The following is a 72,089-nucleotide window of genomic DNA, read 5'->3' on the forward strand; positions in this document are numbered from 1 at the left end:
AACTACCTTTCCCACAAAAATGCCTCCCAGACATTCCCAGCTCTAGAAATAGACAAACTGCTCAGAAAACGAGTCATCCAACCCCTCACCCTAGATCAGTCTGGATCGGGCATTTATTCCATGTTCTAGATCAGTCTGGATCGGGCATTTATTCCATGTTCTTTTTAGTGCCAAAGAAGATGGGGTATTCAAGACCCATCCTGGATATATCCACCTTGAACCTCTCAGTAGCCAAAAAGAAATTCAGATGGTCACTCTTCACTCCATCCTACCCTACCTGCAGGAGAAAGATTGGAAATGCTCGACTGACCTCCAGGATGCGTACTATCATATCAAGATGGACAGGGACTCCCGCAGGTTTCTCTGCTTCCATCTGGGAGCCAACCATTATCAGTTCAGACCCCTCCCCTTTGGTCTCACCACAGCCCCCAGGGTGTTCATCAAAGTGATGGCAGTTGTAGCGGCTCACCTGAGGCTTCAGAGAATTCAGGTCTATCCTTACCTGGACGATTGGCTCTTTGTGGCCCACATCAGGCTTCTACTTTGCCAAGCCAGGGATTATTTCCTCTTATTAGCAAACAGTTTGGGCATCACCATCAATGTCAACAAATTATCACTGATTCCAATTCAGGTTCTAGAGTTCATTGGCACTCGGCTGCACACTATCAAGATGAAAGTTTACATCACACCAGAAAGGGTGCACAATCTCAGAGTTCATGCCTTGCACATTTACCAAACATCTTCTTACAGCAGAGGCTGTTCTACGAGTACTGGGGTCCATGGTGTCCACAAACACTCTCTTACCCCTTGCTCACCTTCACATGTGAATCCTTCAGTGGACACTGGCAATACAATGGTCTCTATTAGATTTCCCTATTTCTCATCCAGTCCGCATCTCTCAGGTTGCAAGGATTCTCTTTGATGGTAGATTTTTTCCCCAGGACGTCCCTTTCTTCTGCCCCTTACTAAAGCCACGGTGACCACTGATGCCTCCCAGCTGAGGTGGGGGGCATTGCTTGGGAAAGATTGTCCAAGGCACATGGTCCCCCTCTGAGACCAGTTTGCATATCAGTGTCCTGGAGATGAGGCCGGTGCTTCTACCGTTGCAAACTCACCATACCCATCTTCTTCTAGGGACTATTGTGATACAGATGGACAACATGTCAGTGATCTGGCATATCAACAAACAAGGAGGAACCAGATCTTACCCCCTTTGTTGAGACGCCATGAGAATGTGGGAATGGGTGATTTTCACTGGTCATTTTCTGGTGGCAATACACATTCCAGGATGGTCCAACATTCTAACGGACAGGCTCAGCAGGACTGTTCTGATGTCTTATGAGTGGTCTCTGAATCCTTCAGTAGCAGAGGAGATCTTTCTCAAGTGGGGTTGTCCTTGCTGCAATCTCTTCACATCTCCTTCCAATGCGAAATGCAGTGAGTTCTTCACTCTGACCCTTCCTCAGGGGGGAAGCTCCTGGAGAAGCTCTGGTACATGCTTGGCCTCCCGGCCTTCTTTATGCATACCCTCCTCACATTTTGAAATGCCTACAGAAAGCTCACAGGCTGGGGAACACAGCAATCCTCATTGCTCATTCTGGGCCTCATCAAGTGTGGTTCTCCTCCCTTTGGTCTCACTTAGTAGTTCCACCCTGGATCTTGAATCCGGTACCAGATCTCATTTCACACCCCTCGGGGATCCCTAACCCAGGTCTGGACAGTCTGAAGCTCACAGCTTGGTTGCTCCAGTTCCCTTGATTATTAGGACTCCTGGTTTATCCTCTCTGGTGAAAACCATTTTGATAGCAGTTCACAAATCTTCCACTCACAGACTATAGCTTAGCAAGTGGAAATGATTCTCTATATGGGCTTCTCACTGGGATTTAGATCCTTTTAAGCCTCTCATCTCAGCAGTCTTAGTGTTCTTGGCAGGGATTTTTCGACAAGGTGCCAGCTCTTCTATGATTATGGTACAACTGGCTGCTATTTCTAATTTTCTTGTGGGGGAGAATATGTCTTCATTAGCCTCTTCTAGACTTTGCAAGACCTTTCTTAAGGGTACTTTTATTTTAAGGCCTCCAGTGAAGGATCCTATGCCCCTGTGGGGTCTCACTTTTGTATTACAAGCTTTGGTCTCTCCTCCTTTTGAGCCCACAGCCATGATAGGCTTGCAGTACCTGTCCTGGAAGACCACATTTTTGGTAGCTATTACATCTGCTAGGAGACTGTCAGAACTTTAGGCACTATCTATCAAGGTTCCATACATGATTTTCCATAAAGACAGGGTATCCCAGTGCACTAATCCATCCTTTCTTCCTAAGGTGTCATCAGAAGCTAACATTAATCAAAATATTAATCTTACCGTTTTCTTTCCTAACTTTCAGAACAAGAGTGAATATAAATACACTTGTTGGATTTACACAGACAGTTGAGATTTTATCTGCACAGGACGAAGTCCTTTCACAAATCTGACCAATTATTTGTTTCTTATTTCAAACCCTTCTTAGAAAAGCCAATTCCCAAAGTAACCAATGCTCGTTGGATTTCACAATGTATCATTCAGGCTTATTCTGAGAAAGGCATTTCTCTTCCAGGTCAGGTAAAAGCACATTCCACTAGGTCCATGGCCACTTCAGTGGCTTTTTGGTCCAGGGTGTCACTGGATGATATTTGTTCTACAGCTACTTGGTCCTCATCTCATACCTTCATTTCACATTACAAATTAGACATTGTAGGGCATGCTTTGGCTCCAACATGCTCCAAAATATCCTTCCATGAGGGGCACCCAGGTGTTAGTTGCTGGGGACTCTGTCCTATAGGTTGAAGATCAAATGAAGTCAACTACTTCAGATAAAGAAGTTATGTACTCACTATAAAGTTTCATCTGAGTAGTTGTATTTCATTTGTCTTCAACCGTCCCCCATTGCCCCTGACCTTGACACTATTGCCCTAACTTTGTATTCAGAAGGTGCTCACTATAGTGGCTCTCCTTGGCTTAGGGATATTGGTGAGCCTTTAGTGGTAAGGTTTCATTGGTTTGGCTTATGCTTATTGAGAAGCAAACTCGATCTGAGGGAAGGAAGGAGACAGGGGGCATTATGGGTAAGGGGAGGAGCTTGGAGCTTGGATCAGATGCTAGTGATGTGGTCGTAGAAACCAACAGCAGCAAAATTGTGAAACAAGCCACAAGAGCAGGATTACAGGAAACAGAGCTTTATTCCGGTACCTCGGCCCACTGGCCTTCAAAGGAATAAAAAACACTTCACTAGAAACCACATATATACTAGTGCTGCATAGTAATTAAACAATTACATAATTAAATAATTAAATAATGAAGAGAATCAGCAAGAGGATATGAATTAAATGAACAAACACCATTTTAAATAACCACTACTAATAAACAATATAGAGTGACAAGGTTACTAAATGTTTAAATTCACTTCCAAATTTAAGCCTCGAGGTTTTAAAGTATTATATTTCAGAATAAACCTACTCTCTAAATTTAATAGGCTTTGTAAAAAATTGCCTCCAGAATATACATTAGGTTTAGCCAAGGCGCAAAAAAATAATGATTCAACTGACCCATTATGCACCTTATAAAAATGATCAAATATTGGACTATCTATTCTAGCATTACGTACATCACCAATATGTTCTAGTACACGAATTTTGAGTTGACGTTTAGTCTAACCAATATAATATTTAGGCAAAGGACAATCGCAACCTAATATATAAACAACACCACAAGAGCAGCAATTGAATCTATTTTTAGCAAAATATTTCACCCCATTAATATTGCTACCTGATAAATTTCTAACTTTTAAACATATCTTACATTTGCCACATTGAAACATACCAGGTTCTTTAATGGAATCAGGTATAGAAATTGCACTAAATAAGTGCCTAGGTTTCAGTATTTCTTTAAGATTTTGATATCTACCATAAGAAAAGGAGACAGACCTTGGAAAGAGGTGCCCAAATTCTTCATTATTACATACAATCGGCCACAAAAACTTAACAATGTTACACAAAATCTCTGAAAATAAGGAAAACTTTGTAACGAAAAACATCCTATCATCTATATCCATTACATTGTGATTAATATTCATATCAGATCTATTTCTAACATAGTACTTTTTACCACTATCAAATTTAGAACGATTCTTTCTAATAGAAATTTCCGAGTAACCTCTCTCCAATAGTCTCTTACAAACAACATCAAATTCCAAACTTAAGAGGCTAATGTCTGAAGTGTGTTCAAAAATTCGTTTGAACTCACCATAGCGAAGCGACTCTATCAAGTGCACAGGATGTGCACTTGATGCATGAAGAAAATTATTAGAGGCCACCTCCTTCCTGTAAGGTTTGAATTGTACAAGCCCTTGTTTATCCACATACAATAAAATATCCAGAAATTGAATTTCTAGTTTATTAACCTTGTATGTGAACTCCAAACCAAACTTATTTTTATGTACATCTACCATAAATGCATCAAAATCTGTAATGTCACCTCTACAGATAAAGATAAGATCATCAATATATCTGTAGTAAGAAACCACCTTATTTTGAAAAAATCCCAAAGTATACAAAAATTCAATCTCAAATATAGACATGAATAGAATTGCATAGGTTGGGGCAAAACTTGCTCCCATTGCAGTGCCATTTACTTGAAGAAATATTTTATTATCAAAGCAGAAATAATTGTGACTAAGTGCAAATTCTAGAAGTGAAATTACAAAGGAAGTCCGTGGACCTTCACCCAAAATTTTCATCACAGCTTCCAGACCCAATTTAGTGCTAATGTTCGTGTACAGGGATTTAACATCTACAGTAGCCCAGTATAGACCAGAATCCCACTTGAAATTCTTAACCTTCTCACAATATTGATTTGTATTTATAATGTGAGAAGCGACATATTTCAACTGCTCCTTTAATATACTGTCCAAAAAAACCCCTACAAACTCCAGATAGCCCCCACAACCAGACACTATAGGACGGCCTGGTGGATCTAATGCCTCGAGGCTTAAATTTGGAAGTGAATTTAAACATTTAGTAACCTTGTCACTCTATATTGTTTATTAGTAGTGGTTATTTAAAATGGTGTTTGTTCATTTAATTCATATCCTCTTGCTGATTCTCTTCATTATTTAATTATTTAATTATGTAATTGTTTAATTACTATGCAGCACTAGTATATATGTGGTTTCTAGTGAAGTGTTTTTTATTCCTTTGAAGGCCAGTGGGCCGAGGTACCGGAATAAAGCTCTGTTTCCTGTAATCCTGCTCTTGATGTTGTTTGTAAGAGACTATTGGAGAGAGGTTACTCGGAAATTTCTATTAGAAAGAATCGTTCTAAATTTGATAGTGGTAAAAAGTACTATGTTAGAAATAGATCTGATATGAATATTAATCACAATGTAATGGATATAGATGATAGGATGTTTTTCGTTACAAAGTTTTCCTTATTTTCAGAGATTTTGTGTAACATTGTTAAGTTTTTGTGGCCGATTGTATGTAATAATGAAGAATTTGGGCACCTCTTTCCAAGGTCTGTCTCCTTTTCTTATGGTAGATATCAAAATCTTAAAGAAATACTGAAACCTAGGCACTTATTTAGTGCAATTTCTATACCTGATTCCATTAAAGAACCTGGTATGTTTCAATGTGGCAAATGTAAGATATGTTTAAAAGTTAGAAATTTATCAGGTAGCAATATTAATGGGGTGAAATATTTTGCTTAAAATAGATTCAATTGCTGCTCTTGTGGTGTTGTTTATATATTAGGTTGCGATTGTCCTTTGCCTAAATATTATATTGGTCAGAGTAAACGTCAACTCAAAATTCGTGTACTAGAACATATTGGTGATGTACGTAATGCTAGAATAGATAGTCCAATATTTGATCATTTTTATAAGGTGCATAATGGGTCAGTTGAATCATTATTTTTTTGCGCCTTGGCTAAACCTAATGTATATTCTGGAGGCAATTTTTTACAAAGCCTATTAAATTTAGAGAGTAGGTTTATTCTGAAATATAATACTTTAAAACCTCGAGGCTTAAATTTGGAAGTGAATTTAAACATTTAGTAACCTTGTCACTCTATATTGTTTATTAGTAGTGGTTATTTAAAATGGTGTTTGTTCATTTAATTCATATCCTCTTGCTGATTCTCTTCATTATTTAATTATTTAATTATGTAATTGTTTAATTACTATGCAGCACTAGTATATATGTGGTTTCTAGTGAAGTGTTTTTTATTCCTTTGAAGGCCAGTGGGCCGAGGTACCGGAATAAAGCTCTGTTTCCTGTAATCCTGCTCTTGTGGTTTGTTTCACAGTGATGTGGTCGTCTCAGATCCAGTTTGGATCCATGGACCCACAGGTTGAAAACAAATGAAGTACAACTACTCAGATGGAATGTTTTGGTGAATACATAACTTCTTTTTTTCTTCTATAATCCCTAGAATTTATTCTTGCAGCGTCCCCATTAGTGGTTGCTGGTGTTAGGGATTTTTTTAGACTTTTAGTCAACTTCATTTCTACTAATTACTTAGTAGTCTTTATACCATTGTTGGTACCATTTTACCTGATTTTAAAGGTGTTTTCTTTAAATACCATAATTGGTATTTTCATCCTTCCTTTTTTTCTTAAAAAAGAGTTGTTATTATTGTTGTTGTTAGTTCTCCTTTTCCTGTAGCTGTTAGAGAAATCAACAAGATTTAAAAAGTGCACTTCTTGTGGGCATAAGATTCCAAATTCTGATGCCCACAAGAAGTGCGTGCATTATCTTGGACGAAATCATCTTAACATGGCCTATACAGTATCCTCTACTTTTAATCTGAGAGTGTTGCCTGACAGGCAAAATAACTTATCCTCAAAGGCATACTTCCTGCTACTTCTGGGGCTCAACCCCCCACTAAAACATTAAAATCTGTTTCTTCAGATTCACGGAAAAGGTCCTCTCTGAAATACCCAAGAGCTTCCTTGGAGCTGATAGAAAAGGTTTGAAAAATCTCGGATCCAACCCCCTCTTGACCTTCCCTCACATCCAAAGGCATCTTCTGATCCAAAAGGGTCGGCTCATATAGTCATATCTTCTATGCCTTCTACTACTACTTCAGATCCTAAGCCCTTGGCTCAAAGAGCCAGTACATCTGACAGAAGATGTACGTCAGAGTATACAGTTAAACCTATTTCTCCTTCCCTTCCCATGCAGTTATTCCAAACCCCAAAGAAACATTCTTGACCTCCTTCCACAGCATCCTGTAGGTCTTCCAGACGTCTGTCTTAGGCAGATGTGGAAAAGATGATGCATAAACTCATCTGAGTCCAGGTCCAGATGGGGGTTCTGCCGGCTCTGTCCCCTGCTAGATCTGTGACTGTGCCTTTGAAACCCATTATTTCTCCTATTCAACCCATGGTTTTGGAGTTCGAGTCCCAGGATTAAGATCCCCAACAGGTTTGGCATCAGATTCCAGGAAAATTACTTCCTCCACTCCGACAATTTTCCTGACTGGTTCTGCTCAGATACCCTCGGATCAGAGCTGGTCTTGGAGCTGAGATGGCAGTGGTGGGTCTGAGGGGATAGATTTAGCTCTGATATTGTCATGTCCGTCCCTCCTTCTCAGAGCTCCAGCCCTGGACAGCTCTGATCCAGTTCTCCCCTTGAGGCTGAGATCCAGGGGTGGCCCCGACCTACCTACTTCGGAAGCTTCAGCTCCAAGGAGGGAGGAAAGGATTTCCCCTGGTCCCTTGGCATTCAAGATGTTGGAAAGGGCCTTCTCTCTCCAAAGTGAACTGTCTTTGCATGTTTTGGATCTTATCCCCTTTCCATCATTGGCTCTGAGCTCTGAGTCCATCAGACCTACTCCAGCAAAGATGCCTTCTGGATCGTCTGTCTATTATTATACAATAACATGTTTCCTGAAGTCTAAACAACACATCCAGCTGTTCTTGTGTAAAAAGGGCAGGATGGCTTGAACCATGACCATTTGGAACTTTGCCTTCTTCACATACTGGTTCAGACCTCTTAGATCCAAAATGGATCTGAGGTCCCCTGTTTTCTTTGTCACTAAAAAGAAGTGTAAGTTCTGAATCCTATCTGATCAGGTGGGACCTTCTGGATGAAGTTTTTTTTCTAGCAGCTTTTGTATTTCTTGTGCTGCTTCCTTCCTCTGACTGGGTGGAACATCAAGACATTTCCTGGCAGTGGCAACCCACTTGAGGCTCAAAGGACTCCAGGCATTTCCATATCTAGACGATTGGCTCCTCACCACCATCTCCAGGCATCAACTTCAACACGGCAGGGACTCTTTGCTCCAGATTTGCAGCACCTTGGGCATTTCAATCAGTCTTGCCAAATCACAGCTTGCTCCAGTTCAGAGTCTGGAATTCATCAGAATGTTTTGTACACTATGCCTCAGGTGGCATTTTTACTGTTCCACTGCATTGCTTCTTTTCAACATCAGGTACAGGATATCCTCTGTTATTCTTCTACCCCAGCAAGGTTAGTGCTTTGGTCACTGCGGTCTATGTCAACTGCAGTAGTAGTGCTTCCCTTAGTATGCTTCTTTCTGCAAATTCTCCAGTGGACCTTAGCTGTACAGTGGCCCATTCTACATCAGCCCTTGTCTTTTCAAATAAAACTCACCCCGATTTGCAATTGCCACATGCGTTGGTGGATTCCATGCAGTGATCTCTTTCTGGGCAGACCCTTTGTTCTTCCAAATACAGTTGTCACAGTGACCACAGACACTTCCCAACTGGGGAGGTCATGTCTTAGGAATGACAGTCCAAGGCATGTAATCCCCCAAGAGACCAAATTGAATACCAATGGCCTAAATATGAGAGCAGTCCTGTTAGCGTTCCAGACATTTCAAGAATCTCTCCCCCAGGGGACTGTTGCATTTCAGATGGACAACATGTTGGTAGTCTGGTACATCAGCAAACAAGAAGGAACCTAATCTTACCCCTGTACATAAAGGACATGAGAGTTTGGGAATGGATGGTCTTTTCAGACTGCTTTCTAATTGTGATGCACATCCAGGGGAAATCTAATGTGCTGGCTGACAAACTAAGCAGATCTATTCTGATGGCTCATGAGTGGTCTGTCAATCAGTTGGTAGCAAATATGATCTTCAAGCATTGGGGCCTACCTTGCTGTGACCTATTTGCCACCCCTCTCAACAATAAGTGCAGCAAGTGCTTCACTCTGATCCCCTCCTCAGGTGAAGGGGGAGACACTTAGAGATGCTCTGCTTCATACTTGGCTCCTGGGTCTCCTTTATGCTTACCCTCATCTCCCACTGATTCCGAAATTCTTAGAGAAAGCAAGCAGGCTGTAGAGCTCAGTAATCCTCATTGTCCCCTTCTGGCCTCAGCAAGTTTGATTCCCCTTCCTATGGTCTCATCTTCGTTATCCTCCATGGATACTGGAGCCTCATCAGGATCTCATATCTCACCCATCTGGGATTTAACATCCCAACAGTCATGCCCTCAAGTTAATCGCATGGTTTCTGCACTTCAGTAATAGTTAGACAGTCCAGGCTGTTCTTCTCCAGTTCGCAATATTATTTTGGCTTCCCAAAAAGCTTCCACTAAGAAAGTTTATAGAAGCAAGAGGAAAAGGTTTTCTGTTTGGGCTTCTGATCACAGTATTTACTCCTTTTTGACTTCAACTTCTGCTGTTCTTCTTTTTGTTATAACTCTTTTTAATGAAGGGGCCAAGTTTTTAAACAATTAAACTTCAGTTGTCCGCAATTTCAAATTTCCATTAAAAAAAAAAATCCTTCTGTCTGGCTCCTCACAGATTATGTAAAGCATTTATGAAGGGCATTTTTCTTCTCAGACCCCCATTAAAGGGTCCTTCACCACTTTGGTATCTTACTGTGGTTCTTCCAGGTTTAACTCAGAAGCCCTTTGAACTATCAGACAAATGTCTAAAATTTCTATCATGGAAAATGGTCTTATTTATAGCCATAACTTCAGAAAAAATAATTTCTGAACTCCAGGCTCTGTCAGCAAACCCCCCTTACATTGTTTTTCATAAAGACAGGGTTTAGAAGATAGCATCAACCAATCAGTTAATTTACCAGTCTTTTTTCCAAATTTCTGTAATAAGAGAGAGCACATGCTACATCTCCTTGATGTGCACAGACAACTATGTTTTTATCTCAATAGAACAAAACAGTTTTGAAAGTCAGGTCATCTTTTTGTATCCTTTTCATCAAATTGCCTGGGTCAATCATTCTCTAAACTTACACTCCTAAATGGATTATAGACTGCATTTCATTGATTTAATCTCATAAAGGTTTAGTTTTGCCAAGACCTCCCCAAGCTCATTCTTGCAGTAGCCACATGGTCCAAGGCTCATACCTTTGTTTCATATTACAAGTTGGGCATCATATCTAGAAATAGAGCCTCCTTTGGTTCGGCAGTGCTCTGGAATATCCTTCCATGAGGACCATCCAAGGTCTACATAGCTGGAGACTCTTTCCCATTAGTTTGAAAGAATGAAAAGGACAACATCAAATTTATAGCTTATGTAATCATCATAACTAGGCATCTTTGTTGTCCATTTTCATTCTTCTTCACCTTCCCTCTCATCCATCCCCCCATTACCTTTTCCTTCTGGAAAAACCTATTGGATTATGTTTGAAACCCACTGTTCCAAGTTTGAGCCCTGTCTTTATTTCCATCTATCCTTTCTCTCTTGCACGTGTGAGAGATTAGGCAGCAAACTCAATATGATGCAATAGGGATGGAATAATGCATTATGGGTAGAGGGAGGAGCTCAAGATCTAGATCCGAAGTTTATTGTATGTGGCCAAGTTGAATATGAGGATCAAATCTGAACCCATTAGTGAAGAAGAATAAAAATGGATAACAGAGATGCCTAGTTATGGTGAGCACATAACTTATAATTTTGCTTGTGTATACTTCAAATAGACCTAGACCCAACTACTGTAAATTTCATCTTTCATGAGCAAAGCCCCTACTTCTGAAAAGAAATATGGGTCTGAAAGTCTGTCACATCACAGTGTAAGAAACTCCTCTATGTGGAAGATTTTCAGTCCATATAGTTCTAGTTAATCACTGTATATTAATCATATCAGACAACAGTAGTACAAGTAGCGAACGTAAACTCAGCTTAAGTCAAAACAAAACAAAAAGTAATAACAGAAAATATATAATTGTTCAGCATTACTAAGTATTCGAAAGGTTTATTGTGCTGTAAAACAAAGTACTACATAAGAGTTATATATTATTATGACAGCTACTAAGTAGGGCAGGATCAGCTCGAATGTCACACTGATGGGGGAAGGGATGTGAATTTAACATGTGTACCAATAACACTTTGTTTTACAGCACAATAAACCACTCCCATGCTGATAAAAAGTATATATATATTTAGAAAGCTTGTGAGGAAATTATTACTCTATTTTTGTTTTACTTGAATCACTTGTCTGTGTACTTAATAAAGGATTTTCGACTGGAAACAGACTGCCTGCCTTGCTTGGATTACTTTCGAATACTTAGTAATGCTGTCAGAAATAACTCTGTGCAGGCTACCATGGACAGAAAAATGTCATTCCAACTTAGTAATGACAGTACCAATTTGAATTAGAGTCTACTAACACTAAATAATGTTGGCAATTCCACTTAAACATATCTGTGGCTGCTGTCCACCAAGGTGGTTCAGGAATCTGGCTTAAATTAAATGGTTCTTTTTGTTGATGCAGCTATGTGCTATAACATGCTGAACAAGATGAAAGTACTTTCTCAATAACTCTTGACAAAGAAGGCCAAAATACTAGACCTCTCGCCCTTCTTTTGGTAGAATCAGTCATGGATGGCCATGATGCAAGATGGTAATATATTCTTGTTGTAAGGATTTTGACACATCACTTGAGGACCTTTGCATTGTCGCCTCATAGCAAGACGTTGTCCCATTCGATTCACAGCTAGAGCATCTTCTGTGTGGAGGCATACGTGAATGTGGCGTGCCTTTGTTGAAGGTTGTGCATCAGGGCTGGTAACCCGGTATGTAAAAATCCACTACCAATCATTAGTGGATCGGAGTTCCGCTGTGGCGACCCCTAACCGGGAAAAGCCGAAAGACACAAACAAACAAACTTGAGGACCTTTCATGATGATACCATTGTCTGACAAAATCTCATCTCTGTATGGAAAATAAGGTTGAACTTCAACTGGTAAACAAGATAGCTTTGAAGGTCATCCTTGACTGATAAAGAGGTTTAGTTTCTGGAGAATTGGATCTGAAGCTGTGTAAGTTCTGAGCTCATCAAGACGTGTGGAAGAAAAATTTCTCATTTCCATGACTTCAAAATCAAGTTGCTCATTGTTATGGTGTTCTGTGTTTTTTTTCTGGGTGATCTGGATAAGGTATCAGCAAGATAAAGAAGTTTGCCTTTTGTGTAAACAAGACTGAAATTGTAAGTTTGCAATTTGAGCATCATACGTCGCAGTCCAGCTAGAGTTGTATGCATAGGCTTTCTCAAAATAGTAACTAAAGATTGATGGTCAGTTTCAATCTGGATAAGACGACCATGAATATAATCTTGGAACTTCTATCATGCAAACACAGTTACCAAAAGCTCTTTCTCAATCTGGGCATACTGTATCTCAGTCTGGGTAAGAGTTTCTGACCTGTTTTTGCGAGCAGTAGGGATGATCCACTCCTGTATATTCCTCCAACTCTAACCGGTTGCTTCATGGCTGTAACTCTGGATCTCATTTTGACACCATGTCGCTCTTATGTGCATTAAGAAGACGTTGAGGCTTGGGTGTTTGTTTAAGTAGTTTATTGTATACAAATGCATCAGGATGAATGGCAGGGACATTAAACTTAAATGAACTATCTGGCTGACTACATACTTGCATGTTCATACACTGGCTGCTCACTCAAAATGGCACTCTTGCTTGCACATGGTCAGTACTTATATGCATGTGCTGACTCACTGGAAAAATTCTTAAAGGTATATCACACACTGATTTACAAGGTTTACTCTGACTTAAGGAGGTTGATTTTTGTCCTTTCGGGTATTCCTGATTTCATGCCGCTATATAAATGCTTGTATAGTACTTTGGTGTAGGTTTGGACATATGTGGTAGATCCTATGGAGGGGGAGGGGGGCTGTAAAACCATTTATACCTTCCCTCAGGAGGTTGTAATCAGCTTTGGAGAAGTTTTTTTGTTTGACCCTAGATGGGGGTGAGAGGTTGGTGGAGATGGAGACTTCAAAAGTGACCGCTTTGTGGTCTGATCTTACCAGGGAGGATGACACTGTGGGGATGCTGCAGAGGTAACTCATGCTGGTTAATACCAAGTCCAAGATATTATCACCTGTTGTGGTGGTGTTGACCAGCTGGTCCAAAGCATTTGCATTGACGAAATCAAGGAATCTCTGGGTATTTGTGTTTTGGCATGAGTAGTTCTTCCAGTCTGTGGTTGGATAGTTAAAGTCGCCCAGGATCAGGGTAAAGGTTTGAATCTTGATAGATTCAAAGAGGTCCAGATAGGTGGAGTGGGCATCTTGAGTCAAAGTTGGAGGCCTATAGCTAGCTATGATTTGAATAGAGGTCTTGTCAGCCATTAACTGCACCTCCTGTGCATCATACTGTTTGACCAGCCTGGGGTTGTTCATAGGTGTGTACTAGGCTAATGGCCCTGGAGCCTTTACAAGCCTAGCCCATAGGATTACCCTGGCATCGTGCCACCCAACCTTAGTTCCTAGTGCATCTGTCGAGTAGAGCCTCTGGAGTGATCCCCAGTGTGAATTTTCTATTTCCCATCCACTCATCAAGATTTCTCTTGAAGAGGCCAGTGAGGTGCTCTGCTTGACATGTATGGGAAGTGTATTCCATAGCATGGGCAGTCTCTGGGTTATGAACCTGTCCCTCCAGCATGTTCTGTTGATTGTGGTAATGAGGTTGAGGTCTCTGGAGCGTGTGGTGTGGAGGGATTAGGATTTCTTTAGATGTAGCATTTCTAACAGAGCTGGGTCAGACATGGCTTTGTAAGTCAAGCAGATATTGCCTCAAAGTAGGCGATATGAGACAGAGAATAGTTGGAGTTTTTTGAGTCTGGCCATATAGGACAAGTGTTTAAGGCCTAGGATCCTCTTTGTGAGGTACTTTTGCGGCCTCTCCAGTTGTTGCAGGTGTCTAGTGAGGTACATGCCAAATGGGGCATTGTATTCGATGATTGGCCTAATGAGGGAAGAGTAGAGGGAGGAAATTATCTCTTTCTTCCTGGATGCAAAACCCCTAGTAATGAGATGTGCCACATAGAAGGACTTTCTGACCACAGTGGCAACATGGTGGTCAAAAGAGAGGTTGCTGTCAACCTGTGTTCCAAGATCTCTTATAACGCCTTCTGTGTTCAGTGGACTACCATCAATGTAGTAATTCAAGGGAATCGGGTTTTTCCCAAAGGGGATGAAGACACATTATTTGGCATTGAGATTAAGGCCATGGTTCTGACACCAGTCATTGGTCTCATTGAGGCCTTTCTGTAGGATATCAACATCACTTGGGGAGTTAGTAATAGCTCCAAACTTGCAATCATCTGTAAACTTTGTCAGCCAGAGTCCCTTCATGTTGGCCTGAACTTCAGAGAAGTAGGTACCAAACAGGAGAGGACCCAGGACCGAACCCTGCAGGACTCCACTCCTGACTGGACGGCAGTCTGACTTGGAGTCAGCTACGTTCACACTGTGGGCTCTCTCTGTGAGCCAGTTTGCAATCCACCTAGTGATATAGTGGTTGATGCCTAGCTTAGTAAGTTTTTCTATGATTCCTGAGTGAGGAATGGTATCAAAGGCCTTGGCCAGATCAAGGTAGGCTGTATGAACCACTTTACCTTCATCCTCAGCTCTGGTGACTGACTCAAAAGAAGTCGACCAAGTTGAGCAGGCATGATCTACCCTTCACAAAACCAAACTGTGTAGGATCCATAGTTTGGAGATTACATCTCCACTTCCTTTTGCTTTGGTGCCCATGGTTTGGGGTCTGAATGTATGATAGGATGAGTAACGTGATATGGCTGGGGTGCTCTTTGCAGCTTTGTACCAGGTTTCTGTGACTGCACAAGTGTCAGCATCTTCCAGGGTTAAGAATGCTTCCAATGAGTGCAGTTTCATGTTTAGACTCCTAGCATTTAGCAGCATGACCTTTAATTTGCCTTTTGATGAAATTTTCATGTTGGTAGTTTTGACCTCATGGCATTGCCTAAAAAAGGCACTATGGGTGCCCTTTTTTCTGTCTTGTCAGTGTTGGTTTCAGTTACCATAGTACTATCATTGTTCCCTTATCATTTGCTAACATTGAATGTGACTGTATAATGGTGAATGCATAGGTACTTTTAAACTTATTGGTTTGAAGGTGTTCATAGGCTCCATTCTTGGCTCCTTATTAACATCCTTCTAAGTGAATTGTGTATGACATCCAGTGCAGCTCATACCAGATACTGAAGATTCAACTCTGCTCATCTCCGTAGTAATCAGAAAAGTCATTGACATGCTAATGCAACTATCCTTCAGGAATACTCCGAGTGGCTCCAACTCAGACCTTAAACTCATTGCATTTAAGACAGATCGTTTTTCTCTAATTCACAACTAAATTCTAGTCATTTAGCTGATCTCCATACCTACTCAGAAGTGGTACTGCTATCAGATCTGTAGACAACACCAGTCTGTTGGGGGTTATTATCCACAGTCATCTCAGATTTGACCACAATGCCAATGAATCAGTAAAATATTCTCCTTTTCTGCGAATTCCTCTGACATACTTTTTCTAGTGTGCCTTAAGATATGATCATACTCCTGTTGAAAATGTCATGCTGCATCTCTATTGCTCATTTGTGCTACTAGATATCATACAAAGTGTATACTCAAGTATGTTGTGTAAAATATTCATTTCTATTAATAATGCAGTGTATTTTTATTGAACTGAATGTTTTATTCACCCTGTGTTTTTTCTTGTAGATACGAATAGTATTGTTTTGTTGTATTTTATGTATTTCAGTTGCATATGCTAGCACGGGGCTATTTATATTCACATATTTTGCCTCTGTGTAATAAATATATTGCATTTATGTACTAGGTGCAATTATATTATCATTGTTTATAATGAATTGATGTCATGAATGTTTACTGTGGATTTTTTTCTCCTTGTGTGTCTACTGAAAATGGTCTGTGCCCATGTGGACTTTCTTGTTTATCAGATGCAACTAAATAGTGTGCTCAAATCAAAAATTACCTGTTATGTAAAACATGGAAGGATGGATTTAACCAGTTTATAATATCTATCTTAGGGAAATCAGTACTTTATAAATGAGGTGCAATTTTAAGAGCATGCATTTTAAATACTGGCCAGAAGTAGCTATGCTATTATCCAAATATATGGATTGAAGAGACACCCCTTCCTACTAGGAGTAGATACACTATCCCTAGTCCTAGGTTGTATATACTACTTACTTTAAATATGTATAGTAAACTATTTCATAGAAATTACATATGGATTGCAAATGAGACACTGTAAATAGTTAATATTCCTTCTCAAATGTGTGAAACATGATAGTTGTATATCTTAAGTCCCTCATTAAGACTAGAGGTATACATGAAGAGTAAAGCAGAATAGTAGAACAACAGTTTTGTACTTCCCTTTACATGTTACAGTCGGGTTTGATTTATGGTGACCTTGGAATTTTGGATAGTTTTTCACTTTAATTTTATGCTGTTCTGTCAGAATGGGACTCTTCCATTTCATTGTAACATTGCCTTTGGACTTCTGTGTTACTTCCTTTATTTTAAACAGTACAATTATTATTTAACAAAGACACTTTCTAGGTATAATTCACCTTTTGGGAATTCAATTTGGTATCAGAGTGGCTGACTATTTCCATTTCAGCTGTTTAGATCTAGTGACTTGAAATTTTTGTCTTGGAAACTTTTGTTTCTAGTGGCTGTTACCTCTGCTAGAATGATTTATGAAATAAAGGCCCAAATCTAAAGACCCTTATATAGTTTTCCAAGATAAAATGGTGTTTTTGTAAACACCTTTATTGAATTATCACTTGTGACATAGGCAAATTTACATTTATACAAAAGCAGTCAAACTGTATTAAGTTAAAATTAACAAACATTGTTTTACATATATTGCTATGTGTGTGTGTGTGTGTGTATATATATATATATATATATATATATAAGTCTACTTCATACGATCGACAGACCATTTGATCGACAGCTCATTTGGTCGACAACCAGTATTCGAGGCACTTAACAGGGATTTGCCCCCCTCCCCAATGTTGTGCGACCCTAGAGTTGATATATATAGTTAGGGGGGTGTAGGGGGCACAGCCCCCCACCTATTTTCATTTAAACTTTATAGTTTTTCTTGTATTTTCATGCTTTTAAACAAAAATAGGTGAGGGGCTTTGCCCCTTGCACCCCCCAATGTGGGGGGCACAGCCCCCCACACCCCTCCTAACTATATATATCAACTCCAGGTCGCACAACATTGGGGTTGGGGGCAAATCCCAGGTTTTGCCTTGAATACTGGTTGTCGCCCAAATGAGCTGTCAACCAAATGAATGTCGATCAAATGGTCTGTCGATCTTATGAAGTAGACCCATATATATCATATAACCTAAGCAACATTACATAAATTATTTAAATCCTGCCCTTTTTTGAACAAGAAACATCTTTGTTAAACCATCACATATGACATAAGCAATCATACATTTATATAAATGAAAACAAACCACACTGACACAATGCTGGTTGCAAACATTTTACATCACAAACCATACTGACACACTCCCAGTTGCAAACATTATACATCACTAAGACAAAATGGTGTCTTTGAGAACAAATCACTCTCTTACATAAGGTGGTCTCTGAATTAGCTCTGAGTTAATTTATCTACCTTCCAATTTTCTTTCCAAGCAGAAAATCAAAAGAGAGAGAATTTAGCACTATAAAGGTCTTCTGATTGTACTAAGATATTAAGTGCAGAGGACAGAGTCCATTAGACTTAATGACCAGGAGTTTTATTAATAGAGTAGTCTAGATATGAAGTTTATCTTTTCCAAGTGGTCATTTACTTTGTTTCTTTTATAATAAACACAAAGAATCATTGTTTGAGAATGTTTTGTCTCATTTTACTAGCTCAATATCTACCACTGCAGCCTTCCTTAGGAATGTCTATGCACACAGTATTTGCTAGGTGGTTACATGGTTCCCTAGACACACTTTTTTATAAGGTTACAAATGATATTCACAGTCAAGGGGAAGAGAAGGTTTTGATTTTATAGTTTTGAATTTAGATTTCTAGAAGTTATCATGACATTATTATTATTATTAGTATTAGTGGTAGTAGTATTCATAGGTTACCTGTTCTTTTGGGCCATTTAAAGCCTAATCAGTTTTTTTAAAAGGTGAGAATCAAACCCTGTACCTTTTGTCTGTGAGGTAAATAGCTTAATCATTGTGCCAGACTCCCCCCCCCCTTATGTTTGTAGTTCTTTTTAAGTTCCTTGCACAAGAAGTATTGATGTATAAACCAAACAGTCTGCATACATAATTTATCCCAGTACCCTCAATCTATCTAGATTCAAAGACCACATCCCTCAGTTCCATAATGCAAACAACCTAATCTCCTTTCTAGATATCAACCACTCCAAGAAACTATGTATAATTGTCCTATATATCCCTCCCAGAAATAATATCCTTATTCCAGAAGATATTCTGTCTTGGATCTCCTACACCATAAAACATGAAACAATAATCTTAGGCCATATGAATATAGACTGGGCCTCAATCTCTTCCAAAAAAGTCATCCACCAGCATGAACCGGTTTCACTTTACCCAGCTCATTACATCCACCACCAGGTACAACAATAGAACTAATGGTGGATCCATCCTGGATTGGATTTTAGTCTCAGATCCTTCTAATTCATAACATCAGGGACCTTACCCAACTGTCTTAGTGACCACCTCCTGCCTTTGCAGTTCGAGCCGGCTCACCCATCCCTAAAAATCACAACATCAAAGTAGCCTGTAATCTGTCTAAATTTAATCCCACTTCATTTAATAACATCCTCTCAAATACTAATTTGACTATTCTCAAGTCCCTTCCTTTAGATGAGGCTGTACTCTATTTTAATGATACCTGTCTAGCAATATTGGATAGCCTATCCCCCATCAGAACCAAAAGGATCAAAACTAACCATGCCCCCTGGTTAACAAAGGCAACTAAAGGTATGAATAGTAGGGACAAAGCATGGAAACTCTGGCTTAAATCTAATAACACCTCAGACCTTATTCATTATAAACAGCTCTGTAACCAAGTTAAAAAAACCTCATCTCTAAGGATAAACAGCATTTCTTTTGGAACCAGCAAACTAATAGAACAAATAACCCCAAATCCTTCTGCTCCTGTATCAATAAACTTCTGAGCCCCGGCACCAAACCCATCCCCTGGCCACATCCTGTCAAGCCTCCTGAACAAATAGCTAGCCTATTCAACTCCTACTTTATCGACACCATTGCCAATATTACTGCAGCTCTCTCTCATCCACTCTCTAATAACTCTATTTTTGCACCTCACTCTCCCTGTCTTCTCTCTCCCTCTCATAATTCTTCCCATTTTACCACTCACACTCTTCCTCTTTCCTCTCCTAAGTTCCCATCCACAATTCATTCTCTGTCCCATCTCTACCTCATCAAAAAACTCCTTTTGAAATTAAAGCCTTGCTCCAACTCGGCTGATGAAATTCCTTCTATGTTTCTAAAACTGCAAACTCACTGGCATATCCCATTAGCATTGTAATTAACAGATCTATTCAAGAATCTCATGTCCCTGACCTTTGGAAAAATGCAATCATCTTACCACTTCACAAAGGTAGCAACTCTACTGACATCTCAAACTTCCGTCCCATCACTGCACTTTCCCCTGTGTATAAAATTCTTGTAAAATGTGTGCAAAAACAACTCAGACTACCTACTAAAATACAGTATTCTATCCCCTACACAGAATGTGTTCTTCCCAGAACATAGTACAAATTCAGTATTAATTTCCTTCCTAGACATACTAAACAAGGCCCGTGACTCAGGAAATATTGTCTCTGCCCTTTACTTGAAATTATCAAAAGCTTTCAACACTATTTCTCACCCTTTACTCTTCTCCTATCTCTCTAATATAGGTCTATCTCCCCAGTACATTAACTGGTTCAAGAGCTACTTTTCTAACTGGGAGCATGCTGTTAAATGGCAGAACTCCATTTTCACTTATATTCACAACCCCACAGGAGTGCCACAAGGCTCTACTTCAATATTTTCATTAATAACCTCCACCAAGTTATCAAGCAGAGCTCCCTAGTCCAGTATGGGGACAACTCTACCATAGTCTACTTGGCCCCTACCTCAAATACTCTCATGCAATCCACTGAAGCAGCCCTTTTCACTGTGGAAAAATGGCTTCACAAAATCACCTCTCTTTAAATCCCCAAAAGGCTAAACTTATGATGTTTACTTCCAAGAAAAATACATCTGTTGATAAAGATACCTTTGAAATCTTATCTCTTAACTCAAATAAGATCGAGGTGATGCATACCAAACTGCTGGAGGTAATATTTGATGAAAACTATACACCTATTGATAAAGACACCTTTGAAATATTATCTCTCAACTCAACTAATATCGAGGTTATGCATACTAAACTGCTGGGGGTAATAATTGATGAAAACCTCAAATTCAATCTTTTCATTCAAAATAATATCAACAAAATTCACAAAAAACTTGGGCTTGTCTACAGGCATAGCAAATTCATCTCCCTCCCCTCTAAATAAACTCTAGCTCTGTCTTATCTTTTGCCATCTCTAACTTATGGTGCTCCCATCCTAAATAACCTCCAATCATCACTGCTAATGAAACTAGAATCTTGCTATAACAAGATTGCTAAATTCGCTACTAATAGCTGCCACTCTACACACCATTGTATAGCCCTAAAATAATTACAATGGTTAGACGTTCCACACTATCTACTCCTCCTACAGCTCACTACCACTCATAAACTGATTTACAAGCCTCATGACCATCTTGCACTCAGCTTCCTTCTCACCCTTTACAACCTGGTTAGAATTCAAGGATCTGAACACTAATTTATTTTCCAAACTCATAAACCAAAACTATTGGCAGGCAAATTCTTGTACTCCTGTAATGTTGCCATGATCTGGAATAACCTACCTCCCCCTGTCCATCTACAGCAATGCCCCCCAGCTTTAAAACTGCTCTTCATAACCACCTTCTCTCCAAGTGGTTATGTAATTGTTGTGCTATGCAGACCGACATCACATAACTCTACCCACAGAACCCTGGAACTCAACATCTTCTCCTCTCCCCTTTCTCCATTTCCCTTTCATTACCACCCTCCTCCCCTCCTCTCTCTTTTTTCTAACTAACCAAAACCCTCCTCCTCCTCTTCCTTACTTCCCTCTCTCTGTACACTGCCTTTATTATTTTCTCTCCTTCTCCAAGTAAACAATCTCTGCTCTCCCCATTCTCCCTCCTTGCCTCCCTCTCTCCTCTCTGTTCACTGTCATTACCGTTCTCTTATCCCTTTCTTTCTCTCATTGTGCTCTTTTCTTTCCTCCTCTTTCCTACATTCACAATGCCACATACTCCATCCAGCAAACACAATGGCATATTCCTTTGTTTCTGAGTGCTTGCTCTGTTTAAGACCCACTCCTTCCTCGTAAATTCTCATTACTCTACCATCAAACTTTCCCTTTCATGTCACGGCACAAATCATGTTATATAATTCCTATGTAAACTTTGAATTTTTTATATTATTCTCTGCATGTTTTTTCTTGTAGTATTATGTGGTATGTTATTATGTGGTAAGTCCCAATCAAATAATTTGTACTCATTTATTGTGATTTCTTGGAACTTTATGCAATTTGTAGCTCTTTCTGTGTTGGAGCTTTTCTCCCCGGGCCTCCACTGAAAATGGGCTATCTTGGCCCAGTGGACTTTCCTAGTAAACAAATGCCAATGAATAAATAAATATTTGAAATGTTTTGCATTAGTTTAAATGCTTAACTTTCCACCTTAGCTTTTTTGTCCCTACCTTCTTAAATTGTCAAAAGAGCTGTCAGAAGCAAGCACGTCAGTTGCTGTTCTTTCTAGCTGAATTGCTGTCTGATTACTATGGTTCAATGTTACAGTGCGTCTCACATGTGAAGACACCTGATTGCTGAAGAATCTGACGCAAGACCCATGCCTACCTTTTGCTGACAGTTCCAGCACATATTTATGAATCCTTTAGCAGTGATCCTTATATTCATTTATCTACTATATATTTTTTTCATTTTATAACAAAAAATATTGATAAATAAGGAGTAACAAAAGCTATGAGACAGTAACAAAAGAAAGAACAGACCCAAATGCCAAAATCAAAAAAGGAGAACATAGAAAAAGATAAAACTAACAAAAAAATAAAATTTTAAGGGATAAAACCTTGACTACATCACAGGCGACCCAAGTGCACCTAGTGGCTTGAGTACCTATAGGAGGTGGCTGGGGAGAGTGGGAGTGAGTGGGAGGCAGCTATGGCTCACCTCTCTGGTGACATCTAGTGGGAGCACTAGGTGTTCACCCAGTGGAATTTCAAGCCAGCTAAGCTTGTGCTACTATTAGTTTTACTAAATGGATGTGGGGAAAGTAATATTTGAAGGCATGCTTCATGCTTGGATGTGCTGCCGAAGGGGTGGGGGGTCGGCATGCTCTCATGAGGAGAGGGTAGGCTGACACCTTAAGACATATCATTACATAGGAACACTCATTTATAACATGCACATTAGTTTTCACATTTCTGCTGCTAGCATTCTCTTCAGTGTTAGTGAAACAGATTCTGGCTATGTGATAACTGCACATCTGAAGCAAGTTAACCAATTACTTGCTAGTTTTTGTTTTACAGAATTTAATATATATAAGAAGACAGTTCAGTTTTAAACAATGTGCCATTAGCTAATAAATGTTCTACCAAAGTTGCTAACTTGCCAAAAGTTTTTGGGATCGTGTTGCAACACCTACCTTCTCACATTACTAAGTATGCAACACCTACCTTCTCACAATACTAAGTATTGCTTTTTTTATAATCTACCCACTGCTAGATTTTTACTTTTACTAACATGCTCTAACTACAGCTTTAAGATATGTTTAAGTCATGCACCTGGGCTCTTCCTGGCTTGTCAGTATTAGTTCTATAGCTTGCATTTCAGATGTTGTCCCAGCCCTCTCTAGTAGTTATTTGTTAGCTTTTTGAAGTGAGTGCAATCAGTTCCTTCCACATCCATGTGGGTTTTTATTGCTTACCATTGGGGGGGGGGGGTGTAGCTTCCAAAACCACCAAATATGACTCTAGGTCATCTTCTTTGCTCAACATTTTTATGGCAAGCAGATTTCTGAGGGTAGCTATCATGTCGGCCGGTTCCACCAAATGTGCTTAGAGCTTCAGAGGTTATTGATTTCCATGTTAGATTCCACTAAGGATTTTAGCAAGTCCTCCATAGTTGTGGGTCAGAAGTATAGCAAATACAAAATGTCTCAAGATATAAACTCCTGTGAAATGATAGCTCAAACAAAGGCATGTACTTGGCAGCAAAAGCATGGCAAGGAGGGCATTTTTGGCATTTACTGCCAAATTGTCTGTGCATACACTACCATTATAAGTCTTAAAGAACACTGGAGGCAAAATTTTATTAGAAAACACAAGGTTAATTCTCTAAACATTAAAAAAATGAATAAGGTAGCCCACTTAGCTTCACACAATATTTACAAGAACTATATGTGGCATATACATTACTTTAATGCAAGACTTTAGAGTCCATACAAGTACTCCTCTATTAAGTTGTGTCCCAAATAGCATCTCTAGCATTGGGCTGTTTAACAAAAAGTCACAGCTACAGGCCCTTCCAAGCTTTCCCTTCAGGTCCATCAAAAAAAAAAATCTTCAGCTAAACTTGCTTCCAGTTTAATCAAAAGTAAACCTCAATTGGATATTCCAGTCCATGAATCTTCAGTCAGAAACCCTGTTCTGACCCATGCTGAACCTCAAAATGAGGAAGCAACTTTCTGATTGGATTTGTCATGTAACATCCTTGTATTCATGCAGTCAGTGACAATCAACTTCTCAGTAATTGGCTAATATAGCCACTTCTTGGACTAATGTACTCCCTCCAAGGCCTCCTCACACTGGAGAATTCAGGCATTTTGCAGTTACTGAGACATGGTTAAAAGATGAAGAGAGCATGCCAGCAGTGCAGGGCTATGATACCTTCCACACATTTAGGCCAGCTACTGCACAGGCAGGGATTAAAGGTGGAAGGTGAAGGTGTCTCAGTTTACATCAAAAACAAGCATAACTCAAGGCTGATGAAACACCTTCTCCATATCCAAATTATTGTACCATATCTTTGCAAGCTATAAGTCCCCCTCTATGACCCAGGAAACCCATAACACATGCTTAAACTTACTGGAGTCACTCGAAGTATGTCAAAAACAAAAAAAAGATATCTGACTTCTTATCTTCTCTTTGTCGATGATTTAAAACTGCATTGCTCATCAGATGAGGAATTGAAATCACAGCTGCAGGTTGTCAAAACTTTTTCAGATGAGATTGGAATGTCATTTGGTCTTGAGAAATGTGCAAAAGCAACCTTTAAAAAAGGAAAACTGCAGCACCAGTAAAACATCAGTTTGGGACAAGAATGTGATATAAAAGAGCGTGAGCAAGAGGGAGTGTATAAATACTTTTGAACTGATGAAGGATCAGCAATAAAACATGAACAAATGTGAATAAAACTCAGCAGAGAATACATTAGAAGACTTAAACTAATCCTGAGAACAGCATTGACATCTAGGAACAAGATCCAAGCTATAAATCAATTTGCTCTTAATGTCCTAACTTACAGTTTTGGAGTGATTGACTGGCCCCAAAAAGTGTTGGATAGATTGGATATTAAAACAAGAAGGATGCTTCATGCTCACCATATGATTTATAAAAATCAGTGTATACCAAGATTATGTATTTCCCATTCTGAAGAAGGGATGGGCCTCCTTGAAATTGATTACATGTATAGATCTGCAATCGTGGGACTCCACACATATCTACTAACCTCACAAGATCCAAATGTAGTGAAAGTTTTGAAACATGAGGAGAATAAATCTAAGATGACATCTCTGCTTAATCTACGAGAAGCATATCGACATCAAGCAGGGACAGAAATCAAACCAGAAGTGGATAAAAATCAGACAGCAACTGAATGAACCAAAAAACAAAAGAAAGAATATAAGGTGAAGGACCAGATGAGAAGGCAAGAAATGTGGAAAAAAACATAAATATAGTTGCAAGTATAAAAAACTTCTGGAAGAGGCTCATGTTGATCAAGAATGAACGCAGGAATGGTTGAGGAGAGGCAAGTTTAAACCAAGAAATGAAAGGTTAATATTGGCAGCCCAAGATAGTGGGCTATGTACACGCTGGTTTACAAAGTCCATTGAACATGTGGGAGAAACAGACAAATGTAAGTTTTGTGGAATTGATTTGGAAACAGACACCTTGTTGCTGGTTGTGACACATTAATGGCAGAAGGACTTTATACTGAAAGGCATAATAATGTGGCGAGACTGTTGCACTGGGGATTGTGCAAACATTATGTTATCGAAGTGAATGAAAAACACTGAAAACATGAGCCACAAAGTATCATAGAAAATGATGAGGTTTATATCACATGGGATCACCACTTACCAACAGTTCAAAAGACTGATGCTAAAAAAAAAACAGATATAGTGGTCCAAGAAAAGAGGACAAAAGTAGCATTGATCATTGAAATCACCACACCCAGTGACTACAGTGTCTTGCGTACAGACAGACACAAAATCATAAAATACCAGGATCTGCAGGTAGAAACAAGAGTCATGTAGAAGAAAGATACCCAGACAGTTCCAATAGTAGTATTTAGATATGTTACCAATCCATGTAACCCTGTACAAATTGCAGGAGGAGTCATTACTGGGCACATTACGGGTGCTGCAAAGAGCACTACTGGCTGACATCAAAGAGTGAAACAGTACTAATTTTATAAACTTTAATCGTACTCTGATTTAGGAATGGGGTTCATTTCTGTCATGATATTAGAAACCCAAAGGACTTGGAGAAATTAAAAAGAGAGACACTCGACATTCAACTCAATACCATATTCATGTATGACTTTAACTATCCCACTATAAAATGGGACATATACCTTTGGATCAGATAGTCCATATGCCCACTAGGGGCACAAACATACTGGGTCTGATCTATACTAACATGGGAGAATGCTGCCCCCATGTAATGTCCTCTCTGGTAAGGCCATACCATAAAGCTGTTTCTTTTGAAATAAAAATAACACCCAGGACCCCTGCTACCATGAAACATTCAGGAACTATTGTAAGGCAATCTTCCTGCTATTAAGTGATAACCTGGCATAATTTCAAGGCATCCCACCACCCCTGAGAATACTGCTGCCTATGTGGAATTGTTTACAGAGACTATGTGCAGTCATGATAACAGATGCATAGAGACTTCTGTGCCTACCAGGAATAAGCACTGAAGAAACTCAAAAAGCAAGTTACCTTGGAGGAATCTCAGTAATAGTAGGTTGTATAACAAAATAAAGAAAGCCATGGCAAAATTTATGAAGTGCAACACCCAACAGGATAAAAACTCTCTCTTCAATCTAAACATGCAACTAAGAGAGAAACCAAGTCTATCAAAGCCAAATTTGAGGTAAAAATAGCCTCTCAGACCAAGGAAAACCATAAGCCTTTCTTTAACTGTTTCTGCAACCTCAAACTATTTGTAAATGGAGTCACCTAAACTGAGCCAGAAGATATAGCAAACCTACTGTCCAACAAATTCAGCTCCAGTTTTACCCCTCTCACCCCAGCCATTCCTCAGGAAATATCCTTGAACATAACCCCTTCCAGTGACTATCACTAGGGAGCAAGTCATCAACGTGTTGTCCAAGGCCAAAAATACTGCATTGATGGGCCCCAATAATATTCCAAGATGCCGACTGAATATCATGAAGCACAACCTATCAGGACCACTAGAATCCCTATTCAGCTATAGCCTCTAGACAAGCTTCATGCTGCATGAATGGAGAATTGCAGTGGTCATCCCTCTATATAAAGGCTGGCTACCTATGGACTCTAATAACTCCAGACTCATAAGTCTGACTAGTCTCATATGCAAAGCCATGGAAAGAATTATCATGGAAATAATTGACAATGACATAGGAAATCTTCAGACAAAGGATTCAACCCAGTTTGGTTATATCAAGTGCAGATCATGCCTACTCATCCTCGTGATCTTCTTCATGAAGGCCACCAAAGCAATGGACATAGGCTAAATGGTGCATACTGCCTACCTTGACCTGGCCAAGGCATATGAAACAATCCCCAACTTGGGCAACGTAGACAAACTCATGGAATTAGGTACAAATCCCTATGTCACCCACTGGATAGATAGTTGGCCCTCAGATAGGACCCAAGAAGTTAGAATAGGAGAATCCACTACCACAAAGGGGCTGGTCACTAATGGAGTCCCTCAGGGCTCTGTGCTGGGTACACTCATTTTGGCATATACTTCTCTGAAGTTAAGGTCAATATAAAGGACCTCTGGCTGAACAAGTATGCAGATGACTGCAGACTAGGTACAGCCATAGAATTTTCCTAAGACACTAATATCCTTCAAGAAGTGCTAACTCAAATAACTGGTTCCAGAGCCACAGTTTAAAATTCAGTGACAATAAATGCATAATAGTGCCTTTGGGAAGTTGGCTACACCTGGAAATTACCTCATTGATAGCACACTCCTAAACCTAAGAGTAGACCCAGTAGTCAGGGATTCGGGGATGCATATAATAAGCAACCTAGCCTTTGATCGTCATGTGTCTGTGATAGTGCACAACTTAGGCTGTGGCATCTAGATCCAAGGAAGTAATTGTTCCACTGTATTTGGCCCTCAACATACCAGTCATTGAATACAATGCCCCCTTTGGTTTGTACCTGACCAGGCCCATGCAACAGCTGGAACATCCTCAAATGCTGCTCACAAAAAGGATAATAGGCATAAACAACATGCCCTATGGAGATTACCACAAAGCTCTGTCTCTGTATTCAGTTCCTACAGACTAGTAAGGGATGAACTATGCCCGTTATATAAGGTATCCTTAGATCCCATTTAGATGGAATTACTGCATATTAGCAAAACAAATAGCATCAGAATTAACTGATCTAGGGATTTAAACCTTGCATACAGCATAAGTAGTATACATTGGAGGGACAGATATGCGTCTGAGAGACAATCCCTACCCTGAAACAGGCTTCCATGTGAAGCAGAGATCTTCCCTAACAGAATTCAAGTGTAACTTGGACCAATGGGTGCAGAATCGGACATTCACCCCAGTCTGGCACCTTTGTCTCTAATGGACAGAGGCAGCCTGTAAATGCTTGACTGCCAAGTATTCCTTAGAATAATTCTAATGTTCCCCTAAATGTACAAGATAAAGGCTCCCATGCTTGCTAGCCTAGTATACATGTAGCAATCTACAACAGTTTTACAAATACAGAGAACACTTTAATGTTTCCTGTAACCTTACCTGTGTAAATCAGTTGTAGGGAAAGTATTATGCTATGTTCATAGGATTTACCTGCAATGTATTTATAATTTTATGTGCTATGTTTTTTCTGTTTTCCTTTTTTGATCTTATGTAGTTAATACATGTAATAGGTTTCCTTGAGCCTACCACCTGGGCTTTGTATGAAATAGGTCCATCCTGGATCTATGCATAATCTGAATTAACACACCATAAATAAGTAATGAGAAATAAAATAATGTACAGGCATTCAAACTGAGCATTAAGCATAAGTGATGTGAGAAGTTCTAGACCTATCTCAGTGTACACAGTATGGTTATGTTGGAAGGCAGTCAGTGTAGGATTTGACAAATGGTTGCTCATATAGTCCTAGGTAGGAGCAATGGATGAGGGAGAATATAAAGGAGAATGAGGCCAGGTGCCAGCCGACACACTCTCCAACAAACGTTCAGTTGAGAGTTATTCCTTGTCTACAGGGAGACTGTCCTCATGCCCTTCACTGGGTAATAGCCAAAAACGTTGTGAGAAAGACATTACCCTGTCTATCACTGTTGGAGTGTGCCCTTGTCTTTATAGCATCCCACCTTCCATGTTATTGCACAGAGTGCTTGTGCAGAGTCATCCTTGAGCTCTCTAAGAAATATTCTCTTATTGAACTTAGGTGTAGGGAATTTTTTTTTTGGCCCCCCCCTCTTGAGTCCTTAACTTGCTGGAAGTAGATGGAAATGCTTCCCCTGCATCTTGCTGTGTACTACTGGGCCTTCAAAAAGGGACCCACAAATGCTGCTTGCCTGCTGGGATGTCACTGAGTAAATGCAGGAGTACATTATTAGGAAGAACATTTCAAGGTTTTACTGGAAAAGCTCACTCAAATTCTGCCATAGACTGCTGTGCACAAGAGGTTACTTTGTTTTTGTTTTCTTGTAATTTGTATTGCTTCATTTGCTTCTTCTATTTCATGTATTGTGGTGTATTTTCTTTAGACTGTTTTACTTGTATTCTGCTTTCAATTGCATTTTAAAGTAGGAAAGATACCACAGCTGTGCCTGTTGTGATTCGCACAGAAATTAGAATGGTCATTTAGGATTAATTATCTGTGAAGTCAGAGTGGAACCAGGAGCTAAACATTCTATTTAAGGGGTAAAATAAAACATTTCAAGGCTTTTACTGGAAAAGCTCAATCAGACTCCACCATAGATTGCTGGGAGGGAAAGGTTAGTTTGTTTTTGCTTTTTTGTAATTTGTATCGCTTCATTGCCTTCTTCTATTTTGTATATTGTGGTGTATTTTCTTTTTATAGGATCACAGGAGATTACTAGGCTAATGCCTCTGGAGCCCTTACAAGCCTAGCCAAGAGTTTATCCACAAAAAAGAAAAAAAAAACCCAGTCAGCACCTGTCACCCCTGTCATTGAGGGACACAGGTGAAACCTCTGGGACAAATTTGTGGTTGCCCATCCACTCATTAAGGTTGCGCTTGAAGAGGGTCAGTGATGTACTTTGTTTGACGTGTATGGGGAGCCTATTCCAGAGACAGGGCAGCCTCGGGGAGACAAACCTGTCTCTCCCATAGGTTTTGTCAATGTCACATATTACATTTAAGCCTTTCAATCAGGTACTATGCTAGGAGTTAGACTTATGGGTATGGAGCATCTGTAGTAGAGCAGGGACTGAGATTGCCTTGTAGGTGAGACACATCACCTCTGAGCAATCTGTACAATACAGAGTAGAGTGATAGTGATTTTAGCCTGTCCATATAAATAGGTGTTGGAGGCCATGGATTCTCTTTGTGAGGTATTTCTGTGACCTTTCCAGTTGGTGCAGGTGTTTGGAGAGGTACATACCAAATGGGGCGTTGTACTCAATTATTGGCCTAATGAGGGAGGAGTACAGAGAGATAATAACTTCCTTTTTCCTGGATGCACTCCCTTTACTTATGAGATAAAACAAGTAAAAGGCTTTTCTGACTACTGCCGCTACATAATGGTCAAATGTGAGATTGTTGTCAACTTGTGTACCCAGGTCTCTCACCACAGGTTGTGTGCTTAGGGGCTTGCCGCTAATGTGGTAATCAGTAGGGGCCGTGTTTTTGCCGAATGGTATGATAATACTTTTTTTTTTTTCATTTAACTTTGGCACCAGTCATTTGTTGCTGTGAGACCCTCTTGAAGTATGTTAACATCATTTGGGGAGTCAATGACAGCACCCAACTTACAGTCGTCCACAAACTTGGTCAGCCACAGGCCTTTTGTCTTTGCCTGGACCTCTGAGAAGTAGATGCTAAGCAATAGGGGTCCCAAGACAGATCCCTGGGGGACACCACTAGTGACAGGTCTGCTGTTGGTGGTAGTGGTACCTATTATGACCTTGTGGGTTCTATTAGTGAGCCAGTTGGTCACCCACTTGATGAGATAGGGATTTATGCCAAGTTCTGTTATCTTTTCAATGATGCCCGCATGGGGGATTGTGTCAAAGGCTTTGGCCAAGTCAAGGTAAGCTGTATTTACTGACTTTCTCTCATTCAGTACCTTGGTGACAGTCTCGAAAAAGTCAACCAGGTTCAACAGGCAAGATCTGCCTCTGACGAATCTGGACTGGGTGGGGTCAAGTGCTTGGAGATTGGCTATGTCCTTGTTTATGAGGTCCATAATAGTATGCTCTGTGGCCTTGCAGATCAGACCTGTCAAGCTAATGGGATGATAGTTTCCAGAGTCAGTAGTGGCACCACCTTTGTGCAAAGGGATGACAATGGCAGTTCTCCACTCTGCTGGAATGAAGCCTGTACTTAAGCTATGGTTGAATAGGGTGCTCAATGGTGAGGCTAGTTCTTGCTGGAGATGTTGCAGAATACAGCCTGGGATACTATAAGGTCCCACAGAAGCTGTGTTCTTTGACTTGGATAGGGCCCTTAACACTTGATTATGGAGATGTGAGGTGCGGGGCAAATATTGGGGATGTTGAATGGGCCTTTGGGGTGGGATAGGGGGTGAAGTTTGCACTGAACCTGTCTGCTAGCAGGTTGGCTAAGTCAACAGGATCAGTGTAAGTGGTACCGTTAAGAATTAATTCAGAACAAACCTGGGCTTTGCCATGGAGGTTTCTTACATAATTGAAAAAGGCTTTCTGGTTAGCCTTTGTTTCAGAGGCCAGTTTTGATTCATAATTGGCTTTGGAGGTTCACTAGTGATCTAATTTGCTTGTTCAGGCTAAGGAGGGAGTTTTTCCAATTGGAAATTTGCACCTTTTTACCCTTGGATAACAGTTTCTTCCTTTTGTTGTAAAGCCTGTTGATAGAGGATGTCCACCATATAGGTTTTTGTTTCCTTGGGGGGCAGGTTTTAGTTCTGTTGGGTATGGCTGAGTCCATGCAATTGTACAGGTGCTTGTATACTGCACTGGCATACTGTTCATCATATTTGTCTGCATCCTCTGAGGGGAGCGTGTTGTGAAGCAACTGATACCCTCCCTTAGAAGGTTGTAGTCAGTTTTTGAGAAGTTTTTTAGCCTGGTTATAGCTTGGTGGGGGTTGGATGGGATAGACACTTCAAATGAGACAGACTGATGGTCTGTTCTCACCAGGGAAGAACTTACTATGGGAGTGGTGCAGTAGTTGCCCATGTTGATGAGGACCAGGTCTAGAATGCTATCTCCCCTTGTGGGGGATAAGACAAGCTGGTCTAGTGCATTAGAATCGATGAAGTCAAGGAATTGTTGGGTGAGTGCATTAGAGCAGGAATATTTCACCCAGTTTATGGTGGGGTAGTTGAAGTCACCAAGGATTTTACTGTGTTTTACTTGCATTCTGCTTTCAGTTACATATTTAAATTAAGAAAGAGACCACAGCTGTGTCTCTTGTGAGTCATACAGAAATAAGAACAGGTCAAGTAAGATTAATTACCTGTGAACTGAGGGTGGAGCTAAGACCTAAACCTTTTATTTAAGGGGTAAAATAAAATATTTCAAGGCTTTACTCAGACTTTGCCAAAGATTGCTGTGAGGTAAAGGTTAGTTTGTTGCTGCTTTCTTGTAATTTATATTGCTTCATTGCTTTCGTCTATTTTATGTATTGTGGCACATTTTCTTTACACTGTTTTTTACTTGTATTCTACTTTCAATGTCATATTTAAAGTAGGAAAGAGACCACAGCTGTGTCTCTTGTGAGTCACACAGAAATTAAATCCCCCCCCCCACCCTTCCAGTCTGGTGCTGTTCTGTGTTTAAACTCAATTGTCTCTTTAGTTGCTCACCCCTTATGTTAATTTGACCACATATTTCTTCCCCTCTCCTCTTTCATTGACTATTTGTCAGTAATCACAACATTATCATTTTGTGAAATCACTCCCCTTAAGCTCTTTAAATTTATTAGTCATCTCACGGTATTTCATAATGCCAGAATAGTAAGTGCCCATCCCCTTCCAAACCATCTTGCTCTTTTAAAATTAGTGGCTTTCTCCTTAGATTGCTAAAGCTTGAGATACTCACTCTTTCATATCTAATTGTTTAGTGTACACTGCAACTCTCAGTATATTAAGAAATGTTTCCATCTTATTTTTAAAATCTGCATCATCTAGTCCAAGACTACCGATTATTACAGACCCCAAATTCTGCCCATCAGTCATCATCTTGAGATTAGTGCTTCTGTTTTTGTTCCTGGTAAATGAAGAATTATAGGGCATTATTTCCTGGAGAATGCTGATAACCAGAAAGCCTGATAACTGCTTTATAAGTGTCAGCTTGGAATTTGTGGTTATATTGTGTTCCTGGTGAGAGGAAGAGCAGAGGGCATTGAATCCTGACTGTCTCTGATTGGTCTGGTTGGTATTCAAGGCATTATCAAAAAAGCCTACAACAAACCTTCATCTGGGACAAGATTGTTAATCACCAAAGAGCCTATGGCCTGCTACTATTCATGGGATTGGTGCTACTGTTTTGCTTCTGGTGAGAGAAGAAGCAAAGGGGTATTATATCCCAGCAGCATGAAGATGTGGGGAGAACAGCACTAGTAGTAGCCAGGCAGAAGCCAATTAGGCAAATCTCCTCTTTTCATCATTCTCAACAAAGCTAATTCTTTCTTTTCAGTAAGTACTGCTTGATTAGCTGCTATATAATTCATCCATAAGTCATCAGGGTCTACTTATGATTTTATTCTCAGGTGTTTGGCAGTGCCCTGTATAGATGCAGACACCTTGAGCTGACATTTTTTTTTGTAAAAGCACTCTTGAAATTTCAGCTGTACCTAGTTGCACACAGAGTAACTAGTTTGCAGTGATAAGCACTGCCCCAGAGTTCCAAACCAGATACTCCTGACATTACGTTATATTCTCATCGCAACTGTCTAATCAGTATGAGGCCCTGCTGTCATGGATATGAATTTTGCCACTATCTCCGTTACCATCGTGGAGGATATGGGCATCTTGAGGCAATGTAGAAATTTACTCATGTTTACTGAGAACCAGCTAATTCTCAAACAAAAAGGTATGGGAAAGATGTATTTACACAATGTCATTGAAGGCAAAGCTCTCACATAAAACACTCCTAATGTCAAGCATGTTGTTGGTAATACACACTCTGCACCCAGCGGACACAGTTCAAAGCAACACATAGACCCAAATATGCTGAGGCACTAAAATGTAGCCTTCCTAAACCCCAAAGACATCCTAGATGAAGTACACATAAATACCTTCAGGAGCCCCGAATGCACTCTTTCAAAATAATACCCACATCAACACATACAGCTGGATCTCATGGAGTCTCTACCTCTAAGCCCATTAAGCAAGCCACCACACAATCCAACATTCTGGTCATTGGAGACTCAGTTGTGAGCCACACTGATGTCCCTTTCCCCAGGCTGAGTAAGGAGAAAGTCACGGTCAGTTGTTTATCAGGGGTCAGGATCTGCCACATTACTCAGATCACTGGACCACAAGTACTATTATGACTCTGAAAGGGTGGGAGGTTGGCATAATGGTTAATGTGTTTACCTTACAAACACAAGGTGCAGAGTTTAAAACTTACAAGGGATAATTGGCTAGTCTTAAAATGGCCCACAAAGGCACTTAGAACCTATTAACCTATGACCCTATAGCCCATGTGGGTGTAAATGACCTGAGATATACCTCCCTAGATGATAGAGACATCATGGATCTCTTGGAATATTTCTCCCAGGCTGTATGAGCTTATTTTACTTTACTGAGTGGTAATGCCACAATACAAACAGAAAATGACTGACTTTAATAATTGACTTAGTTTCTGGTGTTCTTCTAAGGGAATGCAATATTTGTCAGCATGGAAGGAGATGGTCAACAGACCATTCTTGCTTTGCTAGTGATGGTCTGCATCTCTCCCCCTAGGCTTTTGAATATTAGCTAAGACATTGTTCTCCCCCATAGTGCCTTTTTTAGGCAATGCCAAATTGAAAGTAGTTTTGATATAACAAATCCAAACCAAGAAAATATAAAGGTGTTACTGCTCAATGCTAGGAGTCTAAACAAAAATCTTCACTCTCTGTAAGCTCTGCTCACCCTAGACAATGCTGATGTCTGTGCAATCATTGAGTCAAGGCTTAAAGCAACGGCAATAACACCGGCAGTGCAAGGCTATAATGCCCTCCCCACATTTAGACCAGTTACTACACAGACAGGGACTAAAGGTGGAAGTGTCTTGATTTACATCAAAAATAAATATACCTCAGGGCTGGTCAAAGAGGGTGATGCATTTGAACTTCTCCACATTAAAATCACCATAGACAAAATCCCATACCATCTCCTAGAAAGCTATAGGTCCCCTTCTATGACCCAGGAAATTTATAACATGTACTTAAGCTTATTGGAAGCACTCACCATCAAACCCAATACTATATTCATGGGCAACTTCAATTACCCCACTGTTAAATGGGAATCATATATGACACCAAATATGCAGGCACATATAGATTTCTGGATTTTGTAAACACAAAGTCCCTGGACCAGATTGTCAATACACCGACCAGGGGCTCAAACATACTGGAGCTGGTCCTCACAATATGGGAGAATGCTACACACATCTTAGTGTAATGCCTTCTCTAGTTGTATCAGACCACAAAACTGTCTCCTTTGAAGTAAAAATAAAACCTGCAACTGCAGGTAACCCTGGAATGTTCAGGAATTACTCTAAGGCTAACTTCCTACTGTTAAGTCATGTCCTGGCACCCAGATTAGCCTTAACCCATGAACCCTTAGAACAATGCTGCTCACATGCCACTGTTCTCAGAAACCCTATAGAAGCTTGTTAATAGCTGCACAGAGGCAGTTGTACCCACCATTAAAAAGTACAGAACTAACTCAAAAAACAAGCCACCCTGGTAGAATCACATCATCAACAGACTGCATAACAGAAGGAAGAAAATCATTACAAAAATTAGGAGACATAGTACCCAGCAGGATAAAAGCACTCTCATCAAACAAAAAACAACTCAAAGAACAAATAAAGTCTACCAAAGCCAAATTTGAGTTCAGTTTGATCTGCTAGCCAAAGACAACCACAAGGTATTATTTAGCTTTGTCTTCCACCTCAAAGGCAATTCCCAATTGTGGACGGAGTCACCTATACTGAGCCAGAATGGGTCTATATTATATATTCGAAGCTTCAGAATTTTGAACCTCGTGCTCAACAACATATGAGCGAAACTTAAAACCTCAAATATATAATAAAAAAGTAAAAAATAAAACAAGCAAAAAACTTACCTTAACACTCTGAGCAGGGGGCAAGCCCCCCTGCACCCTCCACACCTCCCTACTTAAATATACCAACTCCGAGACCGCACTCCAGTGCAGAAAAGGGAAATTTTCCCATTCTGCGCATATGGAGCAGTTGCCTTTCACCTTTGAACTTTTCAAAGTTCGATCATATAGTGTCAACCATATGACATTCAAACTTTGAAACATTTGGCAATTTAATAGGGACCCATCCAGAACATATAGCAAACCTACTGGCAGACAAAATCAGCTCTAACTTTACCCCCTCTCCCTCAACACCCCTCAGGAAATACCATCAAAAATAGCACTCCCTACTGTCACTTGGGAACAGGTCCTCAATGCTCTTTCTAAGGCCAAGAGCACTGCATTAATGGGCCCAGACAATATCCCAGGATGCCTTCTAAATGGCATGAAACATAACCTATCAGGCCCTCTGGAATTGCTATTTAACTGTAGCCTCCAAACAGGCTTCATACCTCATGAATGAAGAACAACAGTCACCCCTCTACACAAAGGTGAGCCATCTACAGACCTTGGAAACTAGAGACCCGTGTTACTAGTCTCATATGCAAAGACATGGAAAGAATTATCATGGAAATGATCAATAAAGACAGATCAAACCTCCAAACACTGGACTGAACCCAGTCGGGTTTCGTCAAGGGCAGGTCATGCCTACTCAACCTGGTAGATTTCTTTGAGAAGGTCACCAAAGCAGTGGATGAGGGAAGAACGGTTCACACTGTCTACATTGACCCACTCGGGTACTGTTGACAAAATCAAGAGGTTAGGTATAAAACCCTTATGTCATCCAGTGAATAACCAGCTGGCTCACATACAGGACCCAGGAAGTTAGAATTGGGAGTCCACCTCTACAAAGAGGCGAGTCGCTAGGCGAGTCCCTTAGGGATCAGTCATGGGAACATTCCTTTTTGGCATTAACTTCACTGACGTGAAGGACAATGTCAAGGGCCTCTGGCTGACTAAATTTGCAGATGATTGCAAATTAGGCGCAGTCATAGCATTCCCCACTGACACCAGTGTTCTCCAGAAATGGCTGACACAGACAAATAACTTGTGTCCCAGCCATGGACTAAACATAAATTCCAAGAAATGCATAATAGCATCCTTTGGGAAATCATCCACTCCTGGTAAATATCATATTGACACAACCCTAAGAGCTGACCCAGTAGTCAGGAACTTGGGAAAACAGATAGTAATCTAGCCTTTGACTATCATGTGTCTACAGTCATGAAGAAATCATTCTATATTGCAAAACTTATAAACAAAGGTATGTTATATCAGTCCAAAGAGGTCATTGTTCCACTGTATTCAGAATTCATCACACCTATCAAGTAGTACAATGCTCTCTTTGGCATGTACCTAACCAGGCACCTCCAACAAGTGGAACATCCACAGAGGTTCCTAACTGAAAGAATACAAGGCATAAGTAACATGTTCTATCCCTGTATTCTTTCTCAAGAATGCTGCTGTGATTTAGCTCCTAAGAAATATATGCCCTGTTAAAGACCTTATAAGAGTGCCTTGTCATTCTTCCCATCCTAGAGCAGACTCTTACATAGTCACATTAGCATAGCATAGGCAAGAGACACCACAGAATCTGCCTGCCTTGTTACTGTATAAGAAGTCTGGGGCTTTTGACAATTTAGGTAAAATAGTTATTTGCTTCTGACACTGTGGAGTTCAGAGTCCAGAAATGTTTTTCACCTGTCCTTGTTCTCTTTGTTGGGCCAGGATCTGGAAAAGTAGGTAGAATTCCCTTTCTAGGATCAAGGAATCTTGGTGATGCCCTTATAATAACTAAACTACCTCAGTGGTCTCACATTGTTGACTGTCATTTTGACTGCAGTGATGCCTATGGTTATTAAAGTGATACCCACTTATATGTCTGTGCAAAATGGTGTGGTGCAGACTGTTTTCCTTGAAGGAATTGAAGTAGAATGTTCTGGATGACTTGTTACAGCAGTTGGTCCCTTCTAGTTAAGCTTGTCAGAACAGCAATTAATACATGTAGAAGTCAATGTAGGGATTTATTATTTCATATAGTCTCTTATATCCAAATCTGCCCTCTCTTTTTTTTTATCAGCCAGCCCAGTACACCCACATGGAGGAGGCCTTCTTCTAGACAAAAGGAGTTCTCTGCATCCTACGTGGATTTGCAAGACTGCTCATGTAAGTGGAAGCAATTTCTCAGAACTTGCCCTGGCTTGGGGAGCCATCATTAGGGACAGATGAGTTTTGAATATAGTATCATATGCCCACATCTTGGAGCTCTTAGATTTTTCTCATCAAGAATTCCCTTAAAAGATCAGGTACAACTGAGCTTATGAAGCAGACCCACACTCAATTCTTTAAAGGTACTGTATTGCATGCTTCTGCTTTGAAAGATTAAAGACATTTTATTCCAACTTCTACATTCTCAGGGAAGAGGGGGGATTCCATACGTTTCTTGAACTGAGTGATTTCAACAAGAAAATATGATACTGCAAGGTGTGGAGCATGATTAGTCATGGAAGGAATCTGTGAGATATTTCTAGATGTGATATATGCTTACTGGCATATAAGTGGGATCCCTACAGGAGATGTCTTTGGTTCATTATAGAGAAAGGCAATTTCCAGTACAATAAAGTGCTTTTTGGACTGTAACTCTCTCCTTGAAGTTTTTGTGGAGAGCCATCTCTCATAACAAAGGTCTTTCAGGAGAGAATCTCCAGCTTTTCCCCATATCTTGACATCTAGCTTCTGGTGACCCTATTAAGGGAATCCATGGCGGCAGTGCTTTTCAAGGTTCTGCCAAAGTTGCAGACTTGAGTTTGGCATGGTCTATTGCCAGTCATTCATGCTTATGGAGCAGGCCCACGTGATTACAGAGTTAGCTTTTTATGTGAGTAGATGGCACTGAGTTGAGGCCTGAAGCTTTATATAACCCCTCAGCCTCTTGTGTTTAGAATCTTCACTATCCCATTTACCTGCTTCTGGATGTGGCTGTTTCAGGTAATGTTGAGAGACTAAATGGCTGCAGAGTCATCATTTCAAGATAGATAATTTCTTGGTGCTTGACAGTTCTCACCACATTCTGGAGTGGTTGGCTAGCCTCATCAGTTCCACTGTGGGATTTCCCTTCCTAACACCAGTCCCTTCAGAGGTTCTGATAACCAGTGCATCATTAACAGTTTTTGGAGCATATTTGGGGTCTTCCTGCTTCAGGGCAAATGGTGCCTGTAGGACAGGTAGTTGTACATAGACCACTTTCAACTCAAGCTAGTTTATTTCACATCTTCAAGTTCAGGGAAGAGAATTCTCACTCAAGCCCCTACTTATTCAGTCAGAAAATGAGACTAAGCTGTGCTATGTAAACAAGCAGAGTGAGATGCTCAGCACTTCCTGTGCAGCTAAATATTGACACCTCAGGCTAACAGCCTCATGGCCACTTATGACCCAGGGAAATGAATTTTATAGCAGTCTCTCCCTGTCACAATTCCAGTTCTGTCTTGTAACCAGGGGTAAGGGAGGCCTGAAGAGTGAAGATCTTTCTGTATAGGATTACATCAGAGAATGAGCTGTTTGCCACAAAGGGGAATGTGTTTTTTCTCCTGTTATGCACATTTCAGCAGAGCAGAAGAAAATGACCATGTACATGTTCTTATTTTACTGATAGGGAACATTACTTAATGCCATTCCATTTTCCCCTCATTAATTGCCTGACTGAGACTGGAAACTATAGCAGTTAAAGTTAGCCATGGCTGAAGCCTAAACATATTTATGAGCACAATTATGGAATTTCCAAGTGTAATCTTAACAATGCACTGTTTAAACACACACAGGCATGCACCAGTTTTCCATGTTTTTATATGGAATACTGGAAATCGTTCCCTTCAACAGCAGTGGTGGTTCTTGGGAAACCAAAATTGAGTATAGAGAACTAGTCTGGCAATTAAAAGAGAATGCATCCTGCTACCCTGGTCTTAATGAGAACATATCTATTATACAGGTCCTTAGACTAAGGAGAGCAAAATTATAGTTACAAAAACTTTTTTATTTTGTGTATAATGTAGGATTTGTACATCGTTAGCAAGCATTTTATATTAATACACATTTTAACCATGTGCTTTGAAACCAGAAACACAAATTTGATTTTGTCACCTTTGCACATGCCTTCATTTTAATATTTACACAAGCACTTTAATGTTTATTATTTTGTGTATAATCCAGGACTTTTTAGATTTTTAGCAAGCATTTTATACTAATGTATGTTTTAACCATGTGTTTAGAAACCAGAAACACAAATTTTATTTTGTCAGCTTTGACCGTTGCACATTACTTCCTCCTGGTATTTATACTAGCAATTTTAAGTTTTCAATGGTTTTGATGAAGTCCTATACTGAGGACAAAAACATTTAACTGGTACTATTAAGTTGCTCTGTAAGATTTTTTTTTTAAAGTTTTAAGTGGATTTTATTAAATATCTTCATATTACATCGAAGCGTTTTATTTTAGGGTTATGGTCCTTCACACTACGTGAGCCTCTGTGTGGATGTTCATAGTATTTAAAATTTACTGTAATGAAAAAAACGAAAGTAATCCCTTGATGGGCATTCCTGCTAATTCCCTACCTGATGGCTTCCATGATTTGTTCCCATCTGGCTGTTTTAGCATTAGCTGTGAAGCACTACATTAGACTTAAGCTCATCATCTTATCACCTAATCATGGGACCTTCTCCAGTGGGTAACAGCTGTGATACCTTTCCTTAAGGCCCTCCCATGAGATAAATATCCCTCTCCCTTCACTGGTACATACTATGATGCCTTTGCTATTCAGTAGGATGCAGATGGCCCTATTCTTTTCACTTCTAGCCACATGAACAAGGGAAGCACATCTTGAAGTAAAAGGTATAAGATTAGCTTAATATGTGCAGGGAGCAGGATATCCGTAGTTTCAGCTGATTATACTAAAAAGGGTCTGTATGTTACGATAGCCAAATTCCTTAGTAACTGCATGTGAATTATAATCATAGTCTGTGAATATGGACTCCAGGATGTAAGGAATAACACTGAGGCCCTGTCCTATGGTTCCATTTTAACCAATCTAGAAAATAGGGCCAGCACCAAATAGAGGGTTGCCAAATAAAATAGATCTAATGCATAAATATATCCAAAACAGCTGAGGGTGTCAAAACTCCCTTTAAAGCACAAGAGTGCTCTGGAAAAAGGAAGCAAACTGGTTTCGGCTGTGTTAGCCTTCTTCAGTGCACAAACCAAAATAATGAAAAAAGTTTTTGGCACCCTCAGCTGTTTTGGATATATTTAGCATTAAATCTATTTTATTTGGCAACCCTCTATTTGGTGCTGGCCCTATTTTCTAGATTTGTCTGTTTTTTTTGGCCTTGGCATTTGCCGTACTTGCGAGGAGTTTGGATTGAGTCCGTTTTAACTAAGGCTGGCCCTGTTGGCTCAAATTTCAGTACAGGAGAGTCAAAGCAAAAGCCCCACCTTGGTGTGATGTCTGAATGGTGAGTAAAAGACATAGACTGAACTGTCAAGAAGGAAGCGTATCACATGAGATGCAGCTTCCTGTAGTCATCTCATTGACACTTAAAGCTGTACACCCAATACATGATATATACATATATAAATATATATATATATATATATATATATATATATATATATATATATATATATATATATAGATATGGTTCCACTTGAAACCATCAAATTACCACATCACCGAACCTTAAAACATCGAGACCAGAATGTCGCAAACTGAAATCATCGAAAACTGCAATCATCGAGATGTGTAACATTGATTATGTTTTGATACTTGGATTGTTGTATTTAGGCATGTTTGCTCACTTAACATGTAGGGAATGTGTTTTCGATGTTACGAGTCTCGATGATTGCAGTTTTCAATGATCTCAGTTTGCAACGTTCGGGTCTCGATGTTTTAAGGTTCAATGATGTGGTAATTCGACAGTTTCAAGTGGAACCATATATATATATATATATGTGTTCAAACATATGTGTTCAAACACAGCAGCAATCCTAATAAAATCAACAGGTTTTTACCTATAAACCTGGTATATTCTCTCCAAAATTGAAGTAAACGGAGCCTGAATACAGTCCAAGCCTCAACAACTTCTATAAATTGAAAGACTCTATCACCAGAATCCTGCAAACTCCAAGATTGGGTTTGCCCCGCTCCGCTTCGCCCTCGCTTTGCTCGGGCTCACTCCGCTCCCCGCCCTGCCCCCTTATCCCACCCGCCCCCACTACCTCTAGATTTATAGCTACCTGGCCACTCCTACTTCCTCTCCCACCCACTAGACTTCCTCCCTACCTACTCCTCCCCTCCCCTGCACACCACAACTATCATTACTTCTCCCCCGATAATCACATCCTCATCTACTGACAACATGTCAGTCCCCTAGCACTATGCCCAGGCCAACAGGGATAATCATCCTACTTATCCTACCACTCATTGTGATACCCTACCTCTTAACGAGCTATGAACACCTGACATTGTCAGGCTTCCACTATCCAAACTATCACACAAGTTCCCCCTCCCCTCAACCTATAGGCGAATTCTTTCCCCACCAAACAACCACCAAAACAAAAACTCTCAGTAATCCTTATCATATAAAACAACACCAAACAACTAATAAAACAAAATATGGTCTAAAACTACTAATCAAAGTCCTAAAGCTAATAGCCTACCTAAGGAATAACATCACCAAAGATGGAGACATCCATCCCAACCCAGGTCCTACCAGCTCAACAGAGCCCACGAATCATCCGCTCTCCCTTAGACCGGCTAACTCTCTCCTCATCTGCCACTTAAACATAAGAAGTCTGAACAACAAGGTACACAACCTACATGCCATGCTAGCAACCTATCTACCTGACATCATGTGTCTAACTGAAACATGGCTAAAACCATCAACCAAAGATAATCAGTTAATGTCACCTGGGTTCAACATACTCAGAGTTGACCGTATAAAGAAAAGAGGAGGTGGGATAGCTGTCCTTTATAAAAGTACGCTTAACATCCTACCTAACCCCAAACAACCACCACAGGTTGCTAATGCTGAAATATTAGCTCTAAAAATACAACTAAATAAACTAAAAAGTGTAAACCTAATAGCTATCTATATACCACCAGGGAATAATATTGAAACCTTAGAGGCCATCTTAAATTGGATAGATAACAACTATCCACAAGAAACAATAGTCATGGGAGATGTTAACATTGATTGGAACCAATGCTCTGCACGGTCCAATCCTACTACTCTAAATCTCCATGGTTTCTCTCAGATTATAACCTCTACCACCAGACCAGGTAATAATAAACAAAAAGAGAGCATACTTGACTGGGTGCTCGTCAAGGAGCACCCCCAAAAATATACCCCAGGCACACTCCCCAATGATCTTAGTGATCATATGCTAACATACATCATCAAAGATAATACAAACAATGCTAACATGCCAGTGTATAGAACGATCAGAAACAAAAAGAATTTTGACCCAATAAAATTTAATATGGAACTTAAATACTGCAACTGGTCTAACCTGAAAGTCCTTCCCCTAGATGAGGCAGTCTCACATTTTAACAAAACATTCCTTACCATACTTGACTCTCATGCTCCCAAAAGGGTATCTAGAATCAAAACACACACAGCACCCTGGCTAACCACAGAGACCAAAACCAAAATAACTAATAGAGACAAAGCATGGACCAAGTGGCGTACTACCAAGTTACCACTAGACCGGGTCATCTTCCAGCAAATAAGAAATGAAACTAAAAAGGCCACCGCTCTAGATAAGAAAAAGTACTTTCACCACCTACAAAACAAAAACCAAAAAAACCCTCAAAAATTCTGGGCAGGATTGAACAAACTCCTGCAACCAGGAAAATCCACCACTCCCACCCCAGAAACCCTATCTGACAAGAACCAAGAAGAGGTAGCCAACAACTTTAATACCTTTTTCACCGAAACCATTCAGTCCCTAGCCAACCAGCTACCTGCTCCCTCTACCACCCCAAAAAATACCATACCCAACTCTCCATTATCCTTCAGCCTCCAACCCATACCCACCGCCTTCATTCGATCCCTATTAAAAAAACTAAAACCAACTACCCTTTCAGCTGATCTCCTTCCAGCTGAATACCTGCAAATTGCTGCAGATGTCATAGCCTACCCCATTTCAATCTTAATCAACAGAACCATTACTGAGTCCACAATCCCAGCAACATGGAAAATATCTTACGTCATACCTCTTCATAAAGGAGGAACATCCACTGAACTCTCTAACTATAGACCAATAGCCATACTATCACCACTTGCCAAAATAATGGAAAAGTGTGTGCATAACCAACTCATGACCTATCTCATCCAAAACAAGCTACTAACTGACTCTCAACATGGATTTAGACCCCATCATAGCACGACTACTGCCCTCCTCTCTTTTACTGAGAAAATTAACCATAATCGGAATAACAAAAAGATTTCCGCGGCTCTCTTTCTAGATATGTCGAAAGCCTTCGACATGCTAAACCACCAGCTACTTCTCAAAACCTTAGAAACACTATATCTAGACACCTAAGTCTTAAACTGGTTTCAGGCCTACCTTGATGGCAGACAACAGGCAGTAATGTGGCAGAACAAGCTCTCCTGCCTACTACCGAACAGCATAGGTGTACCTCAAGGGTCCATATTAGGACCTCTTCTCTTCTCAATATTCATAAATGACCTCCACTCAGCCATCCCCGAAGCCACCTGCATCCAATATGCAGATGACTCTACTCTCATCTGTACTAATCCCATCCTTGATAACCTTCAAACTACTACCCAACTCAGCTTTACCATAGTTGAAAATTGGCTAATTGACCGTCAACTCATCCTAAACCCAAAAAAAACCCAACTCATTCTCTTTCACCCAACCAACATTACACCTTTGACACAATTCACTATTCAATCCAATAATGGCACCACTATCACTCCTGTTACCAACGCTAAACTATTAGGAGTAAACATTGACAATAAACTGCGATTTGACACCCACATCAACCAAACTATTAAAAAGGTAAACAAAAAACTAGGGTCCTTATATAGGCTAAAAACCTTCCTAACTCCGGCCGCCAGACTAGCTACTGCCCGCTCCCATCTCCTATCCACCCTACTATACGCCTCCCCCATCCTTACTAACCTTAACAAATCGGACCTCAATCGTCTCTCCGCTTGTTATAACCACATTGCTAGATTTATCACCGCGCTACCCTATAGAACACACCATTGTATTAACCTGAAAAAACTTGACTGGCTAGAACTCCCTAATCTTCTTCTGGAATACCAACTCATAGAAGCCTTTAAAATACTGAAACATCCAGAGAACACCCCTGCACTAAAAAACATACTAATCCCTTACTCACTTCGCTCATCTAACAAAATCCTAATACAAACTCGCAAGTCCCATAACCTAGGTGGGGACACACTGTATTCCAATATTATTGGCAAGGTGTGGAATTCTCTTCCCAATAAGCTCACGACTTTACCATCACTAGCTCAATTCAAAAAAGAACTAAAAATCCACTATAAATCACAATGGCTTTGTCCCTGTACTAACCCAGACTAACATTCCAAGGTGAAATCCTATACATAAGTGGGCAATTATTGTCTTACTCAACCAAGTGTGAATTAACCAGAATATAATGTACTGTAACCAACTGTAGTTTCTATTGTAATAATTTTCTCTCTCCTTAAACTATGTATATTGTCTTTATATCTTTATATCTTTGTATCAATATATCATTGTTAACCCTGTTGGAGCTTTTCTCCCCGGGACTCTGCTGAAAATGGACATATATCCAGTCGGATTATCCCGGTCAACAAATGTAAAATAAAAAAAAATAAAATATATATATATATATATATATATATATATATATATATATGTTCATATATATATATATATGTATATATATATATATATATATATATGTACATATATATATATATATATATATATATATATATATATATATATATATATATATATATATATATATATATATATATATATATATATATATCTATATGTACATATATATATATATATATATATATATATATATATATGTGTACATATATACACATATATAAATATATATATATGTACATATATATATATATATATATATATATATGTACATATATATATATATATATATATATGTACATATATATATATATATATACATATATATATATATATATATATATACATACATATATATATATATATATATATATATATGTACATATATATATATATATATATATATATATATATATATATATATATATATATACATACATATATATATATATATATATATATATATATATATATATATATATATATATATATATATATATATATATATATATATATATATCAGTAAAAACTAAAAAACTGCAAATGACTCCTTAAGGATATCAAGTGTTTCCGCTACTTGCTATGTAGATGAAACACTTGATGTCCTTAAGGGGTCATTTGCATATAACCCATGGGCCTTCATTACAGGAGGTTTAAGGTATCACGTAGTGAAAACTATAGCTTGGCTGGGTTTTTATGTGTAAAAATATAAATATGTATATATATATACACACACACACCCATAGTTTCATCAAACAATGAACTCAAAAATTTAACCTAAAAAGATTGATAACTTTAGATCAAATTACACAACACTGGGAAAAAAATATGCTGCCCCCACTAATTAAATATTATCAACTCCAAGATCACACAATAGCAGAGAAAGAACAAATACCCAGACTGCTATATCATGATATCAGACACAGAGCAGCCTGGCAGACAGCAAAGCAAGAAAAAGAAATGTTTGATGTTCTTCCATATCACTGTTGCAGTATTCCTTACTCGAGAGAGAGATTCTCTGCCAAGGGTAGCCTGATGTCTGGCCAGTATACTAAAGCCTTAGAATTACTAGTGCATCATACGTCATGTGTATACTCCCTGCTCATAGCATAGGGCATAAAAGTGATGTATGGACGTACCTACCTCAGAGCTTCTTTGCTGCCAGTCCAAATGCCATTTTTGATCGTAGGTCAGAACGCTCCTTTATCTGCTGGTTACCAAGACATTTCAGATAAATGCCCTGTTGGGGTCTTTCTTCTATCTTTGATTTCTTTCCTTTTGTTGTGAGGTTATATGTCATCCAGAAAGGGAACATGCTAGTGAGGGAGACAGATTCTCAGTAAGGAATGTCATAAGCAGTGTTTGTTTTGCTTGGGAGCTCCTCACAACTGTACATTGTACCTGATTTGTCAAGTGTTTGTCATCTCTCCTCCTTGTCTGTCTACTTTGAGAATCACCATCTTAAGTTGTTGGTGCAAGGTGCAATCAATGATGGAATTTTAAGTTTCTCTACAAATGTCCTTCTGCTGACCCCATAACTTTCTACTAAATTACTTCCTTCTGACAAGGAAAGTAAGGGTGGGCAAAAAGGAGTATACTACTGCTTCCTAGGCCTTTCTGACTGTTAACTACCAGACCCATATGACCAGATGTGTTTTAACTCTTCTTTCTCAGGCTTTTCAGGTTATTTCTGACCTTCCTGACTCTGAGGGGAAGTCTTCAACCCACTCTCTGTTGGGATCCTCTTCTCAAATTGCCCGTCATTTTTTTAAATGTAGTTATGATGCAGCAGATGTGTCTTCTAGAAATGCTGCTTTTGGTTCTGTGTTAAGACGTTATTCTTGGCTTCGCCTCCAAACTTTGCCTTATGATACCCGATAATATTAAGACTAAATTGATGGATGCCCCTCTTAACAATAAACATCTCTTTGGTTCTGCAGCTGCTGAGCTTAAGTCTCTGCAGGGGAAAGGCAAGGCCTTACAAGAATTGAAACATATTTTTTGTTTCCCCTGTTCCCAAATTTCAGTGGAATTACACTTTGTAAGCCTGCCTTTGCACATAGATAAGTCTTGCCCTCCTCCCAAGTATAAAATGGGTTCTAGGAGGGCTCCATCTGTTAAGTCTACTCAGACTCTTACTACTCAGAAGCCTCTTTTTCCTGACAACTCAAATTCTGTCTGACTACTTTCTTCCCTCCCTCCTAAGTCAGGGCTTTCCCTGTCTCTTCATAATTGGTTACGGATCACTCAGGATTCTTGGGTTCTTCCATCATTCCTCAGAAATATTTCATGGTGTGGAAATCCCTTCCTCCTTTTTTGGGCATTACTCCATGTCCTGAAAATCAGCTGCCCTTTTTTCTGGATGTACTTCAGAGTCTTTTGTCTCAGGGTACCCATCCAAGCCATCTGTGCTTCTCAAAGGGGAAAGGGGTTTTATTCCAGAATGTTTCTGGTTCCCAGGAAAAAAGGCACATGGAGACCCATTCTGGATCTTTCTCAGCTCAACACCTTCTAAAGGATCTTGCTTTTCGAATGTTGTCTCTTCACACCCTGTTTCCTCTTCTACCTCAGGCTTTTCTAGTCTCTCTGAAGCTCAAGAATGCCTATCTCCACATTCCTATTCATCTCTGTTTCAGGAAAGATTTGGGTTTCTCTGTTTCTTTCTTGCATTTTCAGTTCTCTGCTTTGCCCTTTGGCCTCTCTACTTCCCCAAGGGTCTTCATCAAATGCCTTGCTCCTGTGATTGCCTTTTCCAGGATAAGGGAGATACAAATTTTTCCTTACCTAGATGACCTGCTCATTCAGGCTTCTTCTCCCAAGACCCTGCTTCAGCACCCCCACTATGCTGTTTGCCTCTTGCAAAGCCTAAGGTTTGCAGTAAATTTCCAAAAAATCCTTCCTGACTCCTTTTTAATATCATGTTTTTGTCGCGTGCATGCTCCAGACCCTTCCTATGCTGGCATCCCTGCTGCATCCCAAGGCTTTGACTCTGATTGTGTTTTTTTAGATCCTTCTTCTTTAGATCTCTGTTACAGCCAGGAGTTTCTAAGGGCTCTGGGGTACATGGCTTTCACCATTCCCATGCTTCCTCTAGCAAGGCTTCATATGAAAAAGCTACAGTGGCTCCTAAAGTCAGTATGGCTTCAACATTCCCATCATTTGAACTTTCTTGTTCTTCTTCCATGCCTCAAGCTAGAGCTTCAGTGGTGGGTTCATCAACTGTTTGTCAACCCATGGCTTCCTTTTCAGCCCCAAATCCCCTCTCATGAACTCTTTTCAGATACCTCAGACATGGGTTGGGGACTTCTTTCTGCCCTTTAAAGGTTCAGGGCCTTTGCTCCCTTTGTCAGAGGGTGGACCATATCAACATCAAAGGGATGAGAGATCTTCTTCTTGCTCTTCAGGCATTCTGCACTTTTTTCCTTCCAGGGCCTCTCAAAATCTTTACAAAACATACCACAGTGATGTGGTACCTCAGTAAACAAGGGGGGACATGGTCCTGTCTCTTGTGCAGATTAGCTCTTCAGGCCTGGGATCTGGGTGTCCAGTGTCAGGTGACTCTTCAAGCTGTTTATATTGATTGATTGATTGATTGATTGATTGATTGAGATATTCCTTCAGAACAGAACCTTGTGGTAGACTCTCTGAGCAGGTCCATAGCAGAGACTCATGGATGGATGGTTCACAGAGATGTGATTCTGGACATTGTACATCAGTGGATTACTCCTCAGGTAGATCTTTTTGCCTCCCCTCTGAACAGATAGCTGCCACTCTTTTGCATCAGAGTCCCATGTCTCTGGCTTGGAAGGTGGACACCCTCTCTTTTTCTTGGAAGGGGATTGCTCTTTATGCCTTTCCTCCTCTTCCTCTCATACAGAGGGTCCTGTTCAAGACAGAACAGGACTCTCCCAAAATCTTGTTGGTGACTGTCTTTTGGCCCAGACAGTACTGGTTCCATTTTCTTCTGTACGCAGCCAAGGGCAATCATCACAAGTTGCCTCACACGGTAGACCTACTCACATAAGACAAAGGGTCTCTCATTCATCCTCACTTATCCACTCTTCACCTGACACAGTGGGTGATAGGGTTTTGATCCCGTTTAGGCACTTGTTTTCTGAGGATATGCTTTGGGTTCTGCAGGAGGCCAGGAAAGCCCCTACCAGGAATTCTTATTTGCCTAAATGAAGAGATTTTCTGTTTAGTGTCTTGCTCATAACCTGGATCCACTTTTTGTGTAAGTTCCTTTGATTCTCTCTTATTTGTGTGAATTGCTCTATGCTGGGTTGGCATACTCTTTAGTTAAAGCCAATCTTTCAGCTATTTCTGCTTGTCTGCCTTTTATTCCTCCTTTGGCTTCTAGATTTAATTCAAACCATTTCTTAAAGGGATCTATCATATTAGGCCTCTGAGGAAGCCTAATCCTTCTTCCTGGGACCTTAATTTTGTTCTTGAAAAACTGACTCAGGCTCCTTTTGAGCCTGCAGCTTTAGCTTCCTTACAGCATTGTACTTGGAAGACTGTTCTTTTAGCCCTTACTTCAGCTAGATGGGTGTCTCAGCTTCAGGCCCTTATGGCTGTCCCTCCTTTTTCAGTTTTATAAAGGAACAGGGTGTCTCTTCCTACTAATCCTTCATCCATGGTGGTTAATGAGTTGTCTCTTAATCAGTCTGTTCATTTGCTCAGTGCCCACCTTTTCCCCCTTCCCTGCAGTCTGCTAGTGTGAAGGTTCTTCACACCTTAGATTTGCATGCACAATTCATATATTATTTTGATAAAACTAAAGCCATTCAGAAATCTGAAAAACTTTTTGTTTCCTTTCATCCTTCATCCTAGGTCTCTAGGTTTGGCTGTTTCTAAGCAAACTATTTCTTCTTGGATATCTAAGGCCATTTCCTTTTGTTAACTCTTTTCATGGGAAAATGTTTCTACTTTTGTTAAAGCTCATTCTACCAGGGCTGTGGCTTCCTCTGGTGCTTTTTTAAGGGGGTTGGATACCAGTTCCATCCCTGAGGTAGCTACTTGGATGTCTGTGCATACTTTTGCTAAACATTACAAGCTGGATGTGGTTTCCAGAGTTAGAGCCAGATTTGCCACTGCTATGCTACATGGCTTTCTTGAGGACTCTGCTTGGCCTTCCTCCTCCCAATTTTCTTCTTGAGCCTTTGTACACGCCCTTTAAGGAATACTGTAACAGTGATATGGAAGGACATTGTACAGTTGTGTAAAATCGTACCATAACAGTAGATGTTCTTCCTTCACTGCTGCTGTATTTACTTTCTCCCTCCTCCCCGTTTTCTTTATTCCTTTTTTGTTTTCTCCTTCTGGATGCACACGTTCCTCCTTTGCTCCTTGGACTGTTCCTCCTAGGGCTTTTCAGTTCTGAGGTAATATGTCCATACATCACCTTAATGCCCTACACTGTGAGCAGGGAGCATATGTGTGATGTACTAGTAATGCTAAGGCTTTGGTATACTAGTTGAACATTGGGCTACTCTTGGCAGGGAATTTCTCTCTCTTGAGTAAGAAATACTGCAACAGTGAAAGGAAGGGCATCTACTGTTATTGTAAGATTTTACACAACTGTACTTTCTTGCATTCACTCTTATGAACTGCACTCTTATATCTGTATGTATTTGTGTGAGGGCGTGTGTGTATCCGAGTGTATATCTAAACATGATCTAACACAACTGATCTAAACACACTTCGTCTAACACAGCATAACTAAAAATTAAGTAAATAAAAACAGAAAAAAATGCCTTTTAGGGAGCAAGCCCCCCATACCCCCTAATTTATATATAACTACTTGATGGTCACACTACACTGGGAGAAAGAGAAAAAAACACTAGAAGGGCACTACCAGCTTGCACAATGTAACACATTTTAATAAAGCAAACTGTAGTACTTATAAGAAACTAATACCGGTGATCTGAAAATCACAGACTCTCCTTATTATCATAGTTATATCTGGCAAAGTGTATTGGAGAATATCATTAGATCAACTATGTTTGGATCACCTTTTTTAGATCACTTGTAGTTAGATAAACTGATAAGATCATGTGAGTGGAACCCATATCTCTCTAGCTACACACACACACACACACACACACACACACACACACACACACACACACACACACATATATATATTTAATTTCATTTGTTAACTGATTAGTGTCCAGCTGGTCCAGATGCCTGTTTTCAGCGGAGACCCAGGGAGAAAAGCTCCAAAACAATGTGGAAGTTACTTATTACATTAGAAGTTACTTATGAACATATGCAAGTTACAATAATTATTATAAGATATACAAAGGAATACAAATTTCAGCTTTTTACAGTAGTGTGAAAAAAAGTTAGACATCTTGAGAAAATTATTAAGTAATTACAGGTAATTGTCAAACACAGCAAGCAAATATCAGCAAAAATATTTATCACTTATAGGCAATTGTCAAATATATCAAGCAATATCAGTTCACCCCACTTCATTCTTTTCTTTAATTTTTTGGGAGAATGATTCAGTGGAGCCAGGAGATATTGAGAAAGGAAGGTAGCAGGAGGCTGCAGATGTGTAGCCTGGGTTAGTACAGGAGCAGTATGTTTAGAGAAATGTTCTTTTAGCGTCTCTTTAAAAGTTAGTGTGTTATTGATGGTGAGAAAATGCTGTGGAAGAGAGTTCCATTGCTTGGCAATGGAATGGGAGAATAGGGAGATACCATAAGAGTTTTGGGCCTTACAACTTTTAGCAATATTTTGTCAGCAGATCTAAGAGATGTTAGATTACTATAGAGTTGAACCAGATTTGATATTGCTGGGCAGTTGTCGGGTTTGTGTATGGCTGTATGTGCAGTAAGTAGCTGAGTTAGGGAGCGGAGATGTGGGAGCTCTAGCCAGTTTACCTGAATTAATGCAGTACAGTGGTGGTCTCTATATGGTTGATTTGTAGCGGATTTGGCAATTTTGTTATAGCAGGATTCAAGGCTATTTAGGTCAGTTTTGCGAAGTTAGGTAAATATTTGAGATCAATATAGAAGAGGAGATAATAGATGGGGCCGAGAAGTAAACAGTCTGGCTTGGTCAGTGAGAAATGGTTTTGCTCTGTAGAGTGAACCCAGTTTGGCATGCACCTTTTTTATGGTTAGAGCAAGGTGTTTATCAAACTGAATTCTGCTATCAATTGTAACAACAATAAGTTCTGTATGTTCTACTAGCTCAATTTTAGTGTCATTAGAGGAGGAAATATAGATAGGAGGTAGATTCTTAGATGTTGGGTTTTGATGGAAAACCATAAGTTTTTTTTGGGGGGTTAAGTATGAGTTGATGGAGAGTTAGATAATTTTCTGTACTGTGGAGGGCTGCTTGAGTTTTATCTTGGAGCTCTTTGATAGTGGTGGCAGAGCAGATCAGGGTTGGAGCTCTTTGATAGTGGGGGCAGAGCAGATCAGGGTTGGAGCTCTTTGAAAGTGGGGGCAGTGCAGACCAGGGAAGCAATATTGGCATATTGTACAATTGAGGCTAGGTTAGCGGCAGTATGAATGTCATTAGTAAAGATAGTTAACAGGAGTGGACCGAGGATTGAGCCTTGTGGGACCCCAACTGTCACTAGGAGCTGAGTGGAGACCTTATTTTCCCATTGAGTGGCTTGTTTTCTGTCAGACAGGTAGCTATGAAACCATTTTAGGGTTTCAGAGCTGCAGTGGTAGATGGCTAGTTTGTTTAGAAGTATTTTATGTTACACAGTGTCAAATGCTTTTGAAATGTCAAGGAAGGTAGCAGATACTAGTTGTTTTTTGTTTTTAAGCTGGTATACAGTGTCAGTAAAGCTGATGAGTGCTGTACTAGTACTGTGGTTGGGCTGGAAGCTGTGTTGTGTTTTGGATAGTAGATTATAGGTCTGGAAATGTTCTAATATCTGTTTGTGTATACATCTTTCTAAGATTTTGGCAAGTGGGAACAGAATGGCTATGGGTCAATAGTTGGATATATCAGTTGAGTGGCCACCTTTATATAATGGTATTATGTGGGATATTTTCCAAAGGGATGGTACATACTGTTCAGAGATAGAACGGTTGATTAGAATAGATATAGGATAAGCTATGGACGAAGCAGCTAGTTGAAGAAAGTCACCAGGTAGCTGGTCAGCAGCTAGTGTGCAAGGTTTTAATTTGATAATAAGAGTTCTGATATAGTTGGTTTGTATAGGTTTAAGCTGGAGAAGAGTGGTGTTTTTGTCAGGAGTCTGAGGTATGGTAGGAGTTGTACTAGGGGTGTTGTTAAGAAGGGAGGTTATTGAGTTAATAAAGTGGGAGTTAAATTGAGTGGCTATGTACTCATTTTGATTGGTCAGTGTTGAGGCTGGGGTAGTGGGTTTTCCTGGGTTAAGGAGGAGATTAATTGTTTCACTCCACACAGCCGCTAGCAAGTACGGCTGATGCAAATGACCAACTCAACACATATGGAAATTAACAAAAAGGCCAGCACCACAAGGACGCAAATAAGATACTACAATTTATTTTGCATCACAAATTCAAATCAGACTGGTTTCGGCCTTTAGTCTTCATCAGTGATAGCAAATACAGAAAACCAAATGCTTTAAATAGTCTCAATACAAAAACACTTCCTGTGACATCACTTCCCCACATAACCATATGCAATGAAATATCTACTACATTATTTTAATTTTATATTACATTTTATCATTGAGACATGGTACAAAAAGCCCCCCAATTTTATAATCCATTTTCTTTCCTTGTAATTCAAGATGGAGTGCCACCCTGTTTTAAATTGTCTGTTTCCCATGACTTTATCAATCACTGTAAATGTGAAATAAGCTGAACTATGAAGCTGACAGTGTCTATATAGTGCGTTTATTAATTTTTCATTCTGTATGTCACTAAAATGCTCTAGCCATATACACCACCCAATCCGACCCACAGTTGGCATAAAAATGCATGTGAAAAATTTGACCCCTATTCTTACTGGTGAAATGTTTCGTCTTGTACATATATTTGCAAAAACTACTGTGTCAACAAGGATAGGAGCCAATAAGTTTTTCCCCAGTAATAGTTGCTTGATGACCAATGTGGCCACTTTTATTGATTTTTTTTTATAGTGAGCAAAATATGAACCCAAAGTCTTTCCTCTACAGAAAGAAAATTGGCATCTCTCCAACAACAATGAACCCAATTCATCATTCGTTGTCAGTATATTCCAGTGTTTCTGAATCACATCCCTTAACAAGCTAATATTTCTCCCATATGTTGTAACCAACCTAATAGTGGCTAGTCCATCCTGGTTGTGCTGAGATTTATATTGTAATAAATCAGATCTACATTGATTACTAGCCCATTCACTGGCTTTAAACACCCCCCCTTCTTATATCCTGTATCCAGAAATCTACCCATAAGATCTTGTTTATAGATGTTAAAGTCTGCATCAGATGAACAAATCCTTCTTATTCTAAGAAACTGGGATTTTGGAATATTTCTGATCATATGGCTAGGACTGAGGCTAGATGCATATAACAAGTTGTTGTATTGTGGATATTTCCTATAAACTATAGTACGCAATGTATGGTCTTGTTGGCGTAAAACCTTCATGTCCAAATAGTTAATTTCCACCTGATTATAAGTTAGGGTAAATTCAATACCCCACTTATTCTCATTAATATAGACAATGAACTCCATAAGGTAGTCAATATTCCCCCGCCATACCAACCAGCAATCATCCAAAAATCACCTCCATATATCGATTTCTGGAAGGAAGATGGTATGGGAATCATCATAGATGATTTGTACTTCAATAGAGCCCATAAACAGGTCGGCATATATGGGGCAAAGGATGCCCTCATAGCCATACCTTAGGTTTGCCAATAACATTCTCCTTTGAAGTAGAAGACATTCTTAGTCAGGACGTGTTCAGTCATACATATAAGTAATGTATTGAATCCTGGAGAGTAAAGTTCTACTCTATATAACCAGTATTCCAAGGCTTGTAAGCCTGCCCAATGCAGTATACAGGTATAGAGGGACTTTACATCCAAGGTGCACATCAACCAGTTGGGCTCTAATTGTGATTCAGACACTACCTGCAAAAATTCTGTTGTATCCTTAATTCTGGCCCTAACATATGGTAGCAAAGGTTGTAAATACTCAGTCAGAAACACTGATAAAGGTTCCGTGAGAGATCCAGTTCCCGAAATTATGGGTTTGCTGGGAGGCTGATTCAGGTCTTTATGAATTTTGGGCAAAAGATATAAATATTGTTTGCCAGGCTCCTTTACCATCAGGTGTTGTTTGACTGATTCACTGATAATACCATTCTCCACTGCTTTCTCTAAAAAAGAACCTATCTTTTGTTTGAAATTGAGATTAACTGTTTGCCAGAATCTTTTGGGTTTGTTCTGGTATTTTAGTTGTTTTGCTTGGAAGTAGTTTTTTTTGTCATGTTTAATTAGTTTTTTAGTTTGATTTCTAAGTTGCTGGTAGGTCATGAGATTTTATTTGGTTTTATTACTTTGATAGTGAGACCAGGCTCTAGCCCTTTGTTTTAGTAAATGAAGTGTGTCTTTTGATAGCCAGGGAAGTCTGTTAGAGTTGGTGCGTATTTTTCTTATGGGGGCTAGTTCATTAAGTATTTGAAGGAAGGAGGTATTGAAGTACTGAACTGTGCTATCAAGTGGAAGATGTTTCAAAGGTGTCCAATCATATTGTAGTAGTTGAGAGTTGAATAATGGAGGAGAGAAATGATTTTTGTTTCAAATGTATTGAAATGAAGTATTGGAGAAATTTTGAAGATGCTTTCTAACCAAGTAGGTAGGGGAGTGATCACTTTGTGTGTCAGGGAGACACCCAGCATCATATGTAATATTGGGCTTGTTAGTTAAAATCCAGTCTAGAGTGGATTGTCTCTTGATGTGCTTATCAATGCATGTGGGGAGGTTGAGTCTTTGAGAGCAGTTGTAAAGATTGATGACATTTGTAGGGCTAGTGGAAGAGCAGGTGGTCCGGTCAAGATTAAAATCTCCTAGAATTATGGTTTCATGGGTGAAGTTTGTAGAGGCCCATTCTAGGATGTTTTCTATATTTTGGAGGTTTTTACAAAGGGGGGGGGGGTAGGAGGCTATAAAGATAATGGACTTGTGGTTATTAAGTTCAAGGCGTGCTATCAAAATTTCAAGGTTAGGGATATTAGGTGCGGTAGTGTTGAGGTGTACCAATATAAGAATTTCTTTAAATACTATGGCAATACCACCTCCACGTTTAGCTACTCTGTCAGTTTTAAGGATACTACAGCCATTTGGAATAAATTCTTCAGATTTAATGTGGGGATTAAGCCATGTTTCAGGAATAACAAATATATCTGGGGTGTACAGAGCAATAGTGGCCTGAAATTCATGGACTTTGTTCATTAGGCTTCTAAGGTTGGCATTTATAATAAGCAAGTCAGTGTTTCCTGCTTTTAGAGGTAGAAAGGAGCAAGGTGTGGGGTTTGTGGATATGTCAGTGCAATGGGTTTGGGGGGATGGGGTTGGGCCTGGATTAGGATGTATATCACATTGGAGTTTAATGTGGGTAAGGCAATGGATGTTTCAATTTGGAAAACTGTCTGTGATAGATATATAATGAGGTTGTAGTATTTTGGGTGTAGTAATATCTAGGAGAGAAAAGTAGAGTAGGGGAGGTATTATAGAGGTAATGGGAGATATAGATAGTAGGTCTGATATGTTGCTGCCCATCAGTTATGGGCAATGTTGGAGAGAGATTATGAAGGGGAAGGTTAGATGAGAAGGAGGTAGCATGGAGAGCAAGCAGTAGCAGGGCTAATAGTATAGGGAAAGGTAATGTATAATTTATATGATACATTGTAGAGTCAGTTGATGGATGGTAAAGTCTACTTGAAAAGTTGCTAAATAGATTAAGAAGAAAGTAAAGAAAAGAGAAGAAGAAAAGATGAAAAAAAAGAAGAAAATGAGTATGTAATAAAAGGGTAGGGTAGAATGTGTGGAAGGAAGGGAAGAAAGAGAGAGATACACATTTGGGAAGGAAATATGTTCATGAAATTAAAGCATTAGCGAATGATTTAGAATTGTGAAAGATGCACTATTTCTAACAGCGATATGAATGATTTTGCAATGTCTTACTCGGGGTCAGAAGAAAAAAGCTGTTAGATTTGCAAATTCAAGCAATGTTAATAAGAAAATTCATCTGAAGTTGCACTGACTAATGATGAAATAAAATTGTTAAATAAGGGGTTGAGCTGTGTTCCTCCTTTTCATGTTCTTGAGCTCAGTATATTCAAGAACACAGAATATTTATTTTTATTTTTTTATTTTATATTTGTTTACCAGGATGGTTTGACTGGGACAGTGCCTATTTTCAGCAGAGGCCCAGGAAGAAAAGCTCCAGTCTAAACTTACATACAAATTATCGCAACAAGTAATAGAAATTATAAACAAAACTGACAAAAAATGAGTGTTAACAGTACACATTTACAGAATAAAAATGTAAAAAAATATATACATAGTATCAAATAGAACAAGACTTTAAACACTTGAATATAGACAAATATATGGTTGAATTTATATATGTGGAGGAACATAACATTAGTTAAGAAATTAAGCAGGGAGAATCAGTTAGGCAAAGTAGTGCATCGTTAGTAATACTTCCGGGGTGAGAGTTGCAGCTAAGAATGTAACTGCTTATAGAGAAGTAGTGGTTAATAATTACCCTGGAGTGTTACATGTGGAAAGCCAGGATTCAAATAAATGTCTTTTGAGAGATATTTTGAAATGATCAAGATTGCTTATGGATCTAATACTATATGGAAGGGTTTTCCAATTATTAGTAACAAAGTTAGAGTAAAGAGAGTTGCCTGCTGTATTGGATACTTTGGTTACTTGGAGTAAGTCTTTGTTAGATGATCGAAGACTATGAATGCTAGAGTAGGGTTGTAGAAGAGTTTTTAGGGAAGGTATGTTGTCAGGATTGTGCATTATTTTGTGAGCCATTAACTGGTCATAGTTCATAATATGAGGTAGTTCCAACCAAGAAAGATTTTTTAGGCATTGACAGTGATGGGCTGACTTTGTGGAATCTGTTGCAAATTTGGCAATCTTATTATAACATGATTCTAATTTACTTAGTTCTCACATTTTGAGGTTGGTAAGTATGGGGAATGCATATAAGAATGAAGAGAGAAGGTGGGTTTTAGCTATGGCTATTCTTGCAGCGTCTTAAGAATTTTTTGTTTCTGTACATTTTCCCATTTTCTTGCGAACCTTTTTGATTGTGTTAGAAATGTGTTTGTCAAATTTTAGTCTGTTGTCGATTATGACGCTTTATAGTTTTGTTTGGGAATCTGGAAAAATCCTAGTATTATTACTGGCACTGATATAAAAGTTACTGGGAGGTTAGTAGGTTTGGATGGATGAAAGATCATTATTTTAGTTTTATTAAGGTTGAAAATGAGTTGTGAGTTTGCTAGCCACATTTCAATATCAGAGAAGGCTTTTTGTGTGGTTGTAAGAAGTTGAGTTATTGTGGATGCTGCACATATGAGGGTTGAATCACCTGCATATTGTATGATAGATGCTTGAGATGAGGCAGTATTAAGACCATGTATGAAAATGCTGAAGAGGAGGGGCCCTAGGATTGAACCCTAAGGGACTCCGAGTGTAACAGGAAGGAGTGGGGATAGATCTTGCTTCCATTTTACAGCTTACTGGCAGCTAGATAGATAATTTTGAAACCAGTTAACAGCATCAGGGTTGATATTAACATTTTTCAGAGTGGACAGTAACTCAAGATAGGAAACTGTATCAAATGCTTTAGACACTATTTTGCCCTGATCTCTGAATTTATTTATAGTATTAGTGAAACTTAGAAGAGCTGTAGTAGTGCTATGATGTGATCAGAATCAATGCTGTGACAATGAGAGGAGATTATTGTTTAGAAGGTGTGTAAGAAGTTGAAAGTGGCTAGATCTTTCCAGAAATTTAGAAAATAGTGAAAGTATAGCAATGGGCTGTTTGTTAGTTCTGTTGAATGTGTAATGGGGTAATATATGCAATTTTCTAAATAGCTGGGACATAGTGTTCTGTTATAGAGTGGTTTATAAGGATTGACACAAGGAAGGCAATAACATCTGCTGTTAATTTTAGATATTCTGCTGGCAAGTTATCTGCTGCCAATGAAGTGGGTTTCAACTTCTTTAATAGTTTTGCAATAGTTTGTTTTGGGACTGTCTGAAATGAGAATGCATCTACAATAATGCTTGGATTGTTGGGTGTTGGCATTGTGGGACACTTACTATTTTTAGTCAGTGCTAAAACACTTTCAGTGAAGAATATGGAGGGGTGTTGTGGTTTGGCCAAGATGAAGTATGTTTTTGATTGTGTTCCAGAAGTTTTGTGGATTCATTCTGTATATCCATTGTAAATGTATTTATTTATTTATGTTTGATGACCGGGGAAGTCCACTGGGCCAAGAAAAGCCCATTTTCAGTGGAGGCCCAGGGAGAAAAGCTCCACAATAATTGCAAGTTACATTTCACATGTTCCAAAAGGACATAGTTCATACAGCTAATTAAACATTTACAGATAAGCTCCATGATATTTGCAATTGGCTTGTCACAATGTTACAAAAATGAAAAGACATAATTCAATACAGAAATGTCAACATTTACATAAAGTGAATATTTTTGTTATAAACTCAATTGTAGGTTTAACATTTCAAAATATATAGCTACTAGCCATTAGTAGGTTAGGAAAATATTATGCATGGAGAGGGTAACAGTATAATTGAGGCTGGAGAGTATATTACAATATATATTAGAGAGAAAATTAGTTTTTAGTAGGGGAGGGATTATTTTGGGTGGGATGAAGTAATAGTAGAGGTAGTTGGATGAGTCAGTGCAAGGTGAAATGGGGGGAGGTGTTTAAGTTGGAGTGTGGCAAGGGCATTCCCATTTGGAAGAAAGAGAGAGTAGCTGAGATTTGAAATTTATATGGTTAGGTAGGCTGTGTAGGAGTGTGGGGAGAGAGTTCCACTGTTTAGCTAAGGAGTGGGACAGCAGTAGATGTCCAGGAGGTCGTGCAGGTTTGTGGACCTGAAGGAAATTTTGGTTTTTGGATCTGAGTGAGTGGTTGGGAATGTAAGGTTTTAAGGAAGTAGTGAGAGCTGGGCAGTTGGCAGGTTTAAAGATGAGCTTGTGGGCAATGGTGAGTTGTAGGTAACTGAGGTAGTTGAGTAGTTGAAGCTAGTTGAGGGTGAGGAGGGAGTGGCAGTGGTGGGATGAGTTTTTTGAAATGGTTGCAAATTTGGAGATCTCGTGGTAGCAGGATTCATGTTTGGACCAAAGGCCATGATAGAGATTGGTGGAAAGAGGGGCACCATAGATAAAGGAGGGGAGTAGGAAGGTGGATGCAAGAGTCTGATGGGTAGAGGGGCTTAGGAAGCGGTTGTGCCTGTAGAGGAGACCTAACCTTTGGTGAATTTTTTTGATTGTGGAGTGGATGTGGGTGTCAAATTTTAGTTCTTCATCAATAATGATGCCAAGAAGCTTGGTGTTGGGAACAATTTCAAGGAGGGTGTTGTTTTGGCTCTGTATTGTGAACGTGAATTTGTTAATGGAGTTTTTGGTAGGGGAACAACATTAGTTTGGTTTTATTTGCATTTAGTGCCAGATGGTTAGATTGCATCCAGGTTTCTGTTTTGGAGAAGGCTAGTTGGGTTTTCGCTAGGAACACGGAGGGGGAGAAGGCTGAGCAGATGATTGTTGAGTCATCTGCATATTGGATGATAGATGAGTCTGGGATGGATTGGTGAAAGTTGTTAATGAATAGGTTGAAGAGAAGAGGGCCAAGAACAGAACCTTAGACACCTGTGGGTGTGGGAAGGAAGAGGGAAGTTGAAGTTTTCCATTCGGCAGCTTGTTAGCAGTTGGGCAAATAGCTGGAAAATCAGGTGATGTGGTGGGAGAGAGGTTTAGGGTGGAGAGTTGGGATATAAGTAGGGTGTGTGAGATGGTGTCAAAGGCCTTTGATAGATCTAGGAATAGTGTGGATATGAAGTTGCCTGAGTCGCGTTCGGGGTTTATGGTTTCAAGAAAGGAAAGAAGGGCAGTCATGGTGCTGTGGCCAGGGCAGAAGCCATGTTGGATAGGGGAGAGGAGATTGTTTAGTGTTAGGTGTGCCATGAGTTGTGCTTAGTAATTAGAATAGTAGTGTTGTTTGTCTAGTTTAATTTGGTGTTTGGCACTGTTTTTAAGTTGCTGGTAAATTAAACAATAACAAAACAAATGTGACCATGGAATAAATGCTCCTATTGCTTAAAAAAACACTGAATAATAAAAGAAAAAAGTATAGGAACAATCCAAGGCTGATAAAATGTGTCAACATATAAAAATAGCAGTCCAAAACACTGTGCCAAGTTGAAAGTTACTTCTGATATAAATCCACGCGTGGATTTATATCAGAAGGAACAACAACACAGTGTTTGACTATTTTTATATGTTGACACATTTTATCAGCCTTGGATTGCTCCTATACTTTTTTATTTTATTATTTGGTAAATTAAACAGTTTTGGAGGGATTTATTTTTAGCCCAAGTTTGTCCCTTTGTCTTAGGAGGGTACAAGTGTCATGGGTTAACCATGGTGTGTATTTGGCTTTGGCACAAACTGTTCATGGAGGTGCAAATCTGTTTAATATAGTAAGGAAGGTGTCATCGAAGTGTTGCACAGCAGCATCTAAGGGCAGTTGATTAAGAGGAGTCCAGTCTATTTTTTAAGAATATTAAGTAGAATCTGTAAGTTAAGATTTTTCTTATTACAAATTTAGTCAAGTTGAATAGTTTAGTAGGGTTACTATGATTTCCCAGTAAGTAGGTTCCAAAGTGGTCACTTAAGTGATCTCGGAGACACCCTGCTGTTTAGTAATACTGGGGTTTATTAGTTAAGAACTAGTCCAAAATAGATTGTTTATCTGTTTTCTTGTCAATTCTAGTTGGATGAAAAATCATTTGTGTGAAACCATGGAAGTTTAGGTAGCTATGAGGATTGTCAGAGTTACATGTCATCCAATCTGTGTTAAGGTCTCCTGCAATAATGGTTTCCTGTGATATGGCTTTTGTGATATTTTGGAGAATGATTCTGATTGTACTAGAATTGTTTCCTAGCAGGATGTAGATGGCTATTATATATATTGTTTCCTAGCAGGATGTAGATGGCTATTATATATATATATATATATATATATATATATATATATATATATATATATATATATATATATAGTTATGAGTAGCTCTGCATTATTAATGTTAGTGATACTTATGTTTACAGCTTGTAAGTTGAGCGTGTTCTTAAAGAGAATTGCTACACCACCTCCCTTTTTTTTTCTATTCTATCAGCTCTTAGAATATTGTAACCAGTTGGGGTTATTTCTTTGTCTGGATTATGTGGCTTCAACCAGCTTTCTGTAAGGACAGTAATGCCTGGGTGTAAAGGGAGAGAGTCACATGGAGTTCAAGTATTTTATTTAGAATACTTCTAAAATTTAGGCTTAGTAGTAGTATTTCAGAACTTTTATGTGGAGTAGGTAGTATGATTTGCATTGGGGAGTTTAATGAGGTCATGCATCTGGGGCCTGGGTTTGGGTGGATATCACCATTAAGCATAAGTTTGGCTGCTATGTGACTGAGCAACTGAAAAAGTTTGTATAGTCTTTTGTGAGTTTTAAAGGAAATATTATGTAGGCTTTTATTTGTAAAGAGTAGACAGTGTTGTTTCAGGTCTCTGAGTGTGGTTATAAACAATGATGGGAACACACAAAAGCTATTAGGTGATGTTAGGGTAGGGTTATTAAATGTTGTTCCTTGCTTTATATACTGATTATCTAGTTGGAAATGCTAAGTGGTAAGGGTAGCTGTAATTGTGCAGAATAAAGTTAATATAAGACCATGCACAAGCATGATAGTATTTGCTTTTGATAAATTATTTAAAAAATGATTAGTATTGAGGAAAGTTAAATTCTTGTTTGTTAAGGTATTAGTCATATTCGAGGTTAGGGGTTACTTATGAAATGTTTGGGGTGTTTACAGGGTATGTTTCTATTGGGTAGTCAGCTAGTAATTTGTAATGGGAGGGGTTAGTTGTAATTAGTACAGTAGATTGGGTGATTTGAACTCGGTGAGTGTGGTTTGTTTATATTTAAATTACGGACATTGGGGGCGGGTGGGATATGTGGGCAGGGTGGGGAGCGGAGTGAGCCCTAGTGTAGCGAGGGTGAACAGACCAGGATGAGCCAAGACCCAAGCAAAGGCATGTTTGTGTGTAAGAAAACAATCAGAATTGACCACAAACTGCTGTGAAGCTGTAAGTCAGTTTCTAACTATTTATCAGGTGGAAAACAGCATATCATTGTATCTGTAGGCTACTGTGCTCTAAATTAAATTAACAAACATGCACAGTATTTGATCAGTTATGGATAGTATTTGCTCACAGAAGGTAATAAAAGAGAAATGGAAGGTGAGTGTGGGTGGGGGGGGGCTGCTTACAAGCCAAAGTGGAGTGCTTTCCAGGGGAGTATGAATATTGCTCAAACAGGTAGACACACACAAAGTTAACTTTAGCTGTTTATGTTCACAGACAGTTCAGACATGGACTGCACTTTTCATATAGCAATGTATCCACTGGTCGAGCTAAAGATAAAGTTGTTATTGCAGCTGTTTACTTAGAGTGGTGTTAGGTCTAGAAAAGAAGAGTACAGAGAGGAGTGAGCAGTTTTGAGATGGTAAATATACATTATAAAGACTATAGATCAAAGTATGCAAATAGCTACTGCATACAGGAAAATATGTCTTGAATCAATTACTAGTATATGCAGATACTGAGCCAATTGGATAACACATTTGTGAGAAGGGACCTCAGCTGACAGGTACGCAGTCACAGATAAAACTATAGTGAGCGGCACTCTGTCCTGGGTCTCTAATGTGATTCTGTGCACCACTTACACCACAAGTATATAGATATAATTAGACACCAGTACAAGGTGTCTACACACAATACATGTACAGGAATACTATTAGTTAACAAGGTGCAACTATGAAAATAGCTAAACAACTTGGTGCAGACAAACACATGCTAGCATGCCAGAGTAACCTCCAGTAATACAGTGTAAATCATATTAGATGTCTGTGGAGCACAATTCAACATAAATAAGCAAATACAGTTTTAAAACACTTACTGGAGAGCCACTGAGCTCTTCATGGGGCCAGTAGCAGGGTGGTTGCAGTTTTAAAAATGGTGCCTGCTACAGATAATATTTAATAACTTTGGGATTAAATATTTTTACCATTTATTAAATCTCAGAAACTGGTAGGCATCTCATAGTGATGGTGCCTCAACAGTGGAAGGTTCCACCTTAAATATCGTAAGTCCAGATTTAACTGCTCCTTATTAGTGTCTCAGTAGTAGAGGGTTCCACCTTTAAATTTCATAAGTCCAGATTTAACTCCTCCTTACTGGTGTCTCAGTAGTGGAGGGTTTCACCTTTGAATTTCATAAGTCCAGATTTAACTCCTCCTTATCATCCTGCTGTTCACCTTTTTGAAACTCGGGTGTCGAGACACATATGTGTGAAAGTGAGAATATTTTCTGGGAATTTGTTAATAACTTGATTAAATCAGAATAGGATGCATTACATAACCTTACAACAGTAGGATCATAATAATTTCAGCTGCTGATAAAGGGGGTGTGATGAAAGTCATCAATTTTAAAGACTATAAAAAGGAAGTCTTAAGACAGTTGAATGACATTAGTTACAGAGAAATGCCTTTGGATCCTATAAATTACTTTTTATTTAAAATAAAAAAAATGTAAGTAGCTAAGGGGAAATAGCACCCTGACACTCATAAACTAATTGGTAGTAGCATGCTCTAAACCACAGAAATGTTACATTCTACCAAAAATGTGTAAGTCAGTTAGCAATCCCCAAGGTCACACAATAGTTTATGGTAAGCATTATATAACTGAATCTGTTTTTGCATACTTGGAATTTGTTTTGAAACTTTACTTGATTTAGTATCAGCATGTCTTAAGGGCGGAACTCATTATTTGGCTGATTTGGACTCTTACTATATCAATAGTTACCATGGATGTTACCTCACTTCATGGTAATAATCCCCATCAGACAGGGCTAGATGCCATACTATTCTGGCTGAATAAAAGTGCTAGGTATAATCAGACAACCATGTAGTTTATTCTGAGCCTTCTTGAAATGGTATTAAGCTTGAATGCCTTTTATTTTAGTGGTGTATGTTACCTACAAATAAAGGCCACCACTATTTGCACCCATTTAGTTAGAGCTGTTCTTTGGTTATTTTGAATATCTTTATGTTAACAATCAGGAGATTGCCATTCCTTGGAATACAATGCATAACTGGATGATATACCTGGATGATCGTTGGCTGATGTGGGATGGTGATATAAATGGTTTGGAAGAATTCAGATATTTTTTTAATTGAATTGTGGAACATTCATTTCAGTATGAAACATAGTGAATCTATTATAAAATTTTGGATGCTATGGTTAACAAGTTACCCGAGGGAAAGTTAATAACTACAGTATTTCAAAAACATTTTTCCAGGAGCACCATTTTTGCATGACAGCAGTTGCCATCTCAACCATATTAAACACAATCATTCAGAGTCCCAGTATTTTGGACTTAGAAGAATTTGTAGTTCTGAGGAACAATTTGAGCTTGGAAAAAAAATTGGATCAATGTCTGACTAGGTGTGGTTACTAAGACAAAATAGAAATGAAACAAACTCAAAACCAGATAAAAAATGAATGAACACCAGTGGAAGCAATAAATCCGAACACAGGACTGTAACTGAGTTAATAGTTAGCGCTTTCACTCACTTTAATCAACATGAGCTTCTTCAGAACAAACAGTTTTCCAGTTCAAAATGCATTTATAAACTGTTGTCAATTAAATCACATGACATTCTTAAAGAAATCTAACCACTTATAAAAAAAATAAATAAATAAATAAAATAAGCAATTTAAATTCAATAATCTAATATGATGCATTATAATACATACAGTATTAAATAATAAAATAAGACACTTATTATTGTACACTAAAATAATAGGTAGTCAAAGTAATAAACTACCTATTTCTAGCCATTGTTAAGAAACATTTAATGTTAATAGTGCCATTTAGGCCTGGAGTTTCGTCAGCAACCAAAACTATTTGCCACAAACTTTCTTTACATTCTAAGAAAGTCCTATAGTCACCTGTAAAGGATCAGAATTAACCCTTTCTAATACAAAGAAAGAACATTTCTTATGCACTGCCAAAGCATTAGTTCTATCCTTTTTTCTAATGGCTAAAACATGCTCATATATTCTTTTATGTAAAGCTCTAATAGTTTTTCCAACATAAAATTTGTCACATGTAACACAGTATACAACATTGGTGGTGTTACAGGTGTAATAATCCTTAGCCCAGAACCTTCTCCCTATGTGTTTGAATTCTATACTGGACACATTACTAATAAATCTACATTGTTTACATTTTCCACAGGAAAAACTACCAGCAAGCCTAGATGTAGAATTCACAACTATCATCTTATTGTTTTTCAAAATATGCTTAATACTGGTAGTCTTCCTGTAAGAAAAATGTGGTCTTACACCCAAAATGTTTGTGAGTTGGGTATTTCCCATAATAACCTTCCAATGATCCAGTAAAATTCTCTTGATGTAGACCATCTTGTTACATATTGGTATGGGAAAAGCTAAAGAAAAACCAAAAGGGTCTTTAACTGAACACTTGGGGACACTTCCCTAAGGGTGTCCCTAATGCTCAAAATGGGACAAGCAGAAGTGTTTCTAAGTGCTAATACTTCCTGAATGATCTTCTTAAGCTAGACTAAATCGTAGCCTCTCTCTCGAAAGAATTGTGTCAATTTGTCTACCTCATGTAGAAAAACAAAATGTTCAGTTGTCAACCTACTGAGGCATATGAATTGACCTTTTACCACTCCACCCTTCATATGGACAGGATGTAAGCTTTCCTTGTGTAGATACTGGTTAACAAAGGTGGCCTTTCTAAATATTTGACTCTTGAAATTCATTGACACAGTTTCAAAAGTTAAATGAAGATCTAAAAAGTCTATAGACTCACCAAAACCTCCAACTGTGAATTTAAGAAAGGTGGTACTACAATTCAGATGCTCCACAAAGGATAGAAAGCTACTGTAATCACCCTTCCAGAGAAAGATCAAGTCATCTATGTAATGCCTATAGAACAAAATATTGTCTAAAAAAGGCAAAACATAAAGAAATCTTAACTCCCAGTGGGCCATGACAATATTAGCAAAAGATGGAGCTACTCTGGACCCCATGGCAACACCTGATATCTGCTGAAAGAAACTACTACCAAATTTGAAAAAAATGATTGGTGAGAACCAACTCCATAAGGGTACAAACAGTGTTAACTGTGTTGTTCCCAAGAGATGTATATTGTGTCAAATATTCTCTCAGGTATTCTAGACCTGCCTCCTGGTTTATACTTGTGTATAGAGAAAGTAACATTTAAACTGGCAAAGAAAAAGCTTCAGAAACTTTAAGTTCACTTAATAATTCTAATAAATGCCAAGAATCACGCAGATAGAACTTTGATTTCTAAACCACTGGATTAAGTATATTATCTAGCCAAATGGAAATAGGCTCAGTTTTAGAATGTCTAAAAGGAGGGCTAACATGGTCCTTATGTACCTTAGGAATACCGAACAAAACTGCCATTTTAGGGTATTCAACCTGTAAGAACCTGTATGTGTCAAAATCTATGCTAATCTCACAAAATAAATCAAATAGCATCGTATCTACCCTTTGAAAACAGTTAAGAATAAATTCACTAGTAACTTCTTTGTAACGTGGAAAATGCAAACAATGTAGATTTATGAGTAATGTGTCCAGTATAGAATTCAAACACATAGGGAGAAGGTTCTGGGCTAAGGATTATTACACCTGTAACACCACCAATGTTGTATACTGTGCTACCTGTGATACATGTGACAAATTTCATGTTGGAAAAACTATTAGAGCTTTACATAAAAGAATATATGAGCATGTTTTTAGCCATTAGAAAAAAGGATAGAACTAATGCTTTGGCAGTGCATGCAACAGAATGTTTACTCTTTAAGAAATGTTCTTTCTTTGTATTAGAAAGGGTTAATTCTGATCCTTTTACAGGTGACTATAGGACTTTCTTAGAATGTAAAGAAAGTTTGTGGCAAATAGTTTTGGTTGCTGACGAAACTCTAGGCCTCAATGGCACTATTAACATTAAATGTTTCTTAACAATGGCTAGAAGTAGGTAGTTCATTACTTTGACTACCTATTATTTTAGTGTACAATAATAAGTGTCTTATTTTATTATTTAATACTGTATGTATTATAATACATCATATTAGATTATTGTATTTAAATTGGTTATTTTATTTATTTATTTTTTTTATTTTTATAAGTGGTTAGATTTCTTTAAGAATGTCATGTGATTTAATTGACAACAGTTTATAAATGCATTTTGAACTGGAAAACTGTTTGTTCTGAAGAAGCTCATGTTGATTAAAGTGAGTGAAAGCGTTTAACTGTTAACTCAGTTACGGTCATGTGTTCGGATTTATTGCTTCCACTGGTGTTCATTCATTTTTTATCTAGGTGTACTGTGGTTACTACCAACATTTTCTTTAAACATCAAAGTCAGGTTTGTTAGGGTCATCTAGACAGAATCTATCTGATAAAGGAAATATAGAGAGAGCAGTTTCAAAAAATTCAAATGTTATTAGGTTGAACACTACACTTTGTAGTATCGTTTTAAAGATTAGAAATATAATTTATAGATTCTTATATATTTTGAAGGGAATGTTTTTTGGGTGATTATATGCCTGAGCGATGTAGCTTTAGTATATGAAAAGTTTGCACCATAGGCCAATTTTTCACCTGGTATAGGCAGCCGAATAGGATATCTTTTCCTATAAGGGTTAATATAACTAAGGGAATTTAACCATGTATAAACTGTTCTCATTGCAATAAAATATGTAAACAAAATGTTTTCATCAGTCAATACTTTTAGGACATATGAAATAATAAAAAAACAGATGCTTACTAATAAACAGCCTTTTTGATGCTTGTTTAGTTTCAATGCATTATTTTTAAGTTAGTAAAATGTATGAAATTAGACATTTGATTACCTGCACAGAAGAATGGATAATATATATGGCAGTTTCCTCATGCAGCACATCCTATGAAGGTATGAAGGAAAGACCAGTAGACCCTGCAAAACAGAATTTCACTATGTTCATGTTGTTAATTTGTAAGTGTGAATGAAGTCGACTATATAAGCATACACTAAAACAGAAGACAGCTGTTTTCATATATCTTGGTATAGATAAACTAGTACTGGATGGTTCACCAAAATGTGAATGGACCAATACCAAAGGACCCTGGCTGACTAAGTCTGCAGATGACTGCAAGCTAGGAGCAGTCACTGAATCTACAAATGACAACCATTCTGCAGGTAGGTTTGTCTCAAATAAATAAGTGGTGTCAGAATCATAATCTGAAACTAAATGCCAGAATAATGCACTATTGTATCCTTTGGGAAGTCATCTACCCCAGGGAACTACCACATTAAGAATACACCCCTAAGAGCTCACCTAGTTGTTTGGGATTTGAAAACTTATGTGGCTAGTGACCTAATATTTGACCTATGTGTGTCTATTGTTGTCAAAAAATCCTTCTAAACTGCACAGCTTATAAACAAAGGGTTTGTGTCTAATCTAAGGTTGCCCTTGTTTCCCTTTACTCAGACATCATTAGGCTAATCATTGAATATAATGCACCATTTGGAATGTCATGTAACAACTGGAATGGCCACAGAGATACCCTACTGAAAGGATACAAGGCCTGATCAACATGTCCTACTTGGACTGACTCAAGGCCCTGTCACTATACTCTGTATCCTACAGAATGCTGAGTGGTGACCTGTGTCTGGCATGCAGGGCATCCTCTGACCCATTACTGATGGATTTACTGCACATCACCAAGTCAAATGGCATCAGAAATACTTGGTCTAGGGATCTAAAGCTCTTCTGTAGTATCAACAAAATGGTTTGGAGGGGCAGGTATATCTCGCAGAAGATAGGGCTGCTGTGGAACAGACTCCCCATCCACATAAAACAAGGTTTATCTCTGTCCCTATTCAAACACAACTTAGATCTGTACATTGGAAACATCAAATTTACCCTGGGACTTCCCACTGTACTACTAATGGACAAAGGTAGCTCCTAAATGCTTTATCCCATGCACGGGCCCCTGACATTTTCTATGGTGTAACACCAGTTATTCCCATTATGTGTAATTATAATTATCGACTGCGGGATGGGTAAGGACAGTCTATAACCAAATGGGATAGGTTGTTTCAAGCACAGAAATAGAAACTGGCTAAGCTTAAAATGGCCAGCAGGGACAGCTAACCTAGTACGTATGAACCTGTGAACTTAGAATATTTTGTAAATAAAGGAACACCAATGAATAGTGACTTTTGGGATTCTTTATTCACCAGGTCTGAATGAATATATTTGACAATGTATGTTAATTTTTATTATTCTACTTA

The sequence above is a fragment of the Protopterus annectens genome, chromosome 7.part1 (assembly GCF_019279795.1).
Source record: "Protopterus annectens isolate FY-2018-M chromosome 7.part1, PAN1.0, whole genome shotgun sequence".
NCBI lineage: Eukaryota > Metazoa > Chordata > Ceratodontiformes > Protopteridae > Protopterus > Protopterus annectens.